We start from the raw sequence: 72,089 nt of genomic DNA on the forward strand, positions 1-72,089 counted from the left end.
GCTGAACTGGAATAAATGTAGAAGCAGAAACCCGATAGAAGAAAATTAGTTTGTCTAGGTATTGGAACAAATACCTAGGATCCAAAAAGAGATTTATACAGCTTCTTCGAATTCGATTATAGATTATACTGATTTGTCCCTAAGAAAGCATCCTTATATGCTTTCTATTGATTGATAGCAACATTCTTATTTAATTTTGATTTTGATGCTCTTTTTGTATATTTGGTTATAACTATTGTCATTCTTCAATATGTAATACCTTTTCAGATACAAGTTTCATAATTGAATTTCCAATATTGTTGCCTTTGTTTAATGTATTTGATGCTCACAGTTATGTACTTAGTTATTCCGATTGAGAAAAGCTAGGACAGTATTTAGGCCATTTTGGTTCTTGATTTCTGTGAGGCAACTTCCTTGCTTGATGGTACTATTTTTGTTAAGCATAAGGCTAATGTCATATCTTAAAGAAGGGAAATGTAGTTTTAAGAGGAATTTGATGAGATGTATACATGCATTTGATTATGATCATGTCCACCCATGTATGGGCTTAAGAATTTAGGTAGAATGCATTTGATTTGATTAGTATATCCAGACAATGTTCATCGCTTAAGAATTTAGGTAGAATACATTTTCTATCTTATAAAATATTATGGGTGGACATGATGCAGACAATTGTATGATCATGCCCACATCGATTTACAAGTCAGACGCAATCAATTTATCAATTTATTAGAGAACTTGATACATTTTCTTTTTAGTAAAAGCATAAGGTACATATAAATCTTTCAATAAAAATAAGGTACATATTTACAAAAATCTTTGCTTTTCAAAAATAAAATAAAATAAGGTACATATAAAATAGTGTTGTTATATTTACAAATATTAACTAGTGAAGAGACCCGTGTAATCACGGGTTTGTTGAAAAAAATCATATAAAATACCTCTTTAAATTTATAATGTATATTAAGCAAAAATATGGTTGATCATGAAATTCAACATATTGTTTTTATATAGATTATGTAATGTAATAATGTATATGTATATTCATTGTAGGATTACTAACATTCATCATCCCATTATGAAGCATGAAAGATATTTATACTCAACCTAAATGAAATCATTTTCAGCTTTTAAAAAAATCTGACTTATAAAATCTTCAACTAATATAATATTTTTGACTTTACAAAGTCAAACACAAAGAAACCAACCAATGAGCTCTTATAACCTATAATCCACAATAACCTTTTTCCAACAATTCCTTTGACTCATAAGCATATGCAAGTGTCTAATAATATAAAACCACTAATACTTGAACCAATACTCTTTGCATTATATTCAAATCAAACCACCAACATTTAACAATACAATGACAAACTATATCCTCATTAAAATGGTACCATTGACTCATTCTAATTGTATTGTGCTTATCTTTACCCAACTCACTAAAACAGGTGTAACTTTGATTCACAACAGTAACAAAAAAAATGTAAAACCCACTTCAGATCTGCAATAATATAAAAAACCCATATCATAGACAAAATAGCAAACCAAACCCAAATAAGGTAAATGACGACAAAAGTGACCCATTCCTTTATTGTTGTAGTAATTTTGGCCCAAATGATTAAAGAAGAAATATTTTCGACCCAATCCAGACCTGCAGTGGTAATCATGACCCAAACTTTGATTACAGTGTGTTTAATATTAAAAGCAAAACTTTGACTAACTGTACACATCTTGTAACTAACTCATTAGAAAAGTAATTTGTTTTGTCCCGTAATATATTTCATTTAGTACAACAACCGCATTAAAAAAATGAACTTGACATCGTATCCCATAAACTGAACTTGATATCACATCCCATTGCAAATGAATTCGATTAAGTCAGCCCCAGTAAAGAATTAACATAATTACATAGAGTAAAAGTAATCTGCTACCATGACTATTGGAAAATATAGAAATAGTTCATATTTATGATTCTTTTATCTATTGCATAATATATCAAAACTTAAAAGATAGGGGATGTACTAACCCATCTCTAACTCTGCCCTTATCATCTTACGCATTTTTCTTTGTTTGCACCCAATCAACACTTTTATATCACCCTTGCCATCCAACCTTCGCTAGTTCCATGTAGTTGTTGCCAACAGTAAACTGCCAAAGTCATAAAAAAACAAAATAACATTACTTAATTTTAACACATAATTGTCCAAAAGACCAAAACCCAAATTATCCATATTATAAACCCAATTTAATCTCGAACAGAAAACCAACTCTTTTTTGGGTTACAAATTACGCTATATAACTGACAAATTTCTGTTATAACACTACAAATCAAATAAACATACTCATTAAAGTAATGTTAACTCAAAAACATATTCATCGAGAGTTTTAAGACATAGTCATACCATACTCATGAGTAAGCATTACTCATTTAATCTCGAACAGAAAACCAACTCTTTTTTGGGTTACAAATTACGCTATATAACTGACAAATTTCTGTTATAACACTACAAATCAAATAAACATACTCATTAAAGTAATGTTAACTCAAAAACATATTCATCGAGAGTTTTAAGACATAGTCATACCATACTCATGAGTAAGCATTACTTGTTATAGTACCCCTTCAACATCAAAACTCAAAAACAAAATCCTTTACATAAAAATAAAAATAACAATAACAATAACAATAAATCAAGAAATAAGCAAGAAAAAAAAGAGAGATTTATATAAAACTAATCTGCCCAGTTAATCAGAAGAAATCGAAAAACCCAAATATTGATTTGAAGAAAGACGAAGAACCCAAAATGACGATGATTACATATAGTACAAAAGGCACGTAATTGAGTAAAGTAAAAACAACATCAAACGATTGTAACAATGATTCTTAATTATTAAACTCTCTCACTTATTTGAATTTTGAATTTAAATTCTTGGTTATGGATATGTCCATAGAAAATGTGTGAAAAGTAGTGAAGTGATAAATCATGCCGAGCTGTAAGTTTTCAAGAATACCAGTTTTATTGTAACTTTCAGGTTTTAATTTGATTTAGAAAAACCAAAAACATCAAAAGCGTCAAATAAGACTCGATTAAAATACATACCTAAAACTTTCAATGATATAGAACCCTCACAAATATTAATTAAACACACACATAGTAACATGGAATAAATCAAATGGTCCAAGTTTGTTAATGTTTTCAAGATGATCACCACATAAATCCATACTACAATAGTAATCTGTCAATCAAAGACCTATAAAGCAACAATACCCGCTTCTATAAAAAGATTATTGATGTAGATAATTTTCTTGAGACCCAATCGACAATAGGCTTGAGTCAGGATCCATGTATATCAACACTCATTCTGCAATTATAAATGTTGGCAAGCTCGTCAGTAAAAAACGGGTCAAGTGTTTCGAACAATCATCATTCATTAATACAAACAAAATGGAAATGACATCATCAATAATACTTGCTTAGTAAAAATTCCTAACACTTACATTTTCTGGACATCTGAGATTAAATGCAGGCTATATTTCCTGTTTGCAAATTCTTGAACAAATACATCAATATAACAACTGATGCACATACAATAGATCTCAAACTACCAAATTGTTATACTCCAAGATAAGACCCAAACACCTCTAGACACCTCTGCTGCTCAAAATCATGTACAAATTAGTAATGCTATCTACATAAGTTTTACTTCAATATCCCTATTATAATTTATAATGATCATACAAAATATGTTTCAGAGTATGCATAGCATAGAAAAAATTACTTCAATATGTTGAGCAGCTTTCGCGCTTAAACGAACAGTAGCTGCAGCCATTCCAATCAACCTCCCCTGCAAAACAAAAAATGTAATCATTATCATTATAAATAGCAAACCAAATCATAAACCTTATAAAATTGAACATAAACCCTAAGGTATAACAAAGAAGAAGAGTTAAAATTCTAATATATAGGATAAAACAATTAGTACATCTAACCCTAAATCTATTGAACGATCGTACACTTGAATCCAACAATTCATGAAGAAGAGCCGATTGCGGCGACTGGAACTGGAAATAAGAGCAAAGGATTGGTTTCATTCGGGCATGCCTTTGGTCATCATCTATTTCTGTACTAATCAATGGCTCTCCCACCAAAGAATTTTCCCCTGAAAGGGGAATTCGACAAGGTGACCCCATTTCGCCATTCCTGTTCATCATTGTTGCTGAAGGTCTTAACATACTTGTCAAAAGAGCATTAGCCAATGGTCATTTGCAAGGATTAAAGATCGGACATGACAATCTCAATATTACACACCTCCAATATGCTGATGATACAATCTTCTTCGGCGAATGGAATAAAAGAAACGCCAAATATATCTCCAAACTACTAAAATGTTTTGAAAATATTTCAGGCCTCAAAGTTAACTTCCGTAAAAGCAAACTTTACGGTATAGGTACATCTACGACCGAAACCGAACAAATGGCTTGCTACATGAACTGCTCTGCGGGTCATACCCCGTTCTCCTATCTTGGACTTCCTATTGGTGTACCCACATCTCACGCCTCCTCGTGGCAGCCGATCGTTGAGAAATTCGACAAAAGGCTTTCAGATTGGGCTGCTAAGTCTATTTCTTTCGGAGGTCGACTTACGACCATCAAATCAATTCTTAGTAGTATCCCATTATACTACTTCTCCTTATTTCATGCACCATCCGCTATCCTTAAGGTACTTGAATCTAAAAGACGGAAATTCTTCTGGGGAGGATCTTCAAACGATAATAAAATTAATTGGATCAAATGGGACCAAATAATTTTGCCATACGATTGTGGGGGTTTAAACGTGGGGTCCCTCTTTGCTAAAAACATATCATTACTTTGTAAATGGTGGTGGCGTTTTAAAAACGAAGATAATGCATTATGGGTAAAAATAATCAAAAGCATTTATGGGCCGGGGGGAGGGTTGGATACTAACTTTTTATGCAGGAACATTTCAGGTCGCACCATTTGGAAAGAGATTATTAAAGCTGGAAAAGTTGCTGACAATATAGGCACAACCTTCACATCCTCGATTTCAAAGCGCATAGGAAATGGCACATCAATAAGCTTCTGGCATGATATATGGATCGGATCTGAGTGCTTAAAAGATACATTTCATAGACTATTCATGTTGGAATCCCGCAAAGAAGCAACTGTTGCTGATAGAATAATGAACGTTAACTCTACCTCGATCGGTAATTGGGATTGGTCCCGCCCTCCTAGTGGTCGTGCAAAGGATTATCTCACGGAGCTCAACAACCTAATAACATCTGTTATTATTTCAGATCGCCCCGACTCATGGAAATGTTCCCTTGACACATCCGGCATCTACACTTCAGCAGCACTGTCAAATCTGATCAATAAGCTTAAATACGGCACAAACTCTAGAAACCTTTCACTACCTCAAAACAAATTCGTTCCACAAAAGATATTCATTTTCTCATGGAGGGCCGTTCAACAAAAAATCCCGGTTAGAAGCGAACTCGATAAAAAAGGAATTGACCTTCACACCATCTTATGTCCCTTATGTGAGCACCAAATTGAAACCATTGATCACGCGTTGTTAAATTGTCAAAAAGTATCTTCAATATGGATACAATTTCTCGATTGGTGGAATCAAAACAACATAAGTATCTCTAACATCAATGATGCCATCATCTCGGATCAAGGCATATCACATAATTCCATTGGTTCTTCAATATGGCAAGCTGCTAAATGGATTGCGTGCTACATTATTTGGAAACATAGGAACTTAAAGATTTTTTCCGGAAAAATATGGAACCCCGCTGTGATAATCTCCGAGATCCAATCTCAAAGCTTTAGCTGGATCTCAAATCGTTCACGGAAGAAAACACCTATCGATTGGCATCAATGGCTACTCAACCCGTCATTTTACGTGTCACCTCCTTCAAACCGCATAGGCGTCGGTTAACATAACTTAATTCAAATCGGGATGGTTTCGTTATTCTATATAGCCTATGTGGGTTAGATTAAATGGGTTGGTTGTGTGTCAACTTTGTAGTCGCTTGATCGGCACGGTTGTCCCCTCCTTCCCCGCTTGTTGTTCTTTTACGCAAGTTCGTCCCTCGTAGTGTTATCTAGTCTACGTCTCCCCCGATCATAAGTTCAGATAATTATTCCATATTTTCTCAGCTGATCCGTTTCGTTTATAGCATTGTATAAAAGCATATAGGGACTTGTATTGTAATATTCCATATAATAATAATAATACTTTTGCTTTTCAAAAAAAAAATAAGAGCAAAGGAGATGAAGGAAGAAAGCACGTGTGCTTGTTTTTTTTTTTTTTTATACTAATTATTGATTATTGATATTCATATATTTATAATTAATTTCTAATTAAAAATTAATTAACCTAATGATGTAAGCAAAAGTGATGACAGAGTGCCATGTGTCCTTGAATATTTTGTAAGGTAAGGTCAAAATTATAAAATGATGTTATTACATTGCAATTTTTATAGCATGTAATAGACGTTTTAGTTGGGACATTTTTAAGACAATTTGTACATAAGCCTTTTGAGTTGATTTAAATATTGATACATATTAATCGTTGACCACTATTATTTTCGTATTTTATACGTTATTTTGAACAACATTTTTTTATTTATATTTTTACACATTTGAACTTTTGAAACGTTAAATAATTTATTTGTGTTATCATTGTCTTAGAACATCATCATTTCACAAAAAACCGCGGAACCGCGGGTCTTTAACTAGTACTTAATGGATTTTAAGTGGAATGTTTTTTGTGTTGTACTTGAGTGACAACACGATAAATGACCATTAGAAGACGGCAAAATCATGGAATAAATCAGTGGATAACCGGCTCAATATCAGGCTGTCCTAGGCCATTTTATTTGGTTACCGGAGATAACAAGTGAAGCATACCACATGCCATATATGTTACTCGAATCGTATATTTTGTTTGTGTTATACTTTATACAATACAATATATTTTTTTAATATAAACGTATAATTTGATGCCAACGGGGATCTCCCATTCCGAAAGAAAGGTATAATGATAAGTATATATGATGATGTGCGGAGCCCATCGGGCCGAGTAATTGGGCTTGGTCCATGAGCCGCGGTCAAGTCTTCCTCCCAAACTCTAATTCCCTCTTATAAATAGAGGGGTAATCTAAGCAATCGTGTGGCGATCGCTCCAAATTCATATGGACAATACATCATTCATTGATTTCATTGCGAGGTATTTGACCTCTATATGATACATTTTGTAAACATTGCATTCTTTTGAAAAGGCACACCATAAATGAATATTTAAATCAAAAGTTTTCGACATCTGATGATTTCTACATATAGACAATCACTGTAAATAATAGTTTACAATAGTACTTCTATTGACAATGCAGTCAAAATAAGATACATGGTGATGATTTGGTGAATGCAACGTTTCCTTGAAAAATATGCCATGTATGACTCCATACACATAGCTTGTCTAACATGTAAGCAAACAGCGGAAGACTTCTAGGAAACCTAAGAATAAACATGCTAACAAGTGTCAACACAAAGGTTGGTGAGTTCATAGTTTTAGTGTTTCGCATAATCTGTATATAAAAGTGGATCACAAGATTTCAATTGTTTCATCCAGAAACGTTTATCAAAAGTTTGTCAATAGATTCTACGTAACAGAGCACCCTGGTAACTAAGCTTTAACGTTATAACGATAAATACCACATTCGTTTTAATACACGCAAGCCAACGTGTCCTAAACTCAAATAACACACGTCCGTTAAAAGGCTAGCGCTCTAGCTCGGACGGGGATGTCAAGCCCTATGGATCCATATACTACTACTCGCGCCCACCAGTTCTTATAACTGGCAGTTACTAGTTACCAAAGCTAAGGGATTTTTGGTTCAAACTCAGTGTAGAATTAAGTATGTACTTGTATCCATTGCGTTTAAAATAAATTGCATGTATTCTCAGCCCAAAATATTTAAAGCATTTAAAAAGGGATCTATAAACTCACAGTTTAATATTGATATACAATATTGCAGGAAAGCACGTAGACGCATCGGAGATGATAAACACGAGGTTTGATTCACAAAAATACCCCCGAACATTACCCATAATTTCCTTGGCAATAACCCATATTTTCCTTAGCTCTAGCTCGCTCGGAAACTCGTTTTGAAAATTACTTGGACAGCACTCCGTCGTAATATTTTATGTACATTATTATTTTTGTATCGCAAAAATAATAACACTAATAATAAAAACAAATAATAAGATTAATAATAATCTTATTATTAATAATAATAATAATAATAATAATAATAATAATAATAATAATAATAATAATACGGAGTATATATATATTTGTGTATGTGTGTGATTCAAATCGAGCGAAAACACTGGAATTTATAGATGTGGCCTGACAAACACTGCCATGCGATCGCATGGGTTTGAAGGCCTGTGGCCATGCGATCGCATGGCCTCCCCTTCCAGCTCACAAATTGTTTGTCATCAAGCTTGTCGACATATTTTAAAAATAATATATATTATATATAATTTATATTAATTATATATATAATATATTATATTCACGTGCGTAGTTGACTTGTAATTTTCATTCCGATAAGTCATACGTCGTCACTCGACTTATATCCCGGTTCCGGTTTTTCGAACGTCCTTTCGTATACTGAGATAACTTGTACTTTAAGTTTCGTGAATTGTACATTTGTCAAAATATAGTCTTAAATCATCCATAAACTATACCACTCGAGGTATAACTTATACATTTGAGTGTTTTGGTCATTTACTTCTATAGATCATTGTCTCGCTATTTGTTAATATATATATATATATATATATATATATATATATATATATATATATATATATATATAATACATTTTCATTTTGAAATAGTGTTTTACTGTAGGAAAGTTACCGTAGAAAAGTCAATTTTTACTGTAGCAATTCACTGCAGCAAAGTCAATTTTTACTGTAGCAAATAGTGATTTTCGAAAACACTGTAGCATTTTGGGTATTGTAGCAATTTGAAAATACTGTAGCAAATTAGTGTTTTACTTGTTCATCTTAAACGTTTTAGTTCACTTATCTAAATACCAATCGAATTAACAAATGAATGTTACTATCGTTTACTAAATAACTTGAAATTATATATATGTATATATATGTATATATCTTTATTTGATATACATAAATCAGTTTTTAAATACACATTGGAAGTTATTTATAATTAATTTTAATAATAAATATTTCAACTTATCATATATATTCAAATAGATATTTAAACCAATAAGTTTAATATACGGTATCAAACAATTAATACATTGTTACTTTTTCAAGTTATAGTATATATGTATCTATTTACATATAATTGTTCGCGAATCGTCGAAAACAACCGAAGGGTATTTAAATATATAAAAGTTGTTTCAAAAATTTTGAGATTCAGTTTTACAGACTTTGCTTATTGTAACACCCTGCTTTTTTTTTTTCTTTTAAATCACAGCGGAAGTCTTAATTCACATAAATACCCTTAGTTAATTACGAACATGATTATCACAAATCATTAGCTAGTTACTTATTACAAACAACCGGTGTTACGTTAAACAACTAGTTACATATTTATAAAAGTTAAGACATCAGAGTTCGTCTTGTCAAACATATCGTCAACCCAACTCCCGTCCCTACCAGCACTAAGATCGAAAACCTGCAAGGGAGGAGGTGAGGGGGGTTAGCACGAGGCTAAGTGAATGGAATCATCTAACAGATCTAGCATACAGTACCAACTTGTACAACTACAGCAACTACAACAATCCATAACAGGCAACTGACAACTAATAACTAGCAACTATCAACTGGCAACAATCAACTAGCAACTATGCTCCAACTAGAGACTCGGCGGCTTGTACGAGCACACGACCACTAGCTGATCAGTCTAGCGTCTACCGAAAGTCCTTACTACTGAATCTCCAGTATAGTAAATTCACACGCAGGTGATGCGTCATTCAGTACTATACTCAACAAACAGTAGCCAACTGGACCCAACCACAACAAGGTTGACCTCTCTGAGCTGAACCTAACAACAATAGGTTCCAACAGGCAACTACAACTTGTGCACACAACTGTTAAGCAACTACCACTACGAACAACTGTTCCTACGACTAGCATGGCAACTCTACGATGATCATTATTACAACATATCTACTAAGCATAGCAACTATAACAGTATAACATAGTAGCACAACTTGCTACTCTATACTACACCCGGAGATAATCCCACTCACCGATTACCAGCTACAGCTCAGTTATCTTACTTCTGAGCTTCTTCCTTGTTCTTATCACCTGAGAACAACACAATGAAGTCAATATACATATCTCAATCAATAGTATAATCAAATCATACTATAAACTAGGTCATAACACCATATATTCATAATTTTATGAGTCTACATCATGACTCCATTCAATAATGGCATACAGGTGCGTGCAAAACACGACATACACACTAAAACTCCTTTTCCGACCCAAAAACAGTTTGATCTAGTTTCTTAAAAGTTCACCATTGAAAAGTATTCTTTATTACGATTCTAACGATAGTTTATTCATCAAAAACGGAGTTACGTTTTGAAAGTTACGCCCGTTTCAATTTCATAAAAGGTACTGTAGCAAATAGTGACACTGTAGCAAATAGTGACACTGTAGCAACTCGGCACTGTATCAACTCGGGTACTGTAGCAACTCGGGGGTACTGTAGCAACTCGGCACTGTAGCAAAATAGTGGTACTGTAGCAAATAGTGACACTGTAGCAAATAGTGACACTGTAGCAAATAGTGATACTGTAGCAACTCGGTACTGTAGCAACTCGGGGGTACTGTAGCAACTCGGGTACTGTAGCAAACTGGGTTTCGAACCAATTTCGCTGATTTTGTGATTTCTTCCCCAAAAACTCGATTTCTAAGTGTTTTTGACCAAATTTTAAGCACAAGAAAGTTACTAAACATATATACAACCTATTTCTAACATCAATTAAGCATAACTAACACAATTCATGAAGATTCAAGCTAAAAATCACACTTTTGCTCAAGAACACAAAAACCCAATTTACACAAGATTCAAGCAATGATTCAAGCATGCTAACCTGGTTTGATGATTACAAAGATGATATAAATCAGTTCCTAAAGCTCCACAAACCAATTTCAGGCTTGGATCAAGTTAGGGTTTCAAGGTGAAAGAGTTTAGGTACGGTGTGTATATTTTTTCAATTAGGAAAATGATCAAGAAGTGTCCAGAACATACATATAAATGGGTTATAAACCCATACCTCATAACACACGGGTATTTACCAGTTATCTAATATCTTTCGTACATCGTTAGGAGGCCCTAACGGAGTCCAAATTCAACAAACGAACCTGTTCTGTGACCCTTGTCACAAACTGGTCTCAACTAAATAACCAAATAATTATAAACATATAATTATTAAAATCACTAATTACACCATACCCTAAGGGTACAATGGTCATTTCATCTAGGCCCAAAATGCGGGTGTTACAAATCTACCCTCCTTAAAAGAGATTCCGTCCTCGGAATCGGGTCAACTATGGTCAACAAACCCAAAAATTGTTACTCGCACCGCCAAAACACACGGTTAACTTTATCGATCTTATCCCCGATACCGACAATATCCACCACAATTGCATAGGGAAATGAGATTCCCGGCGTCAATACACTCCCGATACCAAATAACTTCTCACAATCTCCGTCGATCAACGTCCATTAATCCACTTAAGCCCACAAATTACACGATCAAGTCAAATAATCAGAGTCAAATTCGTGTTTCTTCGCCATTCCGTATCATAAATTTCACGATCTGTCATCCAATTCAACTCTTTATACAGTCCACTTTTCCCAATTATCCAAAGCTTAGGCAATAGAATTAGTCATCATGCTAAAATCTATACATAGGTCAACGAAATTGTCTCGTAAGTCATCAGAACTTCACAGGTTATTCGTCTCATATCCAGTCACATCACAATCCAATATAGCACAGGCCGCCTATTTTTCCTTCAGCTTCCCAGAAATTCCGTATGATTTATCACAATATACTTCTGTTGGCCAGACACAAGCATATTATCCTAAATCATACCTTCATTCTGAGTTGCTCGTAACGAAAAAATTCTACTTGTCTCATTCACTAACTTATGTCCAATCAATTTTCTCAATAAGCATCGGTAATTAATTTAACTACTTTATAACTAATCAATCACAACATCTGTCCAATCATAGTTACTCAAACTTTGTCTATCAATCATCCAAATATAATCTATCAACATTACTACACATCCAACAAGCATAGGAAATCGTAACATATGTTCATCAATGTCAAAAATACGCTCAACTAGCAGTATCATACATCTGTTTAAGCAAAGGAATTATCCAATCAGCACAGTCCTCTTTCTATCATATCTGTTACAACAGTGTTACTATCATATAATCTCATGTCGACAAAAAGTCCACTACATCAGGGTACCCAACACATCTCTATCAAAGTCACAGTTTTCAATCTCAAAATTAACCTAAAGGTCTCCCTTACCCAACCAGGCACACAAGGGTCGCAACTAAGCATACAACAACATAGCACAACAAAATAAATTTTACACTACCAACAAGATTTATCAATCTAAAACACACATATATGTATATATACACAATCACACATATATACAACTAAACAGTACGAGGATTTTGAATCATACCTGCATTCACATCATAATCAACATCTGCATCTGCAACCAGTTGATAAGCTCTTGCTGTTGCCGTAGGTGGATTCTTTCTTTTCTGCCCAACTGAAGAACCAGAAGATCCACCTACTGATCCCGACTGTGCTCCTGGCCCCGCCCCAGAACCAGATCCTCTTACATACGGACACTGAGCTGACCTATGCCCCACTTGATGACATTTCCAACATACATCCTCTTGGAACGAACACATCCGAATCTCGTGTCCCACAATACCACATCTCAAACATCTTTTGGTTGAATCTGAACAAAGACCACTGTGAGATGATCTACAACTATAACACCAAGAATATTGACTTGATGTTGACCCACTCTGTTCTGACCCGCTAGTCCGTTTCAACTTAACAGACTTCTTTGATCTAGAGTCCGAATGACTCATCACCTGATCTTGTTGTGGCATAACATAACCTTCCATTCTGTTTCTTGCTGCCCTGACATCATCTTCCACCATCTTGGCCATAACAAACGCTTGCGATAATGTCGTCGCCATCCTAACCATTGTTCTATACTCTGGTAAAATTATATTAACAAAATGCTGAATTCTGGACTGCTCATCTGGAACCCACTGTTGCACAAACCTTAATTTATCCATATACTGCTCAATCACCTCATCTATCGTCATCTGAGGTGTCATTTTCATTGCCAGAAATTCCGTCTTAATTCGATTGAGGTCATAAGATGAACAATACTGCTCACAAACTTTACTATAAAATTGTTCCCAAGTAATCATGTTCACTTGCTCTTTTGGGATACTAGAAGTAACCGTATCCCACCAAACCATAGCCCTATTTTTTAACATACGACTAGCATAAATAACCTTTAATTCTGGTTCGCACTGACAGGCCTCAAAAACCTTTTCTATCTCTCTTAACCAGTTAAGGGTTACCGTTGGGTTAGAACTTCCTGAGTACTCTGGTGGATTACAATTCAGAAACTGTTTAAACGTACATTTCTTCTGTTGTTGAAACGTCGGCATCTGATAAGGACCCCACATCTGATTTAGGAACTGTTGATTAAACTGAGGTGGCATCTGAAACTGTTGAGGAAACTGATACTGAGATGGTAACCATTGCTGTTGTTGGAAAGCACTTCCAGTTTGCTGATACATATTTGGCTGCACCGGATACCCACTAAACATCTGATTCGGTACACTACCACTTGGATTCACGGTTACCTGACGTTGTTCTAATTCCCTTATTCGGTCCTGTGCTTCCTTTAACTTACTTTGCAAATCCATTATTTGTTCCTGTGGATCCTCTTCTGACACGTACTCGTCTTCATCTGGGGCTCTGAATGTTCCGGGGGCTGACGGACCAGTTGCGTTTCCTGCATTATCTGCCATATCTACACTACCACAACAACTCACACAAACTCTTAGTGGAAAACAGGTTAGTACCTATCAACTAACACATGTAATCCCTACATTCACTTAACCCGTTCCCTCATATATGTTTGACACAACACAAGGTTTGGGAACATGACATTCAACACAATGTACATGCGGCCAAACCTATGCTCTGATACCAAGTTGTAACACCCTGCTTTTTTTTTTTCTTTTAAATCACAGCGGAAGTCTTAATTCACATAAATACCCTTAGTTAATTACGAACATGATTATCACAAATCATTAGCTAGTTACTTATTACAAACAACCGGTGTTACGTTAAACAACTAGTTACATATTTATAAAAGTTAAGACATCAGAGTTCGTCTTGTCAAACATATCGTCAACCCAACTCCCGTCCCTACCAGCACTAAGATCGAAAACCTGCAAGGGAGGAGGTGAGGGGGGTTAGCACGAGGCTAAGTGAATGGAATCATCTAACAGATCTAGCATACAGTACCAACTTGTACAACTACAGCAACTACAACAATCCATAACAGGCAACTGACAACTAATAACTAGCAACTATCAACTGGCAACAATCAACTAGCAACTATGCTCCAACTAGAGACTCGGCGGCTTGTACGAGCACACGACCACTAGCTGATCAGTCTAGCGTCTACCGAAAGTCCTTACTACTGAATCTCCAGTATAGTAAATTCACACGCAGGTGATGCGTCATTCAGTACTATACTCAACAAACAGTAGCCAACTGGACCCAACCACAACAAGGTTGACCTCTCTGAGCTGAACCTAACAACAATAGGTTCCAACAGGCAACTACAACTTGTGCACACAACTGTTAAGCAACTACCACTACGAACAACTGTTCCTACGACTAGCATGGCAACTCTACGATGATCATTATTACAACATATCTACTAAGCATAGCAACTATAACAGTATAACATAGTAGCACAACTTGCTACTCTATACTACACCCGGAGATAATCCCACTCACCGATTACCAGCTACAGCTCAGTTATCTTACTTCTGAGCTTCTTCCTTGTTCTTACCACCTGAGAACAACACAATGAAGTCAATATACATATCTCAATCAATAGTATAATCAAATCATACTATAAACTAGGTCATAACACCATATATTCATAATTTTATGAGTCTACATCATGACTCCATTCAATAATGGCATACAGGTGCGTGCAAAACACGACATACACACTAAAACTCCTTTTCCGACCCAAAAACAGTTTGATCTAGTTTCTTAAAAGTTCACCATTGAAAAGTATTCTTTATTACGATTCTAACGATAGTTTATTCATCAAAAACGGAGTTACGTTTTGAAAGTTACGCCCGTTTCAATTTCATAAAAGGTACTGTAGCAAATAGTGACACTGTAGCAAATAGTGACACTGTAGCAACTCGGCACTGTATCAACTCGGGTACTGTAGCAACTCGGGGGTACTGTAGCAACTCGGCACTGTAGCAAATAGTGGTACTGTAGCAAATAGTGACACTGTAGCAAATAGTGACACTGTAGCAAATAGTGATACTGTAGCAACTCGGTACTGTAGCAACTCGGGGGTACTGTAGCAACTCGGGTACTGTAGCAAACTGGGTTTCGAACCAATTTCGCTGATTTTGTGATTTCTTCCCCAAAAACTCGATTTCTAAGTGTTTTTGACCAAATTTTAAGCACAAGAAAGTTACTAAACATATATACAACCTATTTCTAACATCAATTAAGCATAACTAACACAATTCATGAAGATTCAAGCTAAAAATCACACTTTTGCTCAAGAACACAAAAACCCAATTTACACAAGATTCAAGCAATGATTCAAGCATGCTAACCTGGTTTGATGATTACAAAGATGATATAAATCAGTTCCTAAAGCTCCACAAACCAATTTCAGGCTTGGATCAAGTTAGGGTTTCAAGGTGAAAGAGTTTAGGTACGGTGTGTATATTTTTTCAATTAGGAAAATGATCAAGAAGTGTCCAGAACATACATATAAATGGGTTATAAACCCATACCTCATAACACACGGGTATTTACCAGTTATCTAATATCTTTCGTACATCGTTAGGAGGCCCTAACGGAGTCCAAATTCAACAAACGAACCTGTTCTGTGACCCTTGTCACAAACTGGTCTCAACTAAATAACCAAATAATTATAAACATATAATTATTAAAATCACTAATTACACCATACCCTAAGGGTACAATGGTCATTTCATCTAGGCCCAAAATGCGGGTGTTACACTTATCGTGTCGGAAATGTTAATCATACAAAGATTAAGTTTAAATTTGGTCAGAAATTTCCGGGTCATCACAAATCGGCACCCAATCTACACACAATCTACTCTAGGGTTTTTACCTACGACTCCTCGTAGGGTTTTCCCCTTCGCCGCCAATCGGCGTCGCCATCGGCCGACGGTCAGCCTTTAGCCACCCTCTCGAGATCATCATCTCGGCTAGGGTTATCACGGTATCCGGACCGGAGGTTAACATCGCTGAATCTAATAAAACCTCCTCTATTACACTCAAGTATGTTCTCAGCCCTAGACGGAAATATTCTTGATCAATATAGAATACATATATGGATATAGATATAATCAAAATGAATTAAATATAACCATAGAATAACACACATATAAACATCCACTTCCTATGATAGTGTTCTAGAAATGGTATTATTAGTGTTCATTTTAACTTGACTTCTAAGCATGATCTTTGATTGGGACTTTTTATCATTAGAATAATCTCATATTAGTAAAAAATAAACCGTTCCTACTCCTACTATTCTACTATCTACTATACACGTAATAACTAAATATAAATATATAATATATATAAACATCCACATTTCTATGACATGTTTCTAAAAATGACATTATTTGTTTTTATTGGTAACTTCTAAACATCATCGTTGATTGTGACATTGTCTTGTCATTATAATAATCACATAATAACCATTTAATTATCAGCACTAATGTATAGGTAATACTCGGACCTAATATAATCAATATAATTCATTTAGATTCTAACAATGACGTAGGTGTATGGAGGGGATGTGACCTTCCGCAAAATTAAAATTTATAGTTTTTTAAGTTACTAACATTTTGAGTCAACTAAATCGGAGTTTGTTTGAAAGAGATACGATCAAAATGATTAGGGCTTACAAAATGTCTTAGCTGTCACAGTTTTAGTCGTATCTAATACATATGGATTCAGACTTAGATGATTGAAAAGCTCAAACACTAGTAACATGAAGGGCTTATTATTGTTCACATTATTCATTCAAAATTATTATCAAATAACTTATTGTCATTCAAAAGCAAATTTATTCATCAATTTTGAATTATTTAGAATATAAATCATTTAGCGCTAAGTAAATCAGTTTTATAATAGATGCAGTATGATTTACCAAAATTCATCACACACAATTAATATTTTATGCGTAGTTAAGGTGTGTTTGGATGCACTTTATTAGAGTTTATTGGAGCTTAAAAAAGTAGAACTTATGATTTTTAATTTTTATTTATTAACAAAAAAATGTAAAACTTATGAAAAAGTAGAGCTTAAAAAAAGCTCCTCCCATCAAGCTTAAAAAAATAAGCTCATAGCTTATGATATGTTAAAGTACATAACTACTCTTTGAATAATTATTTAATATATATTATGTTGTCATTTTTAATCAATTTACAACTATAAGCTCCAGTTCCATATACTTTACAAAACACCCATGAAAAAATAATAATCTCCAGCTTCTAGCTTAAAAAATAAGCTCCAGTTCCAACTAATTTTATCAAAAAACACCCTTAGAGTGTGTTTGAGTGAAACTAGCTTGTAGCTAGAGCTTATTTGTTTAAAATAGAAGCTAGAGTTTATGTTTTATAAGTGTTTGATAAAGTAGCTGGAAATTATGTACGTAAAATAACATAAAATGAAAAAAAAATGATAAATAATGATTTAGAGGCTAATAATGTAATTTTATTTCCATAAACTTCCTAACTTATTTTTAAAAGTTACTTCAACTAGCTTATTTTTTTAGAGCTTATTTTTCTATAAGTTCTGGAATATTTGTATACCAAACAAGGCTAGAAGTTGAAGCATATAAAAAAATTAAGTTTAAGCCCTCGTACACTCATAGAAGCTACGACACCAAACACAACCTTAAACTAGATTTGCCAAAAGGCGTCAACGGCCTATTCACGGTAACCCATTAAAAAACGCATATATTTTAATTTGTTAGCCGGTTAAAGGTGAATTTGTGCCTTTGTGGTCTCGAGTCTTCTTCTTGGTAGGGCAAACACACAAAGCCGCTCTTTCCTTCTTTTCAAACACGCACAAACTTCGAACAAAAATCTCTAGTTTTTAATACTTAAAGACATCCGATTTTTATACCTATCTTCGATAATGTGAAAAGCCCTAAAAATATATAAAAATCGACTGCAAATCAACTCAATTAATGGCCTTATTTGGCTTAATTTTATACTTTGCTGCTGTGTATTTTTTTGTGCTGTTCGGTGGGCTTTGTTATGCTGGTGACCCCTTTGCAAATTTCGATCTTGTTTTTGAGTATTTAACTGTTTCTCCACTTGGTGTTCCACAAACGGTATGTTTTTTTTTTTTTTAATCCTGCTCTGTTTTTCTCTGTTTCTTATTTGTAACTATTGTTGGATGATTTTAAAGATAATGTATGTTTTCTAACCGTTCGATGAAATTTCTGAATGAGTTTATTTTGCTCTTTTGGTTAATTTTATTGATAAAAGACGTAAATATTTTATACTTTGTTTGTTTTCTCCTAAATAATTATTGTTAAGTTTGCTTTTCAAACAAAAATAATAATTATTTTTGTTAAAGGTTTGTTTTTTTCCAACATGATTTAGAAATTAGAAAGGTATGGAATACTATTTGTAATATTTATAGCTTTAACTTATTATTGGTATTTAATTTACTTATGAATGTAAATTACAGGTTATCGCGGTGAACGGAAAGTTTCCAGGCCCAACACTAAATGTTACAACCAATTACAATGTTGTTGTTAATGTTAAGAACAAGTTGGATGAAAGCCTTCTTATTACATGGTACTCGTATATTGTTCAAATTAATTTCATTTAATTTTAATATAAACGCACAACGGTTGGGACCCTGAGTTCCTTGCAAGAGGTCTCAAATCATGTCTAGCATGAATATTTGTGGTGGCCAGGGAAGAGTTTCCACAGCCAGGGATTAATCCTGCTAGACTGCGTACATTAGAGTATGGGGTCGGATTACTAGCCCTCCTGGCTAGCCCGAACAGAAAAAACCTTCTACCTTTATTAATATAAACGCACAATATGTATTATATAGGGGGTGAGTCCACGGGAAAGGGGTCATTGAGGGAAGCACTCAAGCATAAACTGGAAAACATTCACTAGATAACATGAATATACGGTTTTACTCGTATATTCTCCGATGAGTCAAAATATTTCTAGTTAACTTTATTAATAAATAAAATTTTATTTTACTATTTTAACTTATAAAGATATAAAGATTCTTGAACGGTCACGTGAAAACCCAGTTAGTCTGTGTTCCCGGGTGTTCCTCGGGTAGCTTGAACAGAGAAAACCTTTATTATTCACTTATAAATATATGCTTATACGCTTCCCTCTTATATATTGCTTTATTCTAAATCAGTTCCCTATTAAAGTTTAAGTATTTAAATTTTGATTATTGCTATTGTATGTGTTCAATGACTTCTTTATCAGGTAACTGTATTTTCTTTTGCTCACGTGGCAGCCATATAAGTCCCCCACAATATCCGCCACATATTCACTTGCTTACGAACTATAAGATGGAAGATACATACAATATCAATACTTAATTAGAAAATTTAAAAATTGTATACATACAATAAGATTTAAAGTGAAGTTTGATGCATTATGACACTTGATCTCTTTTAAATGTGTAATCTTTTATTTTTTTTTGATAGGCCTGGAGTAGAAATGAGGCGTACATCGTGGCAAGATGGAGTAATTGGTACCAATTGTCCTATTCCTGCAAATTGGAATTGGACTTACCAATTTCAAGTCAAGGATCAAATTGGTAGTTATCATTATGCTCCATCTATCAATTTTCAACGAGCGTCAGGTGGTTTCGGTGGTTTTGTAATCACAAACCGTAACGTTATACCGCTTCCGTTTAATACCCCTGACGAGGATATTGTCATAACGATTGGTGATTGGTACACTCGAAGCCATAAGGTTTTAGTCTAGTCTATATTGGATTCTTTACTTCATTATGAGTTTTGAATGTTGATATAATTGAGCTTGTGTATCTAATTTTTGTTACGCATGTTTATCAATAAATATAGGATTTAAGAACAGCCCTTGATTCTGGGAAGGACCTTGGTATGCCAGATGGAGTTCTTATTAACGGCAAAGGTCCTTTTAAGTACAACTCTTCTGTACCTGATGGCATCGAGTACGAGACACTTAATGTTGACCCAGGTTGACTTGTTATTTAGAGTTTTTGATATAATTATTTCACTCAAAAACTTAAATGGAAATTTTTATTTCTTAGTTCATAATATTAGTTATATAAACAATAACAATATGTGTTTATACTCTGAATTTCTGTGCTGGCCGCAAGAAACTGATAAAGTTGATCTTATTTGTTTTATCAGCGTGTTCTTGTTATATTGGTTTTGCACAATTAAAGATCACATCAAGTATGATTTCTGGATGACAATATTTTATAAAAAAATGTATAATATATGATTATTTTCTTCACTATCATGCTCCTTTCGTTCCAAAATTTTTTTAAAAAATGTTTTTTTCCAACTATTTAGGCCCATTTTACGTCTTTAAGTTTGATTGGTCCTTCAGCATTTTGGTGAGATTAAATAAATATTAACATCTTGTTACATTGATAATAAAGCTGGATACTTTTGCTGTGTACTGCAGGGAAAACTTATCGAGTTCGTGTAATAAACGTTGGAGTGTCAACTTGTTTGAATTTTAGGATTCAAAATCACAATTTACTTCTAGCAGAAGCAGAGGGACATTATACGTCCCAACAAAACTATACAAGTTTAGATATCCATGTTGGGCAGTCGTACTCGTTTTTAGTAACCATGGATCAGAACGCAAGTAGTGATTATTACGTTGTTGCAAGTGCCAGATTTGTAAATCAATCTGAATGGCAACGAGTTACAGGTGTCGCTGTTTTGCACTACTCAAATTCCCAAGGACAGGCATCGGGTCCTCTTCCCGACCCGCCAAATGATGGATACGATAATTCGTTTGCGGTGAATCAGGCAATGTCTATCAGGTTCGTTTCTTATATTAGTCTTCTTCTATGTTTGAATTTGCGTTGACAAATCATAGACGATAATTTTAGCCAAAGTTTTAAAAATCGCTACTCGGGAGTACTCGGTCAGCAACTCGGGGAGTATACGGATGTTGACCAAGTTTGACTTTGACCGAGTTTTGAACGTTTTTGACCGATTTTACGAATAATCTCTAGTTTGGCCTAGTTTTTCTAGTAATGCCGAGTATTGGCTGAGTTTGACCGAGTACCCCCGAGTTTGACCAAGTTCACTCTCTATTTTTCTTATAAATTGATAATCGTTTTCAATTTCATTTCTAGGTCCTAACAAAATTTCGAAAATGTGGTTAGATGTTTCCATTTTTTTAAAGAAATTAGGAGCTTTTTTTCTAACTCAAAAATAAACATTTATAAACTATACAATGGAGTTCTCAAAAGTGTAGTCACAAATTAGAAAATGGGAGTCTATTCCAAGTGAGTTTTTCTTGAAAAATGATAATTGAACCCTTTTTATAAATTTTTAGACTTCCATTGAATTTTTTTCTAGTAAGCGTGACTTTTACTTTCCTGCAGCCAAACACACATACAAATTAAATAACTCATTTTGTGTTGTATATCAGGATGAACAACACGGCAAGTGGGGCCCGTCCAAATCCACAGGGTTCTTTCCGCTACGGTTCTATTAATGTGACTGATGTGTACACATTAAGGAACGTTCCGCCTCTCATGATTGACGGGAAACTTCGTGCAATGTATAACGGGATTTCGTTCGTTAACCCTAATACACCAATAAGGCTTGCAGATACTTATAAACTGAAGGGATCGTACAAGCTTGATTTCCCTAATACGCCACTAAATAGACCTCCGACTATGGATTGATCACTTATCAATGCCACATATAAAGCGTTTGTAGAGATTATATTGGAGAACAATGATACAGTAGTTCAGAGTTTTCATATGGATGGTTATTCCTTTTTCGTAGTCGGGTATATATCTACTATTCCTTTTTATATTATTTTTAAATTTGCTTTTTAGGTAAATGCATCTAAAATTTTGACTGTGATATGTTATATATATTAGGATGGCATATGGGGAATGGACAGAAAACAGCAGAGGATCGTATAATCGTTGGGATGCAATAGCACGTTCTACCACCCAGGTACTCGTTTTTTTTAATGTTTAGCGAGAACACTAAAGGTTACATGTTTAATGGGTGAGAGTAAGTAGCTCTATGGTACATGTAAAAACGCGTTCCGTTGACCCAAAGACTTATCAAATAAATTATTATACTTCTAAATTATTAATGCCTTGTTTGATTAATATAATTATATATTTTCAACAACAATCTAAGTTATTGAATAATGATTCATTACAAAAATACATTTTGCGTGACTTTTGACTCCCCGAGTACTCCTTTTTAGGAACCGGCCGAGTCGATTTTTCAAAATTCGAGTAATTAATTGGTCAGCGAAAGCCAGTAAACCAAAATCAGATTTAGTTGGTCAAAATTGGATTTAGTCAGTCAAACTCAGTATTGTTCAAACTTTAGTATGAATTTAAATTTAAATTAGAATTTTAGAGCTTTTGAATAAATGAAGATTATATTTATGTCTCTAGACAAATATATTATTGTTTATATCTATTATTTAAATTTATAAAAAGTCCAATCCCATTACTCCTCGAGAGTTGTTGATTACTCTCCCACAAAAGCCTCGACCGAGTACTCCCCGAGTAGCGATTTTTTGCAACCTTGCTTTACTTCTAAATTTTTAGTCCCTTGTTTGATTAACATAGTTAAGTTTTTTTTTAACAACATTCTAAATCTATGAATAAAATGATTCATTACAATATACACATTGAGTGACTTTTGACTCATTACAGTTAAAATATAGTTGAGTTGTTTTACTTCTAGCATATCGTTGAACTCGCTGTTTGTTCGTTAATATTGTAAAAGAAACATTTGATATTTTACAGGTTTTCCCAGGTGGATGGACAGCAATACTGGTTTATCTTGATAATGTCGGAGCATGGAACCTTAGGGCAGTAAACCTTGACCGATGGTATCTGGGTCAAGAAACTTATATGAGAATCATTAATCCTGAAGATGATGGCCAGAAAACCGAATTGCTGCCACCCGATAACGTTTTGTTTTGTGGTGCTCTTGCCCATCTTCAAAAGTATGTTCTCTTAAACACTTGCTACATAATCTTATATCAGATAAACCACAAGAGGTAGTAAAGTGGACGGGTTGGGTAACAGGGCAAAACTGGTTAGAGATATTTTTTGTCCAAAGTTTAGTTTTACTTAGATAATTGGTGACATAAATGTTTCAATATATACTAATATATGAATACTAAAATAAATTATGACCTTTTATATAGCATAATAACCCAAATCGACTCATTGTTATGTAAATGGGTCAAAATTACTATAGAGAGTGTATCTGATTAATGCATTTTGTTTGCGTTTCAGACCACAAAGAACCTCATCGGCTCCATTCAGTATGCGAGAATTGTTGAGGCTGAACATTACTTCATTGATGACAATTTTTGCTGTTATTTATATGATGGTTTGTGATTTTCTGTAAGTTTGGGAATTAATTTAATCTTTGTAAAGGAGATTGCTTTCTGGGTAATTATTGAATCTTTATAGTTGGAAAATTGGGCTGTTCTGAAAGCAGATTATAGGTTATCTCCTTTGTATGCTGAAAGCATCAAAGGCATGAAGTTGAAACCATATTTTGACACCAATTTACTTTGCCCATGATCTTTATTTTGTTCTCTATTGAGTATATTTTAGCTGGTAGTTGTATCATACGGAGTAGTATTTTGTTTGATTTAAACATTTTCGGAGGAGGATTTATTATTATAAATATACCTATACCTAAAATATAGTATTTGAAAAAACTAAATATCTTTTCATATATTATAATGTTTAGCTAAATATACCAAATTGTGCGAGCCTTAACTGGATATATTTACTCCATACGAACTCTAATTTAATATAATTCAAAACGTTCAAATATTCGTAACTGGGCTACAAATTACATTACATTATATACTCAACATTTAAGGAGGTGATGACCCCCTCCCTGTTCTATATAAAGACCTGTCCCTACTTTAAACCACAATAAAGTTATAAGGTTTTATATATTTTAAGCACTAAGCATAGCATTAAATGTTAGCCCACCAAACTTGAGCAAAAGTCCATTGAACTTTTATAAACAAGTAGCCAAATAAAAAGATGAAAACTTCCGACCCATTTATTGGGCTTAATAGCACAACCAAAAGTAAAAATGAATTTTGTTGAAAAATAAATATATATATACAAATATATTTACGAATTAAATCATGTAACATGGTTTCATAAATAAATAATACCAATTCTACTTCTCATAACCCAGCAATGAAAGGAACTTCTGTAGCCCGTAACCAACCTCGACCTGATATAAGCCTTTCCACCGTAAATTGTGACGCTTCATTTGGGCTAGTTATAACATGATATCCGGGCCATGTGACCCGGTTTTCGGTTCCTGCACCAGGCCCAAAACAATCGTATTCCCCAAAATACAATGTGTTAAGAGCAAAATTAGTATTTCCCCATGGATACCATCCTTGTGGATTAATATGAGTATCCATGAACGTTTTTAAGTAAACCGTCCTTGAATACTCTTGCCAGGGTCGGCCCAAATAAGTCCGGACCGACCCCACCACCGGTATCAAGTCTGGTGCAGCAAGAACACGGGAATTATGAATTGAAATCCCCGTGTTCTGAAATGGATCACCACGACCCTGAGCCGTTATCATATTAGCTTGTCCACTCAACGGTCTCCTTGCAAAAATTATACAGTTTTGAAACACAACGGCTGCATTACCAAATATAATATCAACAGTACCGTAAACATAACAAAGTTTGTAAAACTGTCGTTGAGATAGGGCGAACACTGTATCTTGGTAACCTTCGAAACTACAAGCGTAGAAAACCGATAAATCTGATGCTGATCGCAACGCTACCGCTTGTCCCTTTTCCGCGCCAGCAGTGTTCCGAAATGTTATGCCACGGGCCATAAACCCGGTCCCATCCACACCTTAAATTTAATCACATCAAATAAGTTCAACAATTACGTTTAAAACCTCAATTAATTATGGAATTTTGTTTAATAAAAGTCCTCATGACCGTTGTTAATGTGCATTAAAGTATTGTACAATTTAATAACCGTAACTTTAAAGTCAATATATAATAACTATAGTACGATACATCATACGTAAAATAATTCTATATTTCTTACCAACAGTTGCAGTGCTATATGTCGTAAAACCTCCCGAAATACTTCGATCACCGGTAATAATGGTGTATCTTAATCCATCACCGAGGAACATGATATTTTTCAGATCATTACCGATCACAATATTTTCGTTATAAACGCCTCGTTTTATATAAATTATAAATCTCCCATTTCCACGGTTAATACTCATTGCGTAATCGATTGCAGACTGTATCGTTCTAAACTTGCTGCCTTTCACTTGAGACACTGTTACATTTGCCCTCGAGTAAACCGACCTCGATTGCAGTAGTTTTCGATCTTTCTTTCTAACCCATTTCGGAAACTCCTCCACTTTTTCAGATTCGTTAGTTTCGTTCAAGAAATGTTGATTTATAGCCAAACTATTGCTTATCATTTCAGTCAAGTTACTCATTTTGATTGGAGATACAAATTTTGTCAAATTCCATTCACTAGAACCCGAAAAACAAGTTTGGAGATTGGTTAGCCCGGCGCTAAGCCACGTTTGAGCATCAAAATCGGAGATTTTATTGTTTTGGAGACCGAGCAGGGTTTGGTTGAGTTGTAGAATGGTGTTGTTTACGAGTTTGTAACAATCTTTCCAGACTGCTTTACTTTTTTCATTCGGACATATTTTCTCGAGGTTGCTGGCACAACCTCGAGTAAAATGTGCCTGATCTAAAGTGGCTTGTAAAGCCACTACCCTAAAATCGGTTATATTTCGTAACAAGTGAGGCTTGTTACGACCTAGTAAATGCATACATTGTTTGGGATGAGGAGTCGTTTGACACCATCGGTTGAGGTTATCATCTAACGACTCATGATCACCAATGCGACTGACTATAAAGAATAAGCAAAGAAGTGCAAAAATTGCTAGTAAAATTGACACAAAAAGCTTAATCAAGCCCATTTGTATCACAAATTTGGTTAACAAATAATGTGTTGGTTTTAGTTGAAAATGATATTAAAGGTATAGAGTGTAAATTTTATAGTAAGTTGTAAAAATTATAATGCAAGTATGGAGAACGTTGACATTTCATAGTAACGCTAAAGAATGTATTTACTTGATCCTTGTTATACGTATCAAGCGGCCAATTTGCTGTCAGTTTAATATTTTTATATGAATTAATTTAATTTATGTGTAAAATAAATGTAATAGAATTTTTGTTATGTTGTTGCAAGGTATATTTTCAACGTTGTAAAGTATCTTTTCAAATAACGTACAAAACTTGTTAAGAAAATTTCCCAAAAGTATTTTGAAGATATGGGTTTTTAATATCGTTTTCTGTTAATATTCGTCCAATCTTGAATATTATTCCGTACGTATTGTATAGTTTGACAATGATAGTATAAAACTATAAATAAAAATTTGATATGATTACAAAACTATTATAAAAAGTTTTATACAAGATATTGGTATTGTTCCTTTTTTATTTGCAAGCTTTGAAGAAGAGGAATCTGTATGATTTTAGTTGTATTTACTCTTTTTTTTTTTTTTTTTGAATAAAAAATAGGGGTAAAGATGGTATTACTTGAAATTGAGTATAGTATTAACAATTCAACGTTTTTATCATGTTGATTGAAATTGAGTTTTCGATTCCTAATAGTTGTTGCAAGGGTTTGTAGTTGAAGTTATCGTGTTATATAGTTGTAATTTTCTAGCTTCTTACTAATATTTATATATTTAAATAATTGTTGTTTATATAAAATATACAACTTAACTTGTAAACTTGCTTGTATAATTTTGGCAACTCTTTCTAGTAATTATAGACTAAGTTAAGTGGATAATCACTGTACTTAAAACATAAAATGTAGCATATCTCGTACACAGGGCCGGTTAAACTTTGGTCAAAGTTTTTGCATGCCCCGGGCTAAATGATAATAAAATGCCCCAAACAGTTATGTAAACATATATCTTTATGAGGTTTTAACTATGGGTATTAATAATTTTTTTCGAAATGATGCCCCTAACCGCGTGATGCCCCGGGCCGTCGCCCGCTTCGCCCATAGCCTTAGCCGGCCCTGCTTGTACATGAATTAAATGGTCATTGGCTTAGTAGTATTAAACTATAACGTTAAGGTTCAAGTTTTGAAAATCGAAAATATGTGTATATTGGTGGATTAATATATATTGGTTATCATGTATCTGAATATTATTGTCTATTTGAAATAAAATATGTGGTACATGAAAAGATATCGTGTATTTGAATTAGCTACACTACAAGCAACTTCACAAAATCGCCTTTTTCTATCTTTTCTCTTCGAGAAGTAACAATAATCAATAGAGTGAATTACAAATGTCCTTTTTTCTTTTCAAATTTTTTTACAAGTTCCATGGTTGCATAAGTTTGCAATAAAAATATACTCACAAACTTCGTATTCACCAAGTATTCCAAAAAAGAAATCTTCCCCTTTGAATTGGTATTTATAAAAAACTAATTTCACAGACAGAAGTTTCTTCCCCGTTTTGATATAGTTTTAACAACGGACTAACGCCGTAATGTAAAGTTTCAACTACAGGTTATATTATAAGATACTAGTATTTGTTTGCCGCAACTTTACATTTTTACAGAGGACTTAAAGTTATATTATTGTATCAATGTAGAACGGCTTGTCATAGTATATGTACGAATGTACGATAACGTTGTCACATTATAATGATTACATTTATGTGTCTACATATTTTTGTTTGTGTTCTTTCATGTTATATTGGTCGAAGGTTGTCCTAGGAGCAGACTTTTACCCTCATAAGACAGTGTCTCTGCCTTAGTAGACTGGAAGCGAGATAAAGTCTAGCACTCGGGCAGAAGAATACCAGAAAGTGGGCAAAGTAGGAAGGATAAATTTCCATGTCCGAGGGTAGATGAACGACTCTTTACCTTCGGGTAGAGAAATGTTTCTCCATCTTACATTTCCTACTTCATATAAGCACGATTGGATATTGCTAGATCTATAATTTGATTATTTTGGAATGGTTAGGTCTAAACATTGTAAAGTTGTCAAAAGAAAATTCAAAAGGAATGTAGTCATATCTAATCTTATAAGTATGTTTCTCAGTTATCTCAATAACAACTATGAAGCTTATCAAATTTCTATATTTCAACGAAATATAAAGAAACCATTTAACCATCGTCTAAGCCTTGTGAAGGCATTTGTATGGTCCATACTGCAAGCCGAGTCGCAATTATTAAATCTTGAACTCGTTTCGACACATCTTCTTTAAACTTGACTTCCAAACCAGGCATTGCCAAAGCCTCATCATGACAATTACGAAGACCGTTAACAGCATTTTGCAACCATGTTTTAATGTTTCCGCCATGAAACATATAATTTTGCATATCTTGTACCCTTTGTGCGGCTTCTAAATCATCAACTTCCTTTAAAGTTTTTCTCAAGTCATCAACACCATTATCGATAACGTCTAAACAAGTTTTGATAGCCGCATGCTCACTGGCCCATAAATTTCTATGGTGTACCCATCCAGTCATGTTTGCCTTGACGATCAAGCTTCTTTGAAGGCCGAAATTTATGATTTTGCGAATAGTGTTATTGGGATCAACCTGTTTTTCTTTCTTCAACCTCTCTATGGTTATCTTACAGGCCTCCGGGTTGCTTGATTCATTGCATATATCATTGGGTAATGATGAGACAGGATTTGTTGCAATGAGGCAAAAAAATGATAAATTCAATAACAAAGATTTGGTTAATTTCAGCATGTTTTATATTAGTTTTGTTTTAAGGATACACTTTTTGTGAAATAAGAATTTGATACCTTTTTATTTGGCTATTTCTCTTCACATGTTTTATTGGAGGATGAGAGAATGAGGGGTCTGCCTTTAATTTTTTTTCCCACGTAGTTTGTTATGGATAAGTTTTTTTTTTTTTATTATTATTTTTTTTTTCAGGTAGTTTGATAAGGATAAATTTATTTATCAAGATAAACCACTATAATACATGGGGGTAAACAATCGTGAGATAACTCAGTTAGACCGCGTACATATATGACCGCGTACATATATGACTGCCCGAGTTTCATGAACAGAAAACTCCATCTACATGATGTGTCAATTGTAGAACATGGAGTGAAATTATGCGTGCGGTCACATTACGAACAAAACCGAAGTTCACATTCAAGAGAAGTGGTCCAAAACAGTTTGAACTGGAGTAATAAAAAAATTATCCAAACCAGGTGTGAAAGAACGAACCAAGTACAACAATAAAGAGAAAGGGTGAAGCCAAGTACAGCTAGAGATACTAGAGGTGAAGCAAGTTACAGAGAAACGGTGCATCGCCTTTAATCTTAAAAAGAAAATTTCAAGCCAAGTACAGCAATAAAATAATTTTACTGGTGCCCGAAAACTGAAGAAAGTAAATGAAGAGGGTAAAAATCTACATGATAGGTTATATTGGTACAAGCTACAGCAAGATGCCAGACTTTAGGAGCTCTTATGTCAACATGTTGGATCAATGCTCATTGAGGGCGTTCATCACTACTATCACTCATCTCTTCAGCATCTTCAAACCGCTCGTCATTGATTTGAAGCTGCAATGAGTTTTAAAAATATAAAAAATCAGTTCGGAAAGTACAATAAATGTAAAAATAAGAGAAGAGAACAAACAAAACCAACAAACATTTTCACTTAACAACTGACCTATTGAAGTTGACACAAAAACCAGCCAAGTGTAAAAGAGTAAACACGTGTGAAATTGTGAAAACATCAGAAAACTTAACATGTTTATCATCCCACATTGAGTTCACGGTTTTTTATTTATTGCTTTCTTGTCCAAGAGGCTAATACACCTACTTTCAAATCCACTGGTTTATTCGTAAAGTTGAATTTTATTAAGGTGCATGGGATCAAAGAGTCAATATAATATTTTTTTAAAAGCAATTCAAGTGAATACCTTATGCATGGTTTGAATGAGTTGGGTTTGTCTCAGACATATCAAACATATACCAAAAATTATATAGAAGGGATGGCACGCGTAACAAATAAAGCAAACAATTAGAAAGCTGTTCAATCTTTAAACTTATTTTCAATACATAGAGACTCATATATCATCTAATCACTAATTCAGATCAAAGGCATACTTTTGTTATCCTAATTACCACCACATTAACTATTTACATAAAATTTAAATAATACAATTTATATTTTTGGACCAGTTTAATAGTAGCGCATTCTAAAAACAGAGACTTAATAAACCATGTTGACCTGTTACCCAACCTGTTCATCTTGCCACCTATAGTTTTCTTTCTTACAATCTCACAAAACCAAATGAGCACCTCTGTGTATCTAATATTTATAAAACAAAAAAAAGCAAGCAATCTTTAATATGGAAGCTACGAAAAGATATAGTCAAAACGGAAATGATATCCCATAATAGGTTTATTCGTCTATACCAAGGTTGCAAAATTCGCTACTCAGAGTACTCAGTCGGGACTTGGGACTTTAGAGGGAGTAATCGGCAACTCGGAGATTAATCGGATTGGACTTTTTATATTTTATACACTTAAATAATAAATTTCAAAATTATGTGTAAATATAGAAGAAAACCATAAAAATAAACTTTGACATAATTGTCTAAAAATATAAACATAATCGGTCATTGGTTCAAAAATTCTAAAAATCTAGTTTAAATTCATATTAAAAAGTTGACCAATGTTGACTTAGAGTAACTTTGATCAACAAATCAGATTATGATCCATTGACTATCGTTGAGTGATTAACTAGACAGATTTCGAAAAAACAGATCAGTCAGTTCTTACCAAAGAGTAATTTGAAAGTTATCGAGAGTAATCGGAGATTTTACAACAATGATCTCTACCTAACAAGTTAGCATACTATTACGATACTGGGAAACTATCTGACATAAACCTTGTGGTAACACAGGTCAAACTTCTTGGTGCAGATAGATAAAACAGTATAAGCAATAACTAAAATAAATTATAATAAAAAATACCTCAAGCACGCTGCTAGCCAGGTCATGGTCTCCATTTGAATAACCAATGGTGAAAGGAACTTGCAAGTCATTCCACTCTGGGTTGCCTCCCTCTGAAAATGGTAAGTCATAAACAAATTAGGTTTGCATGTTCTATTAGCCAACAACTAAAGCAATAAACAAAATGGACAAATGGAGAGAGTCCAAACCGGCAACAACTGCAGCTCCCAACTGATCAGCACTAAATATCCAGTTGTGCTGTTCCTCTTCCTCCTCTAAAAGAAAAAATATCAGGACATGAGAATAAAGTGATCACACAGTAAACACTAAAAAGTATAAATTTTTTGGTAGTGGAAATAACTATTACCTTGAATTGGTTCGGGATTTAGCTCTGCACATTCACAAAATACCTCGAAAAGAGTATCCACTATAAAACAAAAAACATCAATGAGTTGTAATATTGTAATGTTGTAACGATATAGATAAAGTACATTTATTTAATTATTATGTATATGTATGTATATAAGTGAGAAGTAAAGGGTACATTGAGTAGGATCTGAAGGCACAAGCCTCATCTCAGTGACCTTTGACAAATCCAATGTCTCACTTGATTCTGAATCACTGTTTTCTGATTCATCAGCATCATCTCCATTGTCAATCTTAAAACAATATAAATATAAATATAAATTAATATTAGAAGAGACAGGGGCGGAACTTGAACCCGACCACATATGGGGCGGATGTAAAAACTTATTAAATTTTTCATTATAGCTGGGGCAAACACTAATAAAAACCTTATTTTTTAGTAAATTTTTTTTTTCAAGTGTAAATTTTTTTTAAAAAAAAATCCAGCTGGGGCGGGTGCCCCGCCCTGCCTCCACTATCCTCCGCCACTGAGAAGAGAATCACCTAAACTTGCATACTAAAATATTATGACAATAAACATGATCCCTTTGGTTCATCTATACCTAATAGGCTAATAGGAATGTGATTAAAACATATATTCACACGTCTATTAAGAAGATTACATAAATATCTTAAGTTAGTTTCTAAGACATATCTGTAATTATGCGAACGAAATAAAATTAAGGTGAATCACAATAAGAAACATACTTGCCCCATTAGCATACATATAATGGAGAAATGATTTTAGCTTTACACAAAAGCTATATTCAACGGAGTCTTATTACTTGTGGATTATAATTGCATAGCTTCATATCCTCCATCATTAGTCTATCACTAATATCAGTCTACAAAACACTCGGACTCCATTTTAACACGAAAACACAAAAGGCAACTCAAATTTGATAAAAAATCACACAAGTTACAACTAATGCTTATTACTCCGTAGTAAAATCGAATATATACTTCATGTGTTAGATATGAAAATCTTATAATAACCTAATTCATTGTTTCAGGCTAACTAAAACTACAATTATTCTTCTTCTGTCAGGCTAAACACATACACGTACACAACGTAGATAGCTCTCAAATTCGTAATTAAACTAAAAATAAGTTAATTAGTAAACCCTAAACCTAGCAATTAAATATAAATCAAAGTGAACAAAACCTGAGTATAAATACAGGGAGATTCAAATGCTTCCGGATCTCGAGAAACCGCATGAAGCGAAACCGATAAGAAATCAACTGAATAGCCTTTTGTTCTATCTGTATCACTCAACCACACCACTTGCCTGTAAAAAAACAAATTGTGAAAAAGTAAACGTCAATTAATTATAAATAATATATATACGGATGTATATGTGAGAATAGGCACAGATTATGAAGAATTAGGGTTATATATATATATATATATATATATATATATATATATATATATATACTTGGTGGAGATGTATAGAGTGCCAGGGGATTCGGGAGTGTGGTTGCCGAGAACAATGGAGACATTTGGCTGGACGTGGATAAGCTCCTCGCCGTTTCCGGTGTCGAGAACGGCGCCGCCGTCTTCTGATCGTTCCGTGAACTGCCGTAATCCTCCCGTCATGGTTTACTCTGTTTTGTTACAAGCTCTAGGGTTTATGGAGGGTAAAGTTGGAGGTTCTTTATTTATTCACTGTGAAATAATACCCCTACGCCGTAATGAATGCATTATTTTTGACAAACTAATAAAAAAAGCATAAAGGTATTTTTTTTTTTTTTTTTTATGATTCTCACACATACTTTTTTTTAAGTGATCCTCACACATCTATTTTAACCTTTTACTCTTCTAATAATACTCAATTGATGTGTGAGGATCAAAAAAGTGTGTGTAAGAATCATTCCCATTTTTTTTTTTTGTAATTTAGTAGTTTATTAATACCTTTTGCCTAAGCTAATACAATACTTAAATATTAAAGAGTAGTAATTGAGAGAGAGAAGTATATATTTGATATATATGTAAGAATAGTACAATCAGTGATTACATTCGATTACATATTTATATTACAAGTTTTAATGTGCAAGTAGGTGAAATAGTAATAATCCGTGAATCTACAATCCAATTGACTTTATCATATCATAATTGTCAGCCATCTTTACGATTTACAACACTCCCCTTGGACGACGATTTTTGTTTCATTAGAGATCAACTACATGTTACTGCCTCGTTAAAAACTTTGCTAAAGAAAAACTCAGTGGGATAAAAACTTTAGCCAAGAGAAAAAGAGTGCAGCATAGAGTTAACTCCCCCTCAAGTACACATCGCTGAGTCGTCACATCTTTTGAACTTGTCTCATGCCAATATTTCGAACGTGTGTTCTGAAAACAACAGTTGGAAGTGCTTTGGTTAAAAAATCGGCAGAGTTTTTGCTGGATTGAACATATCTCATTTCAATCTGGTTGTCCTTGATGAGATATTGAGTATATGAGAAGAATATGAGGTTTTCATCTGAAACTATATCATCTAAATCTTTTATGTACAAGTTTAGCCCTGTGATTTCTCTACAGTCTTCTTCATGATTTGCTCAAACCGTTGTTTCAATTCCTATTCACTTTCAGTCTTTTTTGAGCCTTACCAACATACCATTCTTTTCCATCAAACTTATGACCGTTAAGACCGTCTATGGCTTTAGCGCCTCGTCTGCATTTATGTTATGTTCTGTCACTTTTGATACTCTTCTTTCATTTGTACTATGCAAGCTGCATTATCTTCATAGATAGTTGTGGGGCTTTTATATCGTTCTAGTACATAAGAAACAATAATGATTTGTGTCATTGATCTCAAACAAACACATTTTCGAGTAGTTTCATGTAATGCAATCACTTCGTCATGATTTGATGATGTTGCAACAAGTGTTTGTTTTAAGAACGCCATGATTTTGTGGTATCTCCATTTAGGAATGCATATCCAGTTTGAGATTTATCTTTATGAGGATTAGATATATGACCTGCATATACATAATCAACCAAATCTTGTTTTGAATCGTTAGAATAAAATAATTTTAAAATCAGCAGTTCCTCGAGGGTATTAAAATATGTGCTTGATCCCATTCCAATGTCTTTTTGTAGGGGCTGAGCTGAATCTTGTCAACAAATTAACTGCAAAAGAAATGTCAGGTCTTGTACAATTTGTAAAATACATAACAGCCCCAATTGCACTAAGATATGGAATTTCTGATCCGTTAAAATCTTCATGATCTTCATAGTGATGATATGGATCAGTGTCAATATTGAGTGATCTAACAACAAATAATTTTATCTTTAAAAATGTTTTAAAATCTTTTTGGTATAAGTTGTTTGATGTACAAGTAAACCATTAGGCATATGCTCAATTTACAATGCAAGGCAATACTGATCTCTTTATTTGTTCATATGATGTTATGATCATTGACATAAACAACTTACAATCACATATCCGGACATTATTTTCTTAATAAGAACACATGTGCATATAAGATTATTTGTATACCCTTTTTCTTATCAAGTAATCACTTAATCGGGTATACCACATGCGACCCAATTGTTTCAACCCATATAAAGACCTTTTTAATTGAGTACATTTCTTTGGGTTTTGCATTGGATGCTTCTGATACCTTAAATCCTTCAGGTATCTTCATATATATATATATATATATATATATATATATATATATATATATATATATATATATATATATATATATATATATATATATATATATATATATATATATATATATCACTATCAAGTGATCTATATAGATCAGCAGTAACAACATCCATGAGATGCATTTCTAGATTTTTAGAAACTGACAGGCAGATTAAGTATCTAAAAATAATTACATCCATAACAGGGAAATAAGTTTCATCATAATCAATTTCCGGTCTTTGAGAAAAATCTCGAGTTACAAGTCTAGCTTTATACCTTGTAACTTAATTTTTTTTTATTTCTTTTTCGCACAAAAATCCATCTATACTCCACATGTTTCACATCTTTAGGTGTGAGAACGATAGATCCAAAAAAATTTCTTTTATTGAGCGATTCAAATTTAGCTCGTATTGCACTTTTCCAATGACCCCAATCGTGTCTATTTTTCCATGACAGATTTTGGTTCTGGATCATCATCTTTATTCATGATGTCATTGTAACATTATATGAAAATATCTCATCAAGATTTTTCATTTCATTTCGGTTCCATAATATTGCATAATTTATTGCAATTTATGTATTTACATTTATCAATATCCTCTGCAGAAGGAATATTGATTTGTGGTTCTTCTTGAACACTTTCTTTTACCTCATTATTAGCTGATTTTCCTTTTCTAGGATTTTTATCTTTGGAACCAATTGGTCTTTCACGTTTCAGACGTGGCAAAGACTCATGAGTGACATTATTTCCAGCTTTTGGAATATCAATTCGAGCTGGAGCATTTTCTGCTATTATATATGATTTAGTCACTCTTTTTGTATCTTTAAATGCATAAAGTAATTAATTTGCAAGTTCTTGCATATGCATTATTTTTGAACTTTCGTTTTGCATTCTTTTGTGCGAGTTCTATATACCTTAATTAATGTTCACATCATGAAGCATCTTTTTCTTTATTTTTCATTTCTCCCCCTAATATAGGGAACAATGTTTCATTAAAGTGATAATCAGCAAAACGTGCTGTAAAAACATCACCCGTCATGGGTTCAATATATCTTATGATTGAAGATATTTCATATCCAACATATATTCCCATCCTTCTTTGAGGACCCATTTTAGTGCATTGTGGTGGTGCGATAGGAACATAAACCACACAACCAAATGTTCTAAGGTGGGAATAATTTAGCTGATGGCCAAAAGCAAGTTGCAAGGGAGAATAAGTATGACTTGCACTTGGTCTAATGCGAATTAATGATGCAGCATGTAAAATTGCATGACCCCATACAGATACTGGGAGCTTTGTTCTCATTATCAATGGTCTAGCTATTAACTGCAATCGTTTGACTAGTGATTCGGCTAAACCATTTTGTGTATGCACATGGGTAACAGGATGTTCAACAACAATCCCAATAGACATGCAAAAATCATTAAATGCTTGAAATGTAAACTCACCAGCATTATCCAATCTCACCCTTTTAATAGTTTAATCAGGGAAATGTGCCCTCAATTTAATAATTTGAGTAAGAAACTTTGCAAATGCCATGTTACAGCTTGATAACACACAAACATGAGACCATCATCTAGATGCGTCTATTAGAACCATGAAATATCAAAATGGTACACATGATGGATGAATTGGTCCATATATATAACCTTGAATTCTTTCAAGAAACATTGGTGATTCTTTCTCAATATTCTTTTCATTAATCACCATATGTGCTTTTCATTAATCACCATATGTGCTTTTCATTAATCACCATATGTGCTTTTTCATTAATCACCATATGCGCTTTTCATCATATATCCTTTTCACCATATGCGCTTTTTATCATATGCGCCGCGCTTTTCATCATATGCACTATTCATCATATGCGCTTTTAATCATATGCGCCTTTTATCATATGCACTTTTCATCATATGCGCTGCGCTTTTTATCATATGCGCTCTTCATCATATGCGCCTTTTATCATATGCACTTTTAATCATATGTGCTGCGCTTTTCATCATATGCGCCTTTTATCATATGCACTTTTAATCATATGCGCCGCGCTTTTCATCATATGCGCTTTTCGGTGCTACATAGATATTTCTCATTTCCGGTTATCATTGACTGATAATCATATCCATTATGATATATATCAGAGAAACTTAACAAATTTCTCTTTGATTTGGGAGAAAACAAGGCATTGTTTATCAGAAAATTCGTACCATTTGGTAATATGAATTTTTGCGTTTTTTGTTCCTTATATCAAGTTTGCAAGACCTGATATAGTATTTATAATTCCTTCATTTGATTTAAATCAATGAAATATTTCTTAGATTTGATCATAGTGTGTATGTTACCACTATCTGCAATACATAGGTCTTTACCATTTAATTTATGTTGTATTTCAACAGGATTCATACTAAAACTTCAAATAAGATAAGCAAATAATGAGTTATATTTCAGCAAGATAATCAAATTATATTACATGCAAACAAGTTACAATATGAAGTACATAAAAGATAACACTTAATAAAACATATGCATTATGGTCTATAACCATTTATTAATGAGTGATACATAACAAGCTAGACCTCGTAGAAAATTCAAACCATTCAAGTCTCAAGGTAGCTCAGGGTTTATTTAATCAATATTTTTCAACATATTCACTATCGTTTTCTTTTCTTTTGGGACTTATTTGTAGAGCTAAACAAGATGTTCATGTATTCAAGAAATACTAGACTCATGATCCACGTTACCAGATCATTAATAAGAATCTCCGGGATTCTTATAAGAGCGTCTACTAGCATCTTCAATTTTATTCTTTCATGGATCACCGTTATTTATTGATAATTAATATCGTATCTATCTTTGAGTATTTTCCATAATACACTTGGATCTTCGATCATATAATATGTAGATTCTAAGGACTCATCAATATGTTTGCTATGAAAAATACTTGCTATTGCTTTCTCTTGTTCGAAACAATTATTATTTTCATTCAGGGTTTCTAAAATACCGATTGATTCGAGATGTTTTTCTACATTCATAACTCATGTTAAGTAGTCGTTCCCACTTGATTCTAAAGGAGCAAATTTAAGCCTTTTCAAATTCGGCATTTTCTATTATCAAAAAGATGAACAACATAAATCATAATCATAATAAACTTCTATTCATAGACAAATAATAAAATGAAATTAGAATCATTTTAAATTCATAAGTAGCAAACAACAGAATAATGGCATGATTACAAATGATAAAACCACAAGGGCTGGATAGAATATAGGTTCACCCGGTGGTATATTAGCAACAATGATGATAGTAGTATGACCAATACAATAGGAAAAATCATCCTTGTGTGAATCATTTTTACAAAAAAAAACTTTTTGAGAGTGGTAATATGAGAAAATGAAGATTGATTTGTGAAAATGTGAAAACGGAGATGTTTATTTTATATTTGAAAAATATAGTCGTTGTAACGTCGCCAGTTGACGTTAACAAACGTTATGTATATATGACCGTTGTAACGTCGTTAATTGATGTTAACGACTGTTATGTACTCGTTGTATTAATAATAATTTTAATAAAAGAATATAATTAGTATATATACGACTACTATAAATACATTTAGTATAAATACGAAGATTAAGAGAATACACATATTAATAATAAATTTAAGAATAAATATTAGTATGCATGAAATAAATAATGATTAGTAGTTGCATAAGTAATCATAAATAAATGTTAGATAACAATAATATAAATGTTAGTGAAGTTAATAAGAGTTAAATAACATAAATGTAATGTTAGTAAACATAAATTATACTTAGGCGACAGTGTCGACCATATATAATTCAGGCGTTATAACCGACCATATATAACTTAAATAACATAAATATAAATGTTAGTGAAGTTAATAAAAGTTAGATTACAGAAATATAATTCAGGCGGTATAACCGACCATATATAACTTAAATAACATAAATATAAATGTTAGTGAAGTTAATAAAAGTTAGATTACAGAAATATAATTCAGGCGGTATAACCGACCATATATAACTTAAATAATATAAATATAAATGTTAGTGAAGTTAATAAAAGTTAGATTACAGAAATATAATTTTACTTATGATGATAATAATATTTACCTTACTAATAAATAATAGAAGATATCGTTAAAGAATTTCTTACCCTGATTAGTGACTTGTGCTTGTATTGTAGCAAGGTTTAAGTATATCCATTCTCTAAATAAATAAATATCTTGTGTAAAATTGTATCGTATTTAATAGTATTTCCTGCTAAAAATTAATAGTATTTTAGTAAGTCCGGTTCGTTCCACAGGGAAAATCTTTAAACAAAGCTTAACGCTATATTAGTTTACTTTTATAAAAATACAAATATATATATAAGTAATATTATTATTATAAAGGGGAGTTTTTACCGTTTAATGACCGGTTTGTCGATTTTAAAACTTTAGTCGCAGTTAAAACCAAATGTAAAATAATAAATACAAGACTTAATTTAAAGCGTAAAGTAAATAACGATAATGAAATTGCGAATAATAAAAGTGCGATAAAATAAACTTGCGATAATTAAAAAGTACGATAATTAAAAGTGCAATTAAATACAATAACAATAAAAATGCGATAATTAGAAGTGCAATTAAATATAAAATAAAGGAAATTAAATATGAAATAAAAGAATTATGCTTATTTAAACTTCCGTAATCATGATGTTTGACGTGTTGATTTTAGTTTTATGCCCATGGGTTAATTGTCCTTTGTCCTGGATTATTTAATATGTCCGTCTGGTTTTTGTCCATAACAGTCCATCAGTCATAAATATAAAGTGCGAGTGTCCTCGTCAAATTATCCTTATACCCGAAGTTCAATATTCCAACTAATTGGGGATTCGAATAGTAACAAGGTTTTAATACTTTGTTTAATGAATACACCAGGTTATCGACTGCGTGTAAACCAAGGTTTTACTACTTTGTTAACAATTACACCAATTACCCTTGAATGTAATTTCACCCCTGTTTTAATTATTCTAGTGGCTATTAATCCATTCCCGTGTCCGGTTAAATGAACGATTATTCGTACATATAAATACCCCGCCCATCGTGTCCGATCGAGTGTATATGGTAATTTATATGGACACCCAATTGTAAATCTTTATATTAACATTAACAAACTATCATTTAGTTAAACAAATATAAAGCCCATTAATAGCCTATAGTCTAATTTCCACAAGTGTCGTTCTTTTGTCCAAACCCCAATTATGGTACAAAGCCCAATTACCCAATTTTAGTAATTAGCCCAAGATCATGATTACTTCGGATTAAATAAGCATAATAATAACTTAGCTACGAGACATTAAATTAAAAAGGTTGAACATAACTTACAATGATTAAAAATAGCGTAGCGTTACACGGACAGAATTTCGACTTACACCCTTACAACATTTGCTAACATACCCTTATTATTAGGATTTAAAATTAAAATTAAAATTAAAATTAAAATTAAAATATAAATTATATATATATATATATATATATATATATATATATATATATATATATATATATATATATATATATATATATATATATATATATATATTTATGTACAGATATAGAGAGGATGGATATTTTGATGGTTTTTGCGATCAAACTGCGTTTGCTTTTATAGGGAATTGAGTCCAGGTGAGCTCCGCAACTAGCGGCATTTTTGCTCTTCAAACTCCGCGAGTCGCGGAGTTTGAAATTCCAGCTCACTCCAAATTGGATCTTAGTCTGCCGACGGTTTATTATATAATATAATATATATATATATAATTTATATAATTAATTATATATTATATTATATTTATATACATAGTTAACTTGTAATTTTTAGTCCGTTGCGTCGAGCGTTGAGAGTTGACTCTGGTCCCGGTTCCGAATTTTCGAACGTCCTTGCGTACTATTTTATATCTTGTACTTTGCATTTTGAATCTTGTACTCTTGTAATTTCGAGACGTTTCTTATCAATAATTGGAACCTCTTTGATTGTCTTTTGTACTTTTGAGCTTTTTGGTCATTTGCGTCTTCAATTAGTCGAATATGTCTTTTGTCTTCACCTTTTATTATTTAAACGAATATCACTTGTAAATAGAACAATTGTAACTAAAAGCTTGTCTTTCTTGAGGAATAATGCTATGAAATATATGTTCGTTTTTAGCATTATCAAATATTCCCACACTTGAGCGTTGCTTGTCCTCAAGCAATATCATCTTGAAATACTAGAATCACTTCTTTATTCTTCACACTTTGTACATCAGTGATTGGCGGTATAAACAATGGTAGTAACGATATGGTTTATAGTCCCACATGACTCTAAAAATTTAGTTCCATTAAAGAAATTGGATCTTTATGAAAACATTTGATCTTTTGAAAATTAAATCTAGTTTTTACCCTAGATAAGTTTTCCGGAATAACCCTTCACCGGTGTTTGCAAAATATTTTTGTGGGTTTGGTGGGTTTCAGATTTGAAAATTTTAGCTCAAAACTTATGGTTTTGTGTCACCCACTTGCTAACCTTGTATTTGGAAAGCAACACGTCCAGTTTACTTGTCCCGTATATTACCTTTCGGTAAACTACCGTCCGATTGTAAAGGAAAGCGTTGAACAAGCAACTGTCAAGGCAATGTCCCCTGACATGCTTTTAATTATGGTCTATAACGTGTCAGACGCAATTACTATCCTTGGTAGGAGCAATAGCAAAGCTCACCCTTATAATTTGTAGGTTTGGTACAAGGTCCTGTCTTTGACCACTATGCAACCACCGTTCTTATGGTTGACACCCGATTTGGTTCAGGCGACCTAATGAATTCCAGGTGAATTCCTAGGATTTTACGTTCAATGGTAATGAACGCATTGAAAATGGGTTTTTAGAAAACAAATCGGTTTGTAATTTTGATCAAAATATTTTCTCGTTCAGGCTCGAGTTTAGATATCATTGAATTCCATGAGTTTGTAATTCTCAATCTTTAAGGTCAATCTCAAGGATTGAATAATATCAGGCTTAAAAGCTGATTTTTGATCTTTTAAGGAGATTATCCTTTCTGGGGATCTGATTCATTAGTCTTATCCAGCTAATTTGCATGGTGCCCCCCATTTTACGAGACAGATCCTCTCATGGTTAGGATAAGTCTGACCACATGGCGACCCTGTTTAATGCTGAGGTTCGTGGATTTCCTGCTGATTTTAGTGATGACTTTTCTAGATTTTTCGTCAACCTACAGCTGGTCTGGACGACAACTTCATGACCTAAATCAAGAAGCGCGTTTCTTTTTCGGAAGACTTTACTTCCTTTTAATGATGGAATTGATTCATCGTGTAGATCCATCTCTTCTTTTCTTTCATCGGGTAAAATAGTTTAGTTTAGTCCAAAGCAAAAGTATTTTCAGTTATTTGTTACAGAAATATGTGACATATGTTTAAGATAACTTGGTAATTTTTCCCACACTTGGCTTTTATTTTCCTTTTTATTGTCCTCTATTCCATTTTAAATGAATTTTAACATTTTGGTTTGTTTCTCAATTTATGTCCTTTCTGAGGTAACAATAATTTCGGTGTTAACACCTATTTTTATCGTTCATAAATATGTATAAACATGATTTTGAGTTCATTTAATTGAAAATTTTGAAAATTTTTACTAGAATTGGGTAGTCAGTATATAAGACTAGGGCTGTTCTTTATCATCAGAGAGCACTAGATTCTAATACAACTACTGCTTTATTAGTATTTTTAATGGTAACCAAGTGTTTATGATAAAATTTTTTAAAAATCCGAAAGAATTTAACCCCTTCCCACACTTAAGATCTTGCAATGCCCTCATTTGTAAGAAATCAGTAACAATTTAAATTATTGAGGGTGATTTGTGTGAAAATGATTAAATTTTACCAAAGTTTCCAAATATATTGGCGTTTGTTTGCTGAATGATAAATGGTGCACATCATTTGTTCATTCCGTCTTGTTGTTATTTCACATATATTTTGCATCTTGTCGTCAAAATTAGTTGCTTTTGCTGAACTTAATGCCAGTCTTTGAAAATGCGTTGTTTTACCCTGTTGTGTACATAAGATAAACTGCAAACATATATACATATTTTTGAAGTTTGGTATATTACCCCACATTCAAAAATTATTAAAATCTAAGAATAAAAGTTAGAAAATTATAGCAACTATTACAATATTATCATAAGCATTAAACGTATCAACATTACAAATTACAAAATAAATAAAACTAAGTAGACTAGGGATGATACTGATACCAGTAGGGGTTCCATGCATAACCATAGGTGCTATAAAATGCTTCAGCTGGGTTATACGTAGGTTACGGTAGTTGAATTTCTATAGACCAGGGAGGGAATATGGGCTTTGGAGTAGGAATATAGTTTCTACCTATATGTTGGCAATAAGCTATGATTTGGTTTTGATGAACTTGCCAATCTTCAAATGCTCTTTGTCTAGCATTTTCGTACTCCTGTGAAACTATAAACCTTTGCATTTCTTGCATTTCATTTCCCCCTCCTACATTACCTTGCTGTTGGTTTCTCTCAACCTGTGGATGTCTACCATGGTATTGTACTGCGGCGTTATTTCACCTCTTCAAAACTTTCGTACCATGGTATACATTTAAACCTATTGTATCGTGGGGTTCTGGTTCTTCGACTAATAATCCCCCCCGACTTATATCCACACCGAGATATTCAGCAATCAAAGTAATAAATATACCACCTCCTATTATGCTATGCGGTCTCATCCCCCTAACCATAACTGATAAATAATAACCCACACAATAAGGTATACTTACAGCGCTTTGTGGGTCTCGAATACACATATGGTAAAACAAATCCTATTCATTTACCTTTTCCTTGTTCTTACCTCTTTGTGTAATCGAATTAGCTAAAAACCTATGAATTAATCTTAATTCAGCTCTATCTATATCCAAATAAGAGTAATTTCCCCCTTTGAATCGGTGATGGCTTGTCATTTGACTCCATACACCATGTGTATCAAAATTTTCATCTATCTTTCTACCATTTAGTATCAACCCTCTACAATCGGCAGATGCTAACTCCTCAGGCGTATATATACGTAAAGCCTGAGCCATGTCTAGTAAAGACATGTGGCGCATCGAACCTCCTAACAAAAATCTAATAAAAGATCGATCGGTTAAACTAGCTACCCGATCATTTAATTCTATACTACACAACAATTCTTCACACCATACTTTATATACAGGTCTACGCATGGTGAATAAACGCACCCAGTCGTTAAAAGTAGAATTACCATACCTCTGTGCAAGTAATTCCCTAATTGGCCAGGCCAATTCTACAGCTTCTAATGGTCCCCATTCTATGACCCTAGGTACCTCAACAACTTTAGAATGAAGAGTATGCAAACCCCTTTGGTATTTTGAATAATCTATCCAAAGTCTGTCAAATCTCAGGTTCGGGTGCAAATCTTCCAAGTGCATATCAGAAAATGTCATGACTGGATGAGGTATATCTTGTTTGTAGTAGTTATCCACCTCCTGTTGTTCCGCATTCTCAGCAGGAGCATTGCGAGCTTGGGATGAAGATTCACCCCTTTCAGTCTGCAAAACACATCAAACACAATTTTTGTGCATTCAAATATGCATTAGTGTCAGCAAAATCATCAATCAAAATAATTACAATGACATGATCAATTTATATCAAACTTAAGCTCATTTTCATATTTTTATCAAATCTACACTTTTTCAAATAAGCATATACGAAAATGTTCGCCAAGTTCATAAGCATTTAACTCAAATAACATGTCAAAATAATCATTACTAGCAATTAAACAAGTTTCAAATGGCATTATCTTTCAAAAATCAAGTTCATGAATTTTAGACTTGAAAAAAAAAAGTCCACTTTAATTCTCAAAATCATATTTAGGCTCAAAGTTTGGATCATTTAACTACCTAAACATGTTACACTACTTAATTTAGCAACAATTCATGACAAAAATCGGCCATAATCTGTTTATATCAAAAAGTCCAAATTTGCTCAAGAACACAAACCCTAGATTACTCAAAATTTGAAGTTTAAGGCTTCTAATCATGTTAAATAGCATCAATCTAGGTTATACAAGCATAATACATAAACAATTTAAGCATAATTACACTAAAAAGCATCAAAATCAAATTGGGTATAAAATTGCTCAAGAACACTAATTTTCGGATTAAATGGTGTTTAGGTGTAGAAATTTACCGTTTTTCTTGAGTAATTCCTTGATAGCATCCTTCTTAACATGATTTTAGTAAAAGATTTGATGATTAACGGTTAAAAATTGTGAATTTGGGGGTGTTTTTTCGGGGTTTTTCGGCTGTGTTTTCGCAGTATTTGTTTTTGTGGTGTGCAACTGATCAGTTTTTGCGTTTTTATTTTTTTCTGAGTTTTGGTCCCTCCGCGAGTCGCGGGGTTTTTACCCTTCAAACTCCGCGAGTCGCAGAGTTTGTATTATTATTTTTTTATTTTTTATTTTTTTTAATAACATCTTATACTAATTAAAACAATTAAGTAATTAATTTTAAAATTTTGTTTCCCTTGTTATTTAGGACGAGGTCGTTTCGAATCGATGTCCTAGTTCGTCCTTCGACAAAATTTTAAAATTTGTCTTTTTGTAGCGATTGTTTTAAAAGCTAAGATTTTTGGGTTTTTTTTAATGTTTTTGGCATACTTTAATTCAATAAGATTAAAAATAGTGATAATAAAAGTTCTCGTCCCTCCCTTGGGTAAAGCAATTTCGGTTTAAAGACCTAGTCTTCAACTTACGACGAATTTTAAAAATCATATTTTTAACTTAATGAGATAAAGTAAATTTTTATTTTTAAATTCACACAATTTAAATATAAAATTCAAAATTAATATTAAAAATTCACACCAAACTTAAAATTTGAAATGCATAAAATTAAAAATTCATATTTTAAAAATTAAAAATTCACACCAAACTTAATTTAAAAATTCATATTATAAATTCACACCAAACTTATATTAATTTTTCAAATATTTACAATTTTAAATATATTGTTTTTACAAAGTTTACAATATTAATTTAAGATTTATATATTAATTTTAAAAACATGGTAAAAATAAAATTAAAAATCTTTTTGACTTTTTATCCCACTTTAATCAATCAAATATTATCAAAAATATGCGCCCCTCTTTTCGGTAAAGTAATTTCGGTTTCAAGACCTAATTTAACTCATGACGAATTTTTGAAATATTTTGGGTTGATTGATTAAAGATATTTATACCTTAAGAATAAACGTTAAATTTCACAGTAATGTAATAAATTTTTGAATGATATCAACAATTTCGGTCGCCAAACCTAATTTTATTTAATACCAATTTAATACTTTATAGCGAACAAATTAGCGTTTATTATCAAAAGGTTAAAAAAAAAAAAAACTGTACAGACTTACCTGTGAGATAGTATTCTTAGTTATATGATCTATCTCATTCATAAGATAGTCGGTTTAATTGGTTTTCCATAGCTACATAGGCGTAACCTCGAGCATTCAGTGTCTTTTTTTCTAAACATATGAACGGTCCGTCTCTGCATAAAGTAATAAATTCGGTATTTGAATAGGTTTGATTATTTGAACATTTACCTCCATGTGACCATTTTACGCATTTGTGACATCGTTCTAGGTGTCGTGCTCTTCTTTTCGCTGCGGATTTTGATTTTCCTTTACCAAATTGTAACTTATTATCTTCGCATCTGGATTCTTTTCTTACTCCGTCCAATCTTTCTCTGATTACTGATACTATTTCACTCGGTAGTGTGTCATTATTACGTTTAGTGATCAAAGCGTGTAGCATTAGACCATGGTTTAGTTCACAGGCAGTCTTCATTTCCTAAAAAAAATAAAAATTCAGAATGGGGGGAGAAGACTAGTTCTTTAGGGTCTGCTAGGGAAAGACCATTCGGGTTCCATTTTCGAGAACTACATGAAAACAGACAATCTAACTCTAACAGAAATACATATTATCATTTAAAGACTTGATTCTCCCCACACTTAGTTAGCTGTGGTGTCGAAATTGTGATTAACTTCATTATCGAATTCCATTGGACCATGTATGTAATGTTTAACTCTGTGACCATTAACTTTAAATTCAATCCCATTTGAATTTATTAATTCTATCGTTCCATATGGGAAAACTCTTTTGACTATGAATGGTCTAGACCATCTTGATTTCAATTTTCCAGGAAATAGCTTGAATCGTGAATTGAAAAGAAGAACTCTGTCTCCTTCTTTAAATTCTTTTGAACTTCTGATTCTTTTATCATGCCATTTCTTCGTTCTTTCCTTATAGATTAACGAATTATCGTATGCTTCATGTCTTAATTCTTCTAATTCGTTTAATTGACTTAATAGTAGACGTCCAGCTTCATGTAAATCAAGATTACATGTCTTCAAAGCCCAAAATGCTTTGTGTTCAATTTCTACTGGAAGATGACATGCTTTTCCATAAACAAGTCTAAAAGGTGTGGTTCCAATTGGAGTTTTGTAGGCTGTTCTAAAAGCCCAGAGTGCATCCTCCAATTTAATGGACCATTCCTTCGGATTTGATCCTACGGTTTTCTCTAGAATACGTTTTAAAGCTCGGTTGGTATTTTCAACTTGTCCACTTGTTTGTGGATGATATTTGGTGGAGATTTTATGAGTTACTCCATATCTTTTAAGAACTTTCTCAAGTTGATTATTACAGAAATGAGTACCCCGATCACTTATTAAAGCTTTCGGTGTTCCAAACCTTGCAAAAAGACGTTTTAAAAAGTTGACTACAACTCGTGCATCGTTAGTTGGGAGAGCTTGTGCTTCCGCCCATTTAGATACATAATCAATGGCTACGAGAATATAGAGATTATTATGAGATTTTGGAAATGGACCCATAAAGTCAATACCCCAAATGTCAAATACTTCACATACTTGGATGACATTTTGTGGCATTTCATCACGTTGACTTATTTTTCCAGCCCTTTGACAAGCATCACAGGATTTGCAAAGAAGGTGTGCGTCTTTGTAAATTGTAGGCCAATAGAATCCAGCATAATAAACTTTTCTTGCTGTTAGTTGAGACCCATAATGCCCTCCTGTTGGTCCTGTGTGACAATGGTTTAATATTTTACTTGCTTCATCTCCGAATACACATCGGCGTATTATTCCATCTGGACAACTTTTAAACAAATGTGGATCTTCCCAAAAATAGTGTTTTATATCACTGAAGAATTTCTTTCGTCTTTGGTACGATAATCCTTTTTCAAGGAATCCACAAACTAAGTAGTTTGCATAGTCTGCAAACCATGGAATTTCTTTATAATCTATCTTCAATAGATATTCATCAGGAAAGTTGTCTTGTATGGCCGATTCATTTAGAACTTCTAACTCGGGATTTTCAAGACGAGAAAGATGATCAGCGGCGAGATTTTCTGCTCCTCTTTTATCTCGGATTTCAATATCAAACTCTTGTAAGAGTAAGATCCAACGGATTAATCTTGGTTTAGCATCTTGTTTTGAAAATAGGTATCTAAGAGCAGAATGGTCGGTATAGACCACCGTTTTTGCTAGAACGAGATATGATCGAAATTTGTCAAAAGCAAAGACAATAGCAAGGAGTTCTTTTTCAGTAGTTGTATAGTTCGTTTGTGCTCCTTGTAACGTCTTAATAGCATAATATATAGGCTGAAATCGTTTTTCAATCATTTGTCCTAAAACGGCTCCCATTGCAAAATCACTTGCATCGCACATTAGTTCAAATGGTAGATTCCAATTTGGTGTTATCATGATTGGCGCATTAGTGAGTTTCTCTTTAAGAATATTAAAATATTTGATACACTCATCTGAAAAGATGAATGGAGCATCCTTTTCTAGGAGTTTATTCATAGGAGTGGCAATTTTAGAAAAATCTTTTATGAAACGTCGGTAAAAACCGGCATGCCCTAGAAAACTCCTTACCCCTCTAACATTGGTGGGATGTGGAAGTTTAGCAATTACATCTACTTTAGCTCTATCCACTTCAATTCCTTCTTTTGAAATTTTATGTCCAAGAACGATGCCCTATTTAACCATGAAATGGCATTTCTCCCAATTAAGTACTAGATTTGATTGTTCGCATCTAATAAGCATTCGTTCCAGATTAACTAGACATGATTCAAATGTATCACCGAAGACTGAAAAGTCATCCATGAAAACTTCCATGCATTCTTCTATCATGTCGTGAAAAATCGCCATCATACACCTTTGAAAGGTTGCAGGGGCGTTACAAAGTCCAAATGGCATGCGTTTGTAAGCAAAAGTACCATAAGGGCACGTGAATGTGGTTTTCTCTTGATCTTCGGGTGCTATTGGAATTTGAAAATATCCGGAAAATCCATCTAGAAAACAATAGTAACTATTTCCGGCTAATCTTTCCAACATTTGATCTATAAAAGGTAAGGGAAAGTGATCTTTTCTGGTGGCGTCATTTAATTTTCTATAATCAATACACACACGCCATCCTGTTACAGTCCTAGTAGGAATAAGCTCATTTTTCTCATTTGTAATGACAGTCATGCCACCCTTCTTAGGCACGCATTGAACTGGGCTTACCCATGGACTATCAGAAATTGGATAAATTAGACCTGCATCTAGCAGTTTAATAATCTCTTTCTTAACTACATCTTGCATATTAGGATTTAGTCTTCGTTGGCGTTGCACATACGTTTTATGACCTTCTTCCATAAGGATTTTATGTATGCAATACGAAGGACTTATTCCTTTAATATCATGAATCTTCCATGCAATGGCTGGTTTATGAGCTTTCAACACAGAAATGAGTTGTGATTTCTCATTTTTAGTAAGAGAAGACGATATTATTACAGGTAATTCAGATTCACCATGTAAATAAGCGTATTCCAAATGGTTTGGAAGTGGCTTTAACTCTAATTTCGGAGGTTCTTCTATCGATAATTTGTATCGATATCTGTCTTCTTCTTTTAGCATTTGAATTTCTTCTGTTGTTGGTTCATATCCATTAGCTATAAGTGTAGCTAACATTTCAGCTTCATCAATTGGTTCATTACCTTCTCCTAAAGAACATTCTCCTGTTCCTTGTAATTCTGGAAATTCTTCTAATAATTCTGCATGTGCATCTATAGTTTGAATATAATAACATGTATCATCTGCAGATTGTGGTTGTTGCATTGCTCTATCAACTGAAAAGGTAACACTCTCGTCCTCTATACTTAGGGTCAATTTCTTACCGAACACGTCTATCATTGCTTTAGCCGTGTTTAAGAATGGTCTTCCTAATATGAGAGGAACTTGAGAATCTTCTTCCTTGTCCAGAACAACAAAATCTACTGGAAATACTAAAGTACCAACTTTAACTAGCATGTTCTCCATTATCCCTCTAGGATATTTTATTGATCGATCGGCTAGTTGTATGCTTATTCTTGTTGGTTTCAATTCTCCAAGGTCTAGTTTAGTGTATAGTGAATACGGCATTAGATTTATACTAGCACCTAAGTCTGCCAATGCTTCTATTGAACTAAGACTACCCAGAAAACATGGAATTGTAAAACTTCCTGGATCAGATAGTTTTTCTGGTATCTTATTCAACAGCACTGCTGAACAATTAGCATTCATGGTAACAGCCGAGAGTTCTTCCATTTTCTTTCTATTTGAGATTAGATCTTTCAAGAATTTAGCATATCTAGGCATTCCTGAAATCACATCAATGAAATGAAGATTTACATTTATCTGTTTAAACATATCCAAGAATTTGGATTGCTCGGCTTCAAGTTTCTCTTTCTTCATTTTACTTGGGTAAGGAAGTGGTGGTTGGTATGGTTTAACATAAGGTTTAGCCTTAACTGTGTTATCTTCATTAACCTTTTCAACTATCGGTTCTTTTTCCTTATCTTGATTAGGTTGTGGTTCTTGTGGAGTAGGAATAGCTTCATCAGAAGTTACAGGTATTTCAGGTGGTTTAAGTGTTGTACCACTTCTTGTGGTAATGGCTTTAGCTGTTTCATTCCGGGGGTTAGCATTTGTATCACTAGGTAGACTTCCCGATTTTCTTTCACCTATTAATCTTGCTAGGTTACTTACTTCTTGTTCCAAGTTTTGAATAGAAGCTTGTTGATTTCTAAATGCTTGAGCATTTTGTTCATTAGTTTGTTTCTGAGATGTGAAAAACTGCGTTTGACTTTCAACTAGCTTCGTCATCATATCTTCTAAATTCGGCTTTTTATCATCGGTTTGTTGTGGTAGTTTGTTTTAAAAATTAGCTCTTTGCTGGTTGTAAGTATTATTGGATACTTGTTGATTGCTAGGACCTTGTTAGTTGTTGTATGGAATATTTCGGTTATAATTCTGGTTTTGATTGTAAATAGGTCTTGGCGGTTGATAATTATTCTGATAATTATTTCCAGGCCTTTGGTTTATGTATGAAATATTCTCTCTTTGTTCCATTGTTAATTCAATACTGAGACAATCTTTTGTCAAATGTGGTCCTCCACACTGCTCACAACTAATTCGTATTGAGTGAATATCTTTAGTCATCTTTTCCATTCGTCTCTCGACAGCATCTATCTTTGCGGAAATGGAATCTAAGTCATGGCTAGAATCGGCTCTAGCTGCTTTAGATGATCTAACGATATCTTTTTCTTGGTGCCACTCATGTGAGTGGGAAGCAGTGTTATCAATAATTTTGTAAGCATCAGTTTCGGTTTTCTTCATAATAGAACCACCAGCTGCTATATCTATGTCTTTCCTTGTAGTGATGTCGCATCCTTGGTAGAATATTTGTACTATTTGACAGGTGTCTAAACCATGTTGGACGTCCTCTTAACAACTTTCCAAATCTAGTCCACGCCTCATATAGAGTTTCATTCGGCTTCTGTGTGAATGTAACAATTTCTCCTTGAAGTCTTACGGCTTTAGATGCAGGAAAGAATTGTTTAAGAAATTTTTCAACTAAAACGTCCCATGTATCAATCGCCCCTTCAGGTAACGATTCCAACCAATCTTTGGCTTCTCCCTTTAAAGTCCAGGGAAATAACATGAGATATATCTGTTCATCCTCCACTTCTCGGAGTTTAAATAGTGTGCAGATCCTATTAAAGGTACGTAGATGTTCATTTGGATCTTCCTTCGGCGCACCACTAAATTGGCATTGATTAGTCACCATGTGTAGAATTTGTCCTTTGATTTCATAATCTGGCGCATTAATGTCTGGATGAGTAATTGCGTGACCTTGGCCAGTGCGTTTAGCTCTCATTCGGTCTTCCATACTTAATGGTTCTGTTACTTCCATAATTGAATTTGTTGAATCGGAATCACTAGAGGATTCTGATTTAATGGTTCGTTCCTCAACAATCTCTGTTTGAATGATTGGTGGTTCCGGAGGAAAGTTTAGTGGTTCAGGATCTACGAATCGTCCCTGAATATTCTCCGGATTCTCAATTGTGAGGTCGGGTTCAAAAAATGGATTATCGAAAATTTGAACTGGAGTACTTGGTCGACTGGATGACGATTCTAAAGAAAAATCAACGGCGGTAATATTTGCTAAATGTCTTGATCTAGTTACAGGTGGTGAACGTACAAAAGGTGGTGAACGTCTTGCTCGGTGCATTCACTGAATATCCTATTAGTTTTTAAAAGGAAAGAAAAATTATAATAAGTTATCCAATCAATAGACTTTTCTGATTTTGCCCACGTTTCGAATAGCCAAAAGATGCAGCAGAGGGGCAGGATTCGTTTGGTCTCAATATAATTGAGGACTGTTTGGCTCCAATAACCCGGTCCACGTACAAATCCAACTATTACTACGAACCAGAAAATTTTGATGTCTATCAATTTAACCACTTAAAATAAATTTTCGTAATTTTAAGAAATTTAGATAAGAAGTAGAATAAAAATCTATGTCCTAAAAACTAGAATAGCGAGAAATAAGAAAGAAAAAGAGCGTGTCGAAAAAAAGATCGAAAAAGAAAAATGGTTGAAAAATAAAAGGTGACGGAAAAATAAAAGAAACTTATAAAACTTAAAAACACTTGACTAACCTAACCTTATTACTACAACTAACTTAAAATTATAATCGCAAATTGAGATTATTAATTGAAATGATAATTGATACATAGGTAAAAGGTGTCTAAAAATATTAAAGCTTACAGGAAAAACTAAATCCCAAATGGAAATAACTTAAAAAGAAACTAAAATTTAAAAAGGTGTCGTAAAATTCTAAAGTACCTAAATCTTAGTCTAAAGAAAAAGCACTTAAGGGATTTTACGGCAAAGCCTAAAAAAATAATTATGGCAAAAACTATGAATTAAAACTAAATACGAGCGAAAAATACAAATATTACGCTAAAACGATTAAAAAGGGACAAAATATAAAAATATAAAAAAGTTGTATAAAGTACAATTTTTATAACAATATTATTTTTATATTATTTATTTAATAAAACTATTAATTTTATATTTTATTTAAACTAATTTAACTAAATAAAACAAATAAATAAAAACTAAACTAAACAATATAATATAAATAAACTAATTAGGGTTTAAAATTAATTAAAATTAATAAAACCCGTAATTAATGCGAATTAGAGTTCCTGTGTACCCGTGTCAGGTCTGCTCCGCGAGTCGCGGTATTCTATGCTTCAAACTAGGCGAGTCGCGGGGTTTCAAAATTCAACTCAGGTACAGTTTTGAAATTCGACGCGTTTTTCTTTTTTATTTTTTTTATTTTATATTTTCTGTTTTAAAATCTAAAATATTTATATAATAAAAACTAGAATAAAACTAGAACTACTTTATAATTTTATAAATATCTTAAAAATAGATTTATATATATATTAAATTTTTTTTTCGGTTTTTTTATGTTTTAAATAAAAACAAAATACTTAAATAAAACTTATATAAAAATAAAGAAACTTTATAAAACTTAAATATTTAACAAAAATCTCAAAAATACTTATATTTTTGTTTTTCTTTTTATATTTTCGAATATTTAAAACGTATTTTTATAAAAATGAATTTTAATAAAAGTAAACTAAAAATCTTTTTTTTTTTTAAATATTTAGCGTTGCGCTTCTGGCTTTTAAGCGAGTTCCCCGGCAGCGGCGCCAAAAATACTTGACGTTTGAGCAGAGGGGTATAAAATACTATTAATTTTTAGCAGGAAATACTATTAAATACGATACAATTTTACACAAGATATTTATTTATTTAGAGAATGGATATACTTAAACCTTGCTACAACACTTATAGGCAGTGTACCTAATCGTACAGTAGTGTAGTTTTTAGTAAGTCCGGTTCGTTCCACAGGGAAAATCTTTAAACAAAGCTTAACGCTATATTAGTTTACTTTTATAAAAATACAAATATATATATATATATAAGTAATATTATTATTATAAAGGGGAGTTTTTACCGTTTAATGACCGGTTTGTCGATTTTAAAACTTTAGTCGCAGTTAAAACCAAATGTAAAATAATAAATACAAGACTTAATTTAAAGCGTAAAGTAAATAACGATAATGAAATTGCGAATAATAAAAGTGCGATAAAATAAACTTGCGATAATTAAAAAGTACGATAATTAAAAGTGCAATTAAATACAATAACAATAAAAATGCGATAATTAGAAGTGCAATTAAATATAAAATAAAGGAAATTAAATATGAAATAAAAGAATTATGCTTATTTAAACTTCCGTAATCATGATGTTTGACGTGTTGATTTTAGTTTTATGCCCATGGGTTAATTGTCCTTTGTCCTGGATTATTTAATATGTCCGTCTGGTTTTTGTCCATAACAGTCCATCAGTCATAAATATAAAGTGCGAGTGTCCTCGTCAAATTATCCTTATACCCGAAGTTCAATATCCCAACTAATTGGGGATTCGAATAGTAACAAGGTTTTAATACTTTGTTTAATGAATACACCAGGTTATCGACTGCGTGTAAACCAAGGTTTTACTACTTTGTTAACAATTACACCAATTACCCTTGAATGTAATTTCACCCCTGTTTTAATTATTCTAGTGGCTATTAATCCATTCCCGTGTCCGGTTAAATGAACGATTATTCGTACATATAAATACCCCGCCCATCGTGTCCGATCGAGTGTATATGGTAATTTATAGGGACGCCCAATTGTAAATCTTTATATTAACATTAACAAACTATCATTTAGTTAAACAAATATAAAGCCCATTAATAGCCTATAGTCTAATTTCCACAAGTGTCGTTCTTTTGTCCAAACCCCAATTATGGTACAAAGCCCAATTACCCAATTTTAGTAATTAGCCCAAGATCATGATTACTTCGGATTAAATAAGCATAATAATAACTTAGCTACGAGACATTAAATTAAAAAGGTTGAACATAACTTACAATGATTAAAAATAGCGTAGCGTTACATGGACAGAATTTCGACTTACACCCTTACAACATTTGCTAACATACCCTTATTATTAGGATTTAAAATTAAAATTAAAATTAAAATATAAAATATATATATATATATATATATATATATATATATATATATATATATATATATATTTACGTATAGATATAGAGAGGATGGATATTTTGATGGTTTTTGCGATCAAACTGCGTTTGCTTTTATAGGGAATTGAGTCCAGGTGAGCTCCGCGACTCGCGGCATTTTTGCTCTTCAAACTCCGCGAGTCGCGGAGTTTGAAATTCCAGCTCACTCCAAATTGGATCTTAGTCTGCCGACGGTTTATTATATAATATAATATATATATAATTTATATAATTAATTATATATTATATTATATTTATATACATAGTTAACTTGTAATTTTTAGTCCGTTGCGTCGAGCGTTGAGAGTTGACTCTGGTCCCGGTTCCGAATTTTCGAACGTCCTTGCGTACTATTTTATATCTTATACTTTGCATTGTGAATCTTGTACTCTTGTAATTTCGAGACGTTTCTTATCAATAATTGGAACCTCTTTGATTATCTTTTGTACTTTTGAGCTTTTTGGTCGTTTGCGTCTTCAATTCGTCGAATCTGTCTTTTGTCTTCACCTTTTATTATTTAAACGAATATCACTTGTAAATAGAACAATTGCAACTAAAATCTTGTCTTTCTTGAGGAATAATGCTATGAAATATATGTTCGTTTTTAGCATTATCAGCTTGCTTAGATAAACCTTGATTATACGGAGCACTTTGTACTGATAACGTGTTGTAATTTAGTAGTTTATTACTACCTTTTGCCTAAGCTAATACAATACTTAAATATTAAAGAGTAGTAATGGAGAGAGAGAGAGAGGAGTATATATATGTAAGAATGGTACAATCAGTGATTACATTCGATTACATATTTATAATACAAGTTTTATTGTGCAAGTAGGTGAAATGTAAGACCCTAAACCAAAGTGTACAGGTGTACATAAACGTCGAATAATCAAACTGGGTTAAACTGAAACTGGTAGGCTGAGTTTGACCTTGTGCGCGCCGCGCAAGGTAAGGGGTGCGCGCCGCGCACAGCCTCTGCGACAGAATTCTGCTTTCGACATTTTGAGTTAAATGAAGGGCATTTTGGTCTTTTCATTTAAGGCTGGATGTGTAGCCATATTATCAGTTTGGGATCTAGTTTTGGATCACTTTCAAATCCACAAACACTCTCACTTCATTCCTAAAGAGAGAGAGATTTCTAGAGAGAGATTTGGAGATTTGGAGAAGAAGGAGCTTGAACCGATCAAAAGCTCGAGTGTTAAAGTTTTATAATGCTAAAAACGAACATATATTTCATAGCATTATTCCTCAAGAAAGACAAGCTTTTAGTTGCAATTGTTCTATTTAAAAGTGATATTCGTTTAAATAATAAAAGGTGAAGACAAAAGACAGATTCGACGAATTGAAGACGCAAACGACCAAAAAGCTCAAAAATACAAAATACAATCAAAGAGGTTCTAATTATTGATAAGAAACGTCTCGAAATTACAAGAGTACAAGATTCAAAACGCAAAGTACAAGATATTAAATTGTACGCAAGGACGTTCGAAAATCCGGAACCGGGACCAGAGTCAACTCTCAACGCTCGACGCAACGGACTAAAAATTACAAGTTAATTATATATATAAATATAATATAATATATAATTAATTATATTAATTATATATATATTATATTTATAAAATGAATCGTCAGCAAACAAAGAGCCAAAAGCTGGTGAGCTGTATTTACAAACTTCGCGACTCGCGGAGTTTGAAGGCCAAAAGGGCCCCGAGTCGCGGAGGCCCAAATTCTGAAAGTCCCTATAAAGCCAACCGAATTCTGATCATTTTTCATCATCAATATATCCTTTTTCTTCTTCTCTCATAATACGTATATATTTATATTTATATTTTAATTTTAATTTTAATTTTAATTTTAATCATAATAATAAGGGTATGTTAGCAAATGTTGTAAGGGTGTAAGTCGAAATTCTGTCCGTGTAACGCTACACTATTTTTAATCATTGTAAGTTATGTTCAACCTTTTTAATTTAATGTCTCGTAGCTAAGTTATTATTATGCTTATTTAATCCGAAGTAATCATGATGTTGGGCTAATTACTAAAATTGGGTAATTGGGCTTTGTACCATAATTGGTGTTTGGTCAAAAGAACGACACTTGTGGAAATTAGACTATGGGCTATTAATGGGCTTTATATTTGTTTAACTAAATGATAGTTTGTTAATGTTAATATAAAGATTTACAATTGGGCGTCCCTATAAATTACCATATACACTCGATCGGACACGATGGGCGGGGTATTTATATGTACGAATAATCGTTCATTTAACCGAACACGGGAATGGATTAATAGCCACTAGAATAATTAAAACAGGGGTGAAATTATGTACAAGGACACTTGGTATAATTGATAACAAAATATTAAAACCTTTAGTTACACTCAGTTGACATCCTGGTGTAATTATTAAACAAAGTATTAAAATCTTGTTACAGTTTAAGTCCCCAATTAGTTGGAATATTTAACTTCGGGTATAAGGATAATTTGACGAGGATACTCGCACTTTATATTTATGACTGATGGACTGTTATGGACAAAAACCAGATGGACATATTAAATAATCCAGGACAAAGGACAATTAACCCATGGGCATAAAACTAAAATCAACACGTCAAACATCATTATTACGGAAGTTTAAATAAGCATAATTCTTTTATTTCATATTTAATTTCCTTTATTTTATATTTAATTGCACTTCTAATTATCGCATTTTTATTGTTATTGTATTTAATTGCACTTTTAATTATCGTACTTTTTAATTATCGCAAGTTTATTTTATCGCACTTTTATTATTCGCAATTTCATTATCGTTATTTACTTTACGCTTTAATTTAAGTCTTGTATTTATTTTTAATATTTTACATTTGGTTTTAACTGCGACTAAAGTTTTAAAATCGACAAACCGGTCATTAAATGGTAAAAACCCCCCTTTATAATAATAATATTACTTATATATATATTTGTATTTTTATAAAAGTAAACTAATATAGCGTTAAGCTTTGTTTAAAAAGATTCCCTGTGGAACGAGCTGGACTTACTAAAAACTTCACTACTGTACGATTAGGTACACTGCCTATAAGTGTTGTAGCAAGGTTTAAGTATATCCATTCTCTAAATAAATAAATATCTTGTGTAAAATTGTATCGTATTTAATAGTATTTCCTGCTAAAATTAATAGCTATTTTATATACACCTCGCACGACATCAAGCTATTTTTGGCCCCGCTACCGGGGAAATCGCTTAAAAGCCGGAAGCACAACGCTAATAAAAAAAAAGATTTTTAGTTTACTTTTATTAAAATTCGTTTTTATAAAAATACGTTTTAAATATTCGAAAATATAAAAAGAAAAACAAAAATATAAGTATTTTTAAGATTTTGTTAAATATTTAAGTTTTATAAAGTTTTTTTAGTTTGTAAAAATATAAGTTTTATTTAATTTATTTTATAAATATATTTTATAAATATAAAACCGAAAAAAAAATATATATATATATAAATCTAGCTTTAAGATTTTTATTTTTAAAATTATAAAGTAGTTCCATTTTTATTCTAGTTTTTAAAATATAAGTTTTTATTATATATAAATTTTAGATTATAAAACAGAAAAATATAAAACAGAAAAAAAAGAAAAACGCGTCGACTCGCGGGGTTTGCTGCATCGAATACCGCAACTCGCGGAGCCGTCTGACACGGGCCACACAGAACCCTAATCTGCATTAATTACGGAGTATTATTAATTATTATTAATTAATTTGTATTAGGGTTAAATATTTAATTAATTTAGTATTTAATTTAAGTTTTAATTAATTTGTATATTTAGTTATTTAAGTTTAATTAAATTATAAAATTAATAGTTTTAATAAATAAATAATATAAAAATAATATTTTTATAAAAATTGAACTTTTTACAACTTTTTATATATTTTTATATTTTGTCCCTTTCTAATCGTTTTAGCGTAATATTTAGCTCATATTTAGTTTTAAACTTAGTTTTTGCCATAGTTATTTTTACTTCTAGATTTTTAGGCTTTGCCGTAAAATCCCTTAAGTGCTTTTTCTTTAGACTAAGATTTAGGTTCTTTAGAATTTTGCGACGCCTTTTTAAGTTTTAGTTTCCTTTTAAGTTATTTCTATTTGGGATTTAGTTTTTCCTGTAAGCTTTAATATTTTTAGATGACTTTTACCTATGTATCAATTATCATTCCAATTAGTAATCTCAATTTGCGATTATAATTTTAAGTTAGTTGTAGTAATAAGGTTAGGTTAGTCAAGTGTTTTTAAGTTTTATAAGTTTCTTTTATTTTTTCTGTCACCTTTTATTTTTCAACCATTTTTCTTTTTCGACCTTTTTCGACACGCTCTTTTTCTTTCTTATTTCTCGCTATTCTAGTTTTAGGACATAGATTTTTATTCTACTTCTTATCTAAATTTCTTAAAATTACGAAAATTTATTTTAAGTGGTTAAATTGATAGACATCAAAATTTTCTGGTTCGTAGTAATAGTTGGATTTGTACGTGGACCGGGTTATTGGAGCCAAACAGTACTCAATTATATTGAGACCAAACGAATCCTGCCCCTCTGCTGCATCTTTTGGCTATTCGAAACGTGGGCAAAATCAGAAAAGTCTATTGATTGGATAACTTATTATAATTTTTCTTTCCTTTTTAAAACTAATAGGATATTCAGTGAATGCACCGAGCAAGACGTTCACCACCTTTTGTACGTTCACCACCTGTAACTAGATCAAGACATTTAGCAAATATTACTGCCGTTGATTTCTCTTTAGAATCGTCATCCAGTCGACCAAGTACTTCAGTTCAAATTTTCGATAATCCATTTTTTGAACCCGACCTCACAATTGAGAATCCGGAAATATTCAGGAACGATTCGAAGATCCTGAACCACTAAACTTTCCTCCGGAACCACCAATCATTCAAACAGAGATTGTTGAGGAACGAACCATTAAATCATAATCCTCTAGTGATTCCGATTCAACAAATTCAATTATGGAGAATCTGGAACCTTTAAGTATGGAAGACCGAATGAGAGCTAAACGCACTGGCCAAGGTCACGCAATTACTCATCCAGACATTAATGCGCCAGATTATGAAATCAAAGGACAAATTCTACACATGGTGACTAATCAATGCCAATTTAGTGGTGCGCCGAAGGAAGATCCAAATGAACATCTACGTACCTTTTAGAGGATCTGCACACTATTTAAAATCCGAGAAGTGGAGGATGAACAGATATATCTCATGTTATTTCCCTGGACTTTAAAGGGAGAAGCCAAAGATTGGTTGGAATCGTTACCTGAAGGGGCGATTGATACATGGGACGTTTTAGTTGAAAAATTTCTTAAACAATTCTTTCCTGCATCTAAAGCCGTAAGACTTCAAGGAGAAATTGTTACGTTTACACAGAAACCAAATGAAACTCTATATGAGGCGTGGACAAGATTTGGAAAGTTATTAAGAGGATGTTCGCAACATGGTTTAGATACCTGTCAAATAGTACAAATATTCTACCAAGGATGCGACATCACTACAAGGAAAGACATAGATATAGCAGCTGGTGGTTCTATTATGAAAAAAACCGAAACTGATGCTTACAAAATTATTGATAACACTGCTTCCCACTCACATGAGTGGCACCAAGAAAAAGATATCATTAGATCATCTAAAGCAGCTAGAGCCGATTCTAGCCATGACTTAGATTCCATTTCCGCAAAGATAGATGCTGTGGAGAGACGAATGGAAAAGATGACTAAAGATATTCACTCGATACGAATTAGTTGTGAGCAGTGTGGAGGACCACATTTGACAAAAGATTGTCACTGTATTGAATTAACAATGGAACAAAGAGAGAATATTTCATACATAAACCAAAGGCCTGGAAATAATTATCAGAATAATTATCAACCGCCAAGACCAATTTACAATCAAAACCTGAATTATAACCGAAATATTCCATACAACAACCAACAAGGTCCTAGCAATCAACAAGTATCCAATAATAATTACAATCAGCAAAGACCTAATTTTCAAAACAAACCACCACAACAAACCGATGATAAAAAGCCGAATTTAGAAGATATGATGACGAAGCTAGTTGAAACTCAAACGCAGTTTTCACATCTCAAAAACAAACCAATGAACAAAATGCTCAAGCATTTAGAAATCAACAAGCTTCTATTCAAAATCTGGAACAAGAAGTAAGTAACCTAGCAAGGTTAATAGGTGAAAGAAAACCGGGAAGTCTACCTAGTGATACAAATGCTAACCCCCGGAATGAAACAGCTAAAGCCATTACCACAAGAAGTGGTACAACACTTAAACCACCGGAAATACCTGTAACTTCTGATGAAGCTATTCCTACTCCACAAGAACCACAACCTGATCAAGATAAGAAAAAAGAACCGGTAGTTGAAAAGGTTAATAAAGATAACACAGCTAAGGCTAAACCTTATGTTAAACCATACCAACCACCACTTTCTTACCCGAGTAAAATGAAGAAAGAGAAACTTGAAGCCGAGCAATCCAAATTCTTGGATATGTTTAAATAGATAAATATAAATCTTCCTTTCATTGATGTGATTTCAGGAATGCCTAGATATGCTAAATTCTTGAAAGATCTAATTTCAGATAGAAAGAAAATGGAAGAACTCTCGGCTGTTACCATGAATGCTAATTGTTCAGCAGTGCTGTTGAATAAGATACCAGAAAAACTATCTGATCCCGGAAGTTTCACAATTCCATGTTTTATGGGTAGTCTTAGTTCAATAGAAGCATTAGCAGATTTAGGTGCTAGTATAAATTTAATGCCGTATTCACTATACGCTAAACTAGACATTGGAGAATTGAAACCAACCAGAATAAGCATACAACTAGCCGATAGATCAATAAAATATCCTAGAGGGATAATGGAAAACATGCTAGTTAAAGTTGGTACTTTAGTATTTCCAGTAGATTTTGTTGTTCTGGACATGGAAGAAGATTCTCAAGTTCCTCTCATATTAGGAAGACCATTCTTAAACACGGATAAAGCAATGATAGACGTGTTCGGTAAGAAATTGACCCTAAGTATAGAGGATGAGAGTGTTACCTTTTCAGTTGATAGAGCAATGCAACAACCGCAATCTGCAGATGATACATGTTATTATATTCAAACTATAGATGCACATGCAGAATTATTAGAAGAATTTCCAGAATTACAAGGAACATGAGAATGTTCTTTAGGAGAAGGTAATGAACCAATTGATGAAGCTGAAATGTTAGCTACACTTATAGCTAATGGATATGAACCAACAACAGAAGAAATTCAAATGCTAAAAGAAGAAGACAGATATCGATACAAATCATCGATAGAAGAACCTCCGAAATTAGAGTTAAAGCCACTTCCAAACCATTTGGAATACGCTTATTTACATGGTGAATCTGAATTACCTGTAATAATATCGTCTTCTCTTACTGAAAATGAGAAATCACAACTCATTTCTGTGTTGAAAGCCCATAAACCAGCCATTGCATGGAAGATTCATGATATTAAAGGAATAAGTCCTTCGTATTGCACACATAAAATCCTTATGGAAGAAGGTCATAAAACGTATGTGCAATGCCAACGAAGACTAAATCCTAATATACAAGATGTAGTTAAGAAAGAGATTATTAAACTGCTAGATGCAGGTCTAATTTATCCAATCTCTGATAGTCCATGGGTAAGCCCAGTTCAATGCGTACCTAAGAAGGGTGGCATGACTGTCATTACAAATGAGAAAAATGAGCTTATTCCTACTAGGACTGTAACAGGATGGCGTGTGTGTATTGATTATAGAAAATTAAATGACGCCACCAGAAAAGATCACTTTCCCTTACCTTTCATAGATCAAATGTTGGAAAGATTAGCCGGAAATAGTTACTATTGTTTTCTAGATGGATTTTCCGGATATTTTCAAATTCCAATAGCACCCAAAGATCAAGAGAAAACCACATTCACGTGCCCTTATGGTACTTTTGCTTACAAACGCATGCCATTTGGACTTTGCAACGCCCCTGCAACCTTTCAAAGGTGTATGATGGCGATTTTTCACGACGTGATAGAAGAATGCATGGAAGTTTTCATGGATGACTTTTCAGTCTTCTGTGATACATTTGAATCATGTCTAGTTAATCTGGAACAAATGCTTATTAGATCCGAACAATCAAATCTAGTACTTAATTGGGAGAAATGCCATTTCATGGTTAAATAGGGCATCGTTCTTGGACATAAAATTTCAAAAGAAGGAATTGAAGTGGATAGAGCTAAAGTAGATGTAATTGCTAAACTTCCACATCCCACCAATGTTAGAGGGGTAAGGAGTTTTCTAGGGCATGCCGGTTTTTACCGACGTTTCATAAAAGATTTTTCTAAAATTGCCACTCCTATGAATAAACTCCTAGAAAAGGATGCTCCATTCATCTTTTCAGATGAGTGTATCAAATCTTTTAATATTCTTAAAGAGAAACTCACTAATGCGCCGATCATGATAACACCAAATTGGAATCTACCATTTGAACTAATGTGCGATGCAAGTGATTTTGCAATGGGAGCCGTTTTAGGACAAAGGATTGAAAAACGATTTCAACCTATATATTATGCTAGTAAGACGTTACAAGGAGCACAAACGAACTATACAACTACTGAAAAAGAACTCCTTGCTATTGTCTTTGCTTTTGACAAATTTCAATCATATCTCGTTCTAGCAAAAACGGTGGTCTATACCGACCATTCTGCTCTTAGATACCTATTTTCGAAACAAGATGCTAAACCAAGATTAATCCGTTGGATCTTACTCTTACAAGAGTTTGATATTGAAATCCGAGATAAAAGAGGAGCAGAAAATCTCGCCGCTGATCATCTTTCTCGTATTGAAAATCCCGAATTAGAAGTTCTAAATGAATCGGCCATACAAGACAACTTTCCTGATGAATATCTATTGAAGATAGATTATAAAGAAATTCCATGGTTTGCAGACTATGCAAACTATTTAGTATGTGGATTCCTTGAAAAAGGATTATCGTACCAAAGATGAAAGAAATTCTTCAGTGATATAAAACACTATTTTTGGGAAGATCCACATCTGTTTAAAAGTTGTCCCGATGGAATAATACGCCGATGTGTATTTGGAGATGAAGCTAGTAAAATATTAAACCATTGTCACACAGGACCAACAGGAGGGCATTATGGGCCTCAACTAACAGCAAGAAAAGTTTATGATGCTGGATTCTATTGGCCTACAATTTACAAAGACGCACACCTTCTTTGCAAATCCTGTGATGCTTGTCAAAGGGCCAGAAAAATAAGTCAACGTGATGAAATGCCATAAAATGTCATCCAAGTATGTTAAGTATTTGACATTTGGGGTATTGACTTTATGGGTCCATTTCCAAAATCTCATAATAATCTCTATATTCTCGTAGCCATTGATTATGTATCGAAATGGGCAGAAGCACAAGCTCTCCCAACTAACGATGCACGAGTTGTAGTCAAGTTTTTAAAACATCTTTTTGCAAGGTTTGGAACACCGAAAGCTTTAATAAGTGATCGGGGTACTCATTTCTGTAATAATCAACTTGAGAAAGTTCTTAAAAGATATGGAGTAACTCATAAAATCTCCACCGCATATCATCCACAAACAAGTGGACAAGTTGAAAATACCAACCGAGCTTTAAAACGTATTCTAGAGAAAACCGTAGGATCAAATCCGAAGGAATGGTCCATTAAATTGGAGGATGCACTCTGGGCTTTTAGAACAGCTTATAAAACTCCAATTGGAACCACACCTTTTAGACTTGTTTATGGAAAAGCATGTCATCTTCCAGTAGAAATTGAATACAAAGCATTTTGGGCTTTGAAGACATGTAATCTTGATTTACATGAAGTCGGACGTCTACGATTAAGTCAACTAAACAAATTAGAAGAATTAAGACATGAAGCATACGAAAATTCGTTAATCTATAAAGAAAGAACGAAGAAATGGCATGATAAAAGAATCAGAAGTTCAAAAGAATTTAAGGAAGGAGACAGAGTTCTTCTTTTCAATTCACGATTCAAGCTATTTCCTGGAAAATTGAAATCAAGATGGTCTGGACCATTCATAGTTAAAAGAGTTTTTCCATACGGAACAGTAGAATTGATAAATTCAAATGGGATTGAATTTAAAGTTAATGGTCACAGAGTTAAACACTACATAGATAGTCCGATGGAAGTCGACAACGACGTTAATCACAATTTCGACACCACAGCTAACTAAGTGTGGGGAGAATCAAGTCTTTAAAGGATAATATGTATTTCTGTTAGAGTTAGATTGTCTGTTTTCGTGTAGTTCTCGAAAATGGAACCCGAATGGTCTTTCCCTAGCAGACCCTAAAGAACTAGTCTTCTCCCCCCATTCTGAATTTTTATTTTTTTTTAGGAAATGAAGACTGCCTGTGAACTAAACCATGGTCTAATGCTACACGCTTTGATCACTAAACGTAATAATGACACACTACCGAGTGAAATAGTATCAGTAATCAGAGAAAGAATGGACGGAGTTAGAAAAAAATCCAGATGCGAAGATAATAAGTTACAATTTGGTAAAGGAAAATCAAAATCCGCAGCAAAAAGAAGAGCACGACACCTAGAAAGATGTCACAAATGCGGAAAATGGTCACATGGAGGTAAATGTTCAAATAATCAAACCTATTCAAATACCGAATTTGTTACTTTATGCAGAGACGGACCGTTCATATGTTTAGAAGAAAAGACACTGAATGCTCGAGGTTACGCCTATGTAGCTATGGAAAACCAATTAAACTGACTATCTTATGAATGGGATATATCATATAACTAAGAAATCTATTTCACAGGTATGTCTGTACAGTTTTTATTTTATTTTTTTTTATTTTTAACCTTTTGATAATAAACGCTAATTTGTTCGCTAAAAAGTATTAAATTGGTATTGAATAAAATTAGGTTTGGCGACCGAAATTATTGATATCATTCAAAAAAAATTTATTACATCACTGCGAAATTTAACGTTTATTCTTAAGGTATAAATATCTTTAATCAATCAACCCAAAATATTTCAAAAATTCGTCATGAGTTAAATTAGGTCTTGGAACCGAAATTACTTTACCGAAAAGAGGGGCACATATTTTTGATAATATTTGATTGATTAAAGTGGGATAAAAAGCCAAAAAGATTTTTAATTTTATTTTTACAATGTTTTTAAAATTAATATATAAATCTTAAATTAATATTGTAAACTTTGTAAAAACAATATATTTAAAATTGTAAATATTTGAAAAATTAATATAAGTTTGGTGTGAATTTATAATATGAATTTTTAAATTAAGTTTGGTGTGAATTTTTAATATTAATTTTGAATTTTATATTTAAGTTGTGTGAATTTAAAAACAAAAATTTACTTTATCTCATTAAGTTAAAAATATGATTTTTAAAATTCGTCGTAAGTTGAAGACTAGGTCTTTGAACCGAAATTGCTTTACCCGAGGGAGGGACGAGAACTTTTATTATCATTATTTTTAATCTTATTGAATTAAAGTATGCCAAAAACATTAAAAAACCCAAAAATCTTAGCTTTTAAAACAATCGCTACAAAAAGACAAATTTTAAAATTTTGTTGAAGGACGGACTAGGACATCGATCCGAAAAGATCTCGTCCTAAATAACAAGGGAAACAAAATTTTAAAATTAATTACTTAATTGTTTTAATTAGTATAAGATGTAAAAAAAAAAAAATAAATAAATAAAACAAAAACCGCGAGTCGCGGAGTTTGAAAGAGAAATCCACCGCGACTCGCGGAGGATGAAAAAACCAGAAAAAAATATAACGCAAAGAACTGATCAGTCCACACCTCAAACAAGAAAAATACTGCGAACATAAACACGCAAAAACCCGAAAAAACACCCCTAAAATCACAATTTTTAACCGTTAATCATCAAATCTTTTACTAAAATCATGTTGAGAAGGATGCTATCAAGGAATTACTCAAGAAAAACGGTAAATTTCTACACCTAAACACCATTTAATCCGAAAATTAGTGTTCTTGAGCAATTTTTTCTCCAATTTGATTTTGATGCTTTTTAGTGTAATTATGCTTAAATTGTTTATGTATTATGCTTGTATAACCTAGATTGATGCTATTTAACATGATTAGAAGCCTTAAACTTCAAATTTTGAGTAATCTAGGGTTTGTGTTCTTGAGCAAATTTGGGGCTTTTTGATATAAACAGGTTATGGCCGATTTTTGTCATGAATTGTTGCTAAATTAAGTAGTGTAACATGTTTAGGTAGTTAAATGATCCAAACTTTGAGCCTAAACAAGATTTTGAGAATTAAAGTGGACTTTTTCAAGTCTAAAATTCATGAACTTGATTTTTGAGAGATAATGCCATTTGAAACTTGTTTAATTGCTAGTAATGATTATTTTGACATGTTATTCGAGTTGAATGCTTATGAACTTGGCGAACATTTTTGTATATGCTTATTTGAAAAGGTGTAGATTTGATAAAAATGTGAAAATGAGCTTAAGTTTGATATAAATTGATCATGTCATTGTAATTATTTTGATTGATGATTTTGCTGACACTAATGCATATTTGAATGCACAAAAATTATGTTTGATATGTTTTGCAGACTGAAAGGGGTGAATCTTCATCCCAAGCTCGCAATGCTCCTGCTGAGAATGCGGAACAACAGGAGGTGGATAACTACTACAAGCAGGATATACCTCATCCAGTCATGACATTTTCTGATATGCACTTGGAAGATTTGCAACCGAACCTGAGATTTGACAGACTTTGGATAGATTATCCAAAATACCAAAGGGGTTTGCATACTCTTCATTCTAAAGTTGTTGAGGTACATAGGGTCATAGAATGGGGACCATTAGAAGCTGTAGAATTGGCCGGGCCAATTAGGGAATTACTTGTACAGAGGTATGGTAATTCTACTTTTAATGACTGGGTACGTTTATTCACCATGCTTAGACCTGTATATAAAGTATGGTGTGAAGAATTGTTGTGTAGTATAGAATTAAATGATCGGGTAGCTAGTTTAACCGATCGATCATTTATTAGATTTTTGTTAGGAGGTTCGATGCGCCACATGTCTTTACTAGACATGGCTCAGGCTTTACGTATATATACGCCCGAGGAGTTAGCATCTGCTGATTGTAGAGGGTTGATACTAAATGGTAGAAAGATAGATGAAAATTTTAATACACACGGTGTATGGAGTCAAATGACAAGCCATCACCGATTTAAAGGGGGAAATTACTCTTATTTGGATATAGATAGAGCTGAATTAAGAGTAATTCATAGGTTTTTAGCTAATTCGATTACACAAAGAGGTAAGAACAAGGAAAAGGTAAATGAACAGGATTTGTTTTACCATATGTGTATTCGAGACCCACAAAGCGCTGTAAGTATACCTTATTGTGTGGGTTATTATTTATCAGCTATGGTTAGGGGGATGAGACCGCATAGCATAATAGGAGGTGGTATTTTTATTACTTTAATTGCTGAATATCTCGGTGTGGATATAAGTCGGGGGGGATTATTAGTCGAAGAACCAGAACCCCGCGATACTATAGGTTTAAATGTATACCATGGTGCGAAAGTTTTAAAGAGGCGAAATAACGCCGCAGTACAATACCATGGTAGACATCCACAGGTTGAGAGAAACCAACAGCAAGGTAATGTAGGAGGGGGAAATGAAATGCAAGAAATGCAAAGGTTTATAGCTTCACAGGAGTACGAAAATGCTAGACAGAGAGCATTTAAAGATTAGCAAGTTCATCAAAACCAAATCATAGCTCATTGCCAACATATAGGTAGAAACTATATTCCTACGCCAAAACCCATATTCCCTCCCTGGTCTATAAAGATGCAACCACCGTATCCTACGTATAACCCATCCGAAGCATTTTATAGCACCTATGGTTATGCGTGGAACCCCTATTGGTACCAATATCATCCCTAGTCTACTTAGTTTTATTTATTTTGTAATTTGTAATATTGATACGGTTAATACTTATGTTAATATTGTAATAGTTTTTATAATTTTCTAACTTTTATTCTTAGATTTTAATAATTTTTGAATGTGGGGTAATATACCAAACTTCAAAAATATGTATATATGTTTGCAGTTTATCTTATGTACACAACAGGGTAAAACAACGCATTTTCAAAGACTGGCATTAAGTTCAGCAAAAGCAACTAATTTTGACGACAAGATGCAAAATATATGTGAAATAACAACAAGACGGAATGAACAAATGATGTGCACCATTTATCATTAAGCAAACAAACGCCAATATGTTTGGAAACTTTGGTAAAATTTAATCATTTTCACACAAATCACCCTCAATAATTTAAATTGTTACTGATTTCTTGCAAATGAGGGCATTGCAAGATCTTAAGTGTGGGAAGGGGTTAAATTCTTTCGGATTTTAAAATTTTTACTTTATACACTTGGTTACCATTAAAAATACTAGTAAAGCAGTAGTTGTATTAGAATCTAGTGCTCTCTGATAATAAAGAACAGCCCTAGTCTTATATACTGACTACCCAATTCTAGTAAAATTTTTCAAAATTTTCAATTAAATGAACTCAAAATCATGTTTATACATATTTATGAACGATAAAACTAGGTTTTAACACCGAAATTATTGTTACCTCGGAAAGGACATAAATTGAGAAACAAACCAAAATGTTAAAATTCATTTAAAATGGAATAAAGGACGATAAAAAGGAAAATAAAAGCCAAGTGTGGGAAAATTCTCCAAGTTATTCAAAACATATATCACATATTTTTGTACAAATAACTGAAAATACTTTTGCTTTGGACTAAACTAAAAAGTTTTACCCGATGAAAGAAAAGAAGAGATGGATCTACACGATGAATCAATTCCATCATTAAAAAGAAGTAAAGTCTTCCGAAAAAGACACGCGCTTCTTGATTTAGGTCAAGAAGTTGTCGTCCAGACCAGCTGTAGGTTGACGAAAAATCTAGAAAAGTCATTACTAAAATCAGCAGGAAATCCACGGACCTCAGCATTAAACAGGGTCGCCAAGTGGTCAGATTTATCCTAACCATGAGAAGGATTTATCTCGTAAAATGGGGGGGCACCATGCAAATTAGCTGGATAAGACTAATGAATCATATCCCCAGAAAGGATAATCTCCTTAAAAGATCAAAAATCAGCTTTTAAGCCTGATATTACTCAATCCTTGAGATTGACCTTAAAGATTGAGAATTACAAACTCATGGAATTCAATGATATCTAAACTCGAGCTTGAACGAGAAAATATTTTGATCAAAATTATAAACCGATTTGTTTTCTGAAAACCCATTTTCAATGCGTTCATTACCTTTGAACGTAAAATCCTAGGAATTCACCTGGAATTCATTAGGTCACCTGAACTAAATTGGGTGTCAACCGTAAGAACAGAGGTTGCATAGTGGTCAAAGACAGGACCTTTTGCCAGACCGAAAAATCATAAGGGTGAGCTTTACTATTGCTCCTACCAAGGATAGTAATTGCGTCCGACAAGTTATAGACCATAATTAAAAGCATGTCAGGGGACATTGCCTTAACAGTTGCTTGTTCAACGCTTTCCTTTACAACCGGACGGTAGTTTACCGAA

The 72,089-nt window shown here is 33.0% G+C and overlaps 3 protein-coding genes, 1 long non-coding RNA gene and 1 pseudogene across 6 annotated transcripts; 1 reads left to right on the forward strand and 4 right to left on the reverse strand.

Moving 5' to 3' along the window:
• Window positions 1-1,327: 1,327 nt before the first annotated feature.
• LOC139892957 (uncharacterized) lies at window positions 1,328-4,086 on the reverse strand. 3 transcript variants are annotated; one of them, XR_011774293.1, is made up of 5 exons: window positions 3,995-4,086; window positions 3,784-3,849; window positions 3,503-3,656; window positions 3,273-3,366; window positions 1,328-2,151 (listed from the first exon to the last, which is right to left on the reverse strand). It is a non-coding gene; the product is annotated as an uncharacterized lncRNA (long non-coding RNA). The 3 variants fall into 3 exon arrangements; XR_011774294.1 differs by having other exon boundaries at window positions 3,503-3,659; XR_011774292.1 differs by having other exon boundaries at window positions 3,503-3,849.
• Window positions 4,087-18,655: 14,569 nt separating this feature from the next.
• Window positions 18,656-24,254, forward strand: LOC139892959 (monocopper oxidase-like protein SKS1; annotated as a pseudogene).
• A 636-nt stretch (window positions 24,255-24,890) lies between these two features.
• On the reverse strand, window positions 24,891-26,690 carry LOC139892960 (probable pectinesterase/pectinesterase inhibitor 59). The gene is made up of 2 exons (XM_071876089.1): window positions 25,787-26,690; window positions 24,891-25,585 (listed from the first exon to the last, which is right to left on the reverse strand). The coding sequence occupies exons 1-2, from the start codon at window positions 26,688-26,690 to the stop codon at window positions 24,891-24,893; spliced, it is 1,599 nt and encodes a 532-aa protein (XP_071732190.1).
• Window positions 26,691-28,902: 2,212 nt separating this feature from the next.
• LOC139889604 (21 kDa protein-like) lies at window positions 28,903-29,496 on the reverse strand. Its single transcript, XM_071872546.1, has one exon. It carries the CDS (start codon window positions 29,494-29,496, stop codon window positions 28,903-28,905), a length of 594 nt encoding a protein of 197 aa, XP_071728647.1.
• Window positions 29,497-30,010: 514 nt separating this feature from the next.
• Window positions 30,011-33,805, reverse strand: LOC139892961 (chloride conductance regulatory protein ICln). The gene is made up of 7 exons (XM_071876090.1): window positions 33,568-33,805; window positions 33,294-33,417; window positions 32,268-32,382; window positions 32,091-32,150; window positions 31,933-31,998; window positions 31,745-31,836; window positions 30,011-30,323 (listed from the first exon to the last, which is right to left on the reverse strand). Exons 1-7 carry the CDS (start codon window positions 33,726-33,728, stop codon window positions 30,252-30,254), a joined length of 690 nt encoding a protein of 229 aa, XP_071732191.1. The 5' UTR covers window positions 33,729-33,805; the 3' UTR covers window positions 30,011-30,251.
• Between the last annotated feature and the right edge of the window lie 38,284 nt (window positions 33,806-72,089).

The sequence above is a fragment of the Rutidosis leptorrhynchoides genome, chromosome 2 (genome assembly GCF_046630445.1).
Source record: "Rutidosis leptorrhynchoides isolate AG116_Rl617_1_P2 chromosome 2, CSIRO_AGI_Rlap_v1, whole genome shotgun sequence".
Lineage (NCBI taxonomy): Eukaryota > Viridiplantae > Streptophyta > Magnoliopsida > Asterales > Asteraceae > Rutidosis > Rutidosis leptorrhynchoides.

What these genes read in the sequence shown, in the direction of transcription:
- LOC139892960 (XM_071876089.1), bottom strand. Translation starts at nt 26,690, where the DNA reads ATGGGCTTGATTAAGCTTTTTGTGTCAATTTTACTAGCAATTTTTGCA. An exon ending in ATATAGCACTGCAACTGTTG is followed by an intron (nt 25,586 to 25,786) that starts GTAAGAAATATA and finishes ATTAAATTTAAG; the next exon opens with GTGTGGATGGGACCGGGTTT.
- LOC139889604 (XM_071872546.1), bottom strand. Translation starts at nt 29,496, where the DNA reads ATGCTGAAATTAACCAAATCTTTGTTATTGAATTTATCATTTTTTTGC.
- LOC139892961 (XM_071876090.1), bottom strand. Translation starts at nt 33,728, where the DNA reads ATGACGGGAGGATTACGGCAGTTCACGGAACGATCAGAAGACGGCGGC. An exon ending in CTCCCTGTATTTATACTCAG is followed by an intron (nt 32,383 to 33,293) that starts GTTTTGTTCACT and finishes TATTGTTTTAAG; the next exon opens with ATTGACAATGGAGATGATGC. An exon ending in TGGCTAGCAGCGTGCTTGAG is followed by an intron (nt 30,324 to 31,744) that starts GTATTTTTTATT and finishes AACTCATTGCAG; the next exon opens with CTTCAAATCAATGACGAGCG.